This window comes from Heterodontus francisci, unplaced genomic scaffold (assembly GCF_036365525.1).
Source record: "Heterodontus francisci isolate sHetFra1 unplaced genomic scaffold, sHetFra1.hap1 HAP1_SCAFFOLD_632, whole genome shotgun sequence".
NCBI lineage: Eukaryota > Metazoa > Chordata > Chondrichthyes > Heterodontiformes > Heterodontidae > Heterodontus > Heterodontus francisci.
Genome location: NW_027141616.1, coordinates 672,293 through 744,381, shown reverse-complemented (window position 1 = coordinate 744,381; position 72,089 = coordinate 672,293). Strand labels below are relative to the sequence as shown.

Genomic DNA, 72,089 nt, shown 5'->3' with positions numbered 1-72,089 from the left:
CTGTCTGTGGTGTGCTGTCTGTGGTGTGCTGTCTGTGGTGTGCTGTCTGTGGTGTGCTGTCTGTGGTGTGCTGTCTGTGGTGTGCTGTCTGTGGTGTGCTGTCTGTGGTGTGCTGTCTGTGGTGTGCTGTCTGTGGTGTGCTGTCTGTGGTGTGCTGTCTGTGGTGTGCTGTTGTGGTGTGCTGTCTGTGGGTGTGCTGTCTGTGGTGTGCTGTCTGTGGTGTGTGTCTGTGGTGTGCTGTCTGTGGTGTGCTGTCTGTGGTGTGCTGTCTGTGGGTGTGCTGTCTGTGGTGTGCTGTCTGTGGTGTGTGTCTGTGGTGTGTGTCTGTGGTGTGTGTCTGTGGTGTGTTGTCTGTGGTGTGCTGTCTGTGGTGTGTGTCTGTGGTGTGTGGTGTTGTGGTGTGTTGTCTGTGGTGTGCTGTGTGTGGTGTGCTGTCTGTGGTGTGCTGTCTGTGGTGTGTGTGTGGTGTGCGGTGTGTGGTGTGTTGTCTGTGGTGTGTTGTGTGGTGTGTGTGTGGTGTGCGTGTGTGGTGTGTGCGGTGTGTGTGTGTGTGGTGTGTGTGTGTGGTGTGTGTGTGGTGTGTGTGTGCGGTGTGTGTGTGGTGTGTGGTGTGGTGTGGTGGTGTGCGTGTGTGTGTGGTGTGCGGTGTGTGTGGTGTGCGGTGTGTGTGGTGTGCGGTGTGTGTGTGTGTGCGGTGTGTGTGGTGTGCGGTGTGTGTGTGCGTGTGCGGTGTGTGTGGTGTGCGGTGTGTGTGGTGTGCGGTGTGTGTGGTGTGCGGTGTGTGTGGTGTGCGGTGTGTGTGGTGTGCGGTGTGTGTGGTGTGCGGTGTGTGTGGTGTGCGGTGTGTGTGGTGTGCGGTGTGTGTGGTGTGCGGTGTGTGTGGTGTGCGGTGTGTGTGGTGTGCGGTGTGTGTGGTGTGCGGTGTGTGGTGTGCGGTGTGTGTGGTGTGCGGTGTGTGTGGTGTGCGGTGTTGTGGTGTGCGGTGTGTGTGGTGTGCGGTGTGTGTGGTGTGCGGTGTGTGTGGTGTGCGTGGTGTGGTCTGTGGTGTGCGGTGTTGTGGTGTGCGGTGTGTGTGGTGTGCGGTGTGTGTGGTGTGCGGTGTGTGTGGTGTGCGGTGTGTTGTGGTGTGCGGTGTGTGTGGTGTGCGGTGTGTGTGGTGTGCGGTGTGTGTGGTGTGCGGTGTGTGTGGTGTGCGGTGTGTGTGGTGTGCGGTGTCGTGTGGTGTGCGGTGTGTGTGGTGTGCGGTGTGTGTGGTGTGCGGTGTTGTGGTGTGCGGTGTGTGTGGTGTGCGGTGTGTGTGGTGTGCGGTGTCTGTGGTGTGCGGTGTGTGTGTGTGCGGTGTGTGTGGTGTGCGGTGTGTGTGGTGTGCGGTGTGTGTGGTGTGCGGTGTGTGTGGTGTGCGGTGTCTGTGGTGTGCGGTGTGTGTGGTGTGCGGTGTGCTGTGGTGTGCGGTGTGTGTGGTGTGCGGTGTGCTGTGGTGTGCGGTGTCTGTGTGTGGTCGTGTCTGTGGTGTGCGGTGTCTGTGGTGTGCGGTGTGTGTGGTGTGCGGTGTCTGTGGTGTGCGGTGTCTGTGGTGTGCGGTGTCTGTGGTGTGCGGTGTCTGTGGTGTGCGGTGTCTGTGGTGTGCGGTGTCTGTGGTGTGCGGTGTCTGTGGTGTGCGGTGTCTGTGGTGTGCGGTGTCTGTGGTGTGCGGTGTCTGTGGTTGTGGTGTGCGGTGTCTGTGGTGTGCGGTGTCTGTGGTGTGCGGTGTCTGTGTGTGCGGTGTCTGTGGTGTGCGGTGTCTGTGGTGTGCGGTGTCTGTGGTGTGCGGTGTCTGTGGTGTGCGGTGTCTGTGGTGTGCGGTGTCTGTGGTGTGCGGTGTCTGTGGTGTGCGGTGTCTGTGGTGTGCGGTGTCTGTGGTGTGCGGTGTCTGTGGTGTGCGGTGTCTGTGGTTGTGCGGTGTCTGTGGTGTGCGGTGTCTGTGGTGTGCGGTGTCTGTGGTGTGCGGTGTCTGTGGTGTGCGGTGTCTGTGGTGTGCGGTGTCTGTGGTGTGCGGTGTCTGTGGTGTGCGGTGTCTGTGGTGTGCGGTGTCTGTGGTGTGCGGTGTCTGTGGTGTGCGGTGTCTGTGGTGTGCGGTGTCTGTGGTGTGCGGTGTCTGTGGTGTGCGGTGTCTGTGGTGTGCGGTGTCTGTGGTGTGCGGTGTCTGTGGTGTGCGGTGTCTGTGGTGTGCGGTGTCTGTGGTGTGCGGTGTCTGTGGTGTGCGGTGTCTGTGGTGTGCGGTGTCTGTGGTGTGCGGTGTCTGTGGTGTGCGGTGTCTGTGGTGTGCGGTGTCTGTGGTGTGCGGTGTCTGTGGTGTGCGGTGTCTGTGGTGTGCGGTGTCTGTGGTGTGCGGTGTCTGTGGTGTGCGGTGTCTGTGGTGTGCGGTGTCTGTGGTGTGCGGTGTCTGTGGTGTGCGGTGTCTGTGGTGTGCGGTGTCTGTGGTGTGCGGTGTCTGTGGTGTGCGGTGTCTGTGGTGTGCGGTGTCTGTGGTGTGCGGTGTCTGTGGTGTGCGGTGTCTGTGGTGTGCGGTGTCTGTGGTGTGCGGTGTCTGTGGTGTGCGGTGTCTGTGGTGTGCGGTGTCTGTGGTGTGCGGTGTCTGTGGTGTGCGGTGTCTGTGGTGTGCGGTGTCTGTGGTGTGCGGTGTCTGTGGTGTGCGGTGTCTGTGGTGTGCGGTGTCTGTGGTGTGCGGTGTCTGTGGTGTGCGGTGTCTGTGGTGTGCGGTGTCTGTGGTGTGCGGTGTCTGTGGTGTGCGGTGTCTGTGGTGTGCGTGTCTGTGGTGTGCGGTGTCTGTGGTGTGCGGTGTCTGTGGTGTGCGGTGTCTGTGGTGTGCGGTGTCTGTGGTGTGCGGTGTCTGTGGTGTGCGGTGTCTGTGGTGTGCGTGTCTGTGGTGTGCGGTGTCTGTGGTGTGCGTGTCTGTGGTGTGCGGTGTCTGTGGTGTGCGGTGTCTGTGGTGTGCGGTGTCTGTGGTGTGCGGTGTCCTGTGGTGTGCGGTGTCTGTGGTGTGCGGTGTCTGTGGTGTGCGGTGTCTGTGGTGTGCGGTGTCTGTGGTGTGCGGTGTCTGTGGTGTGCGGTGTCTGTGGTGTGCGGTGTCTGTGGTGTGCGGTGTCTGTGGTGTGCGGTGTCTGTGGTTGTGCGGTGTCTGTGGTGTGCGGTGTCTGTGGTGTGCGGTGTCAGTGTGTGCGGTGTCTGTGGTGTGCGTGTCTGTGGTGTGCGGTGTCTGTGGTGTGCGGTGTCTGTGGTGTGCGGTGTCTGTGGTGTGCGGTGTCTGTGGTGTGCGGTGTCTGTGGTGTGCGGTGTCTGTGGTGTGCGGTGTCTGTGGTGTGCGGTGTCTGTGGTGTGCGGTGTCTGTGGTGTGCGGTGTCTGTGGTGTGCGGTGTCTGTGGTGTGCGGTGTCTGTGGTGTGCGGTGTCTGTGGTGTGCGGTGTCTGTGGTGTGCGGTGTCTGTGGTGGCGGTGTCTGTGGTGTGCGGTGTCTGTGGTGTGCGGTGTCTGTGGTGTGCGGTGTCTGTGGTGTGCGGTGTCTGTGGTGTGCGGTGTCTGTGGTGTGCGGTGTCTGTGGTGTGCGGTGTCTGTGGTGTGCGGTGTCTGTGGTGTGCGGTGTCTGTGGTGTGCGGTGTCTGTGGTGTGCGGTGTCTGTGGTGTGCGGTGTCTGTGGTGTGCGGTGTCTGTGGTGTGCGGTGTCTGTGGTGTGCGGTGTCTGTGGTGTGCGGTGTCTGTGGTGTGCGGTGTCTGTGGTGTGCGGTGTCTGTGGTGTGCGGTGTCTGTGGTGTGCGTGCGGTGTCTGTGGTGTGCGGTGTCTGTGGTGTGCGGTGTCTGTGGTGTGCGGTGTCTGTGGTGTGCGGTGTCTGTGGTGTGCGGTGTCTGTGGTGTGCGGTGTCTGTGGTGTGCGGTGTCTGTGGTGTGCGGTGTCTGTGGTGTGCGGTGTCTGTGGTGTGCGGTGTCTGTGGTGTGCGGTGTCTGTGGTGTGCGGTCTGTGGGCGGTGTCTGTGCGTGTCTGTGGTGTGCGGTGTCTGTGGTGTGCGGTGTCTTGGTGTGCGGTGTCTGTGGTGTGCGGTGTCTGTGGTGTGCGGTGTCTGTGGTGTGCGGTGTCTGTGGTGTGCGGTGTCTGTGGTGTGCGGTGTCTGTGGTGTGCGGTGTCTGTGGTGTGCGGTGTCTGTGGTGTGCGGTGTCTGTGGTGTGCGGTGTCTGTGGTGTGCGGTGTCTGTGGTGTGCGGTGTCTGTGGTGTGCGGTGTCTGTGGTGTGCGGTGTCTGTGGTGTGCGGTGTCTGTGGTGTGCGGTGTCTGTGGTGTGCGGTGTCTGTGGTGTGCGGTTGTCTGTGGTGTGCGGTGTCTGTGGTGTGCGGTGTCTGTGGTGTGCGGTGTCTGTGGTGTGCGGTGTCTGTGGTGTGCGGTGTCTGTGGTGTGCGGTGTCTGTGGTGTGCGGTGTCTGTGGTGTGCTGGTGTCTGTGGTGTGCGGTGTCTGTGGTGTGCTGTCTGTGGTGTGCTGTCTGTGGTGTGCTGTCTGTGGTGTGCTGTCTGTGGTGTGCTGTCTGTGGTGTGCTGTCTGTGGTGTGCTGTCTGTGGTGTGCTGTCTGTGGTGTGCTGTCTGTGGTGTGCTGTCTGTGGTGTGCTGTCTGTGGTGTGCTGTCTGTGGTGTGCTGTCTGTGGTGTGCTGTCTGTGGTGTGCTGTCTGTGGTGTGCTGTCTGTGGTGTGCTGTCTGTGGTGTGCTGTCTGTGGTGTGCTGTCAGTGGTGTGCTGTCTGTGGTGTGCTGTCTGTGGTGTGCTGTCTGTGGTGTGCTGTCTGTGGTGTGCTGTCTGTGGTGTGCTGTCTGTGGTGTGCTGTCTGTGGTGTGCTGTCTGTGGTGTGCTGTCTGTGGTGTGCTGTCTGTGGTGTGCTGTCTGTGGTGTGCTGTCTGTGGGTGTGCTGTCTGTGGTGTGCTGTCTGTGGTGTGCTGTCTGTGGTGTGCTGTCTGTGGTGTGCTGTCTGTGGTGTGTCTGTCTGTGGTGTGCTGTCTGTGGTGTGCTGTCTGTGGTGTGCTGTCTGTGGTGTGTTGTCTGTGGTTGTGTGTCTGTGGTGTGTTGTCTGTGGTGTGTTGTCTGTGGTGTGTTGTCTGTGGTGTGTTGTCTGTGGTGTGTTGTCTGTGGTGTGTTGTCTGTGGTGTGTTGTCTGTGGTGTGTTGTCTGTGGTGTGTTGTCTGTGGTGTGTTGTCTGTGGTGTGTTGTCTGTGGTGTGTTGTCTGTGGTGTGTTGTCTGTGGTGTGTTGTCTGTGGTGTGTTGTCTGTGGTGTGTTGTCTGTGGTGTGTTGTCTGTGGTGTGGTGAGTGTCTGTTGTGTTGGCTGTGGTGTGGTGTGTGTCTGTGTGGTGTCTGTGTCTGTGTGGTGTGGTGTCTGTTTTACGTTCAATGACCAGAACACCAACCACATCTACACCCAACCCCTCACCTATTTCTAACTCTTGCATTTGTCAAAATATCTAAAATTCAATTACATTCACAGAATCCTGCTAATTTTCAGATTTTTAATTGTGAATTACTACCACAATTTCTGTCCATTAAATACCAACTCAGCTTTCAGTTGTTTGATAACTGTCACAGTTCTATATCTGATACTCATTGAGGCAGCTTGTGTGTGTGAGATTCATTAAGTGTCAGTCAATCGCTTGAACTTGATCTATTCTGTGTCTTTGTGTTAATGTGTGTCAGAGTGTGAATATTTTTATATTTGCCAGTCCGTATTGCTATGTGCCATTGTGGGATTAATTTTAATCTCTCAGTCTCTGGTACTACATGTGAATGTGTGAATATGTAATTGTGAGTCTCTCGTACTGTGTGAGAGTTAGATTAAATCTGTACAACATAGTCTCCAGCGCTGTACGTTAGTATGAAATTGAATCTGTGCTTGTCCGCAATGTGCTGTATGTGAGTTTGTCACATTTTTCCAAATGTTCTTCTGTGCTATTGTATGTTAATTAGTCATTCATTTTGTATCTCTGTCAATCTGTGGTGATGTTTGTCAATATGAGATTTATTCTCCAACTGTCACTCACTGCTACTGCATGTTTTGTAGGATTTATTTCTGTGTCTGACAGTCTCTGTTACTCTTTGTGAAACTTTTAAATCTTGAAGTTCAGAGTCTTGGGTGCAGTCGTACAAGGAACACAAAGTCAGCTTGCAAATACTGCAAACAATTAGGAAGGCAGATGGCATGTTAGCCTTTATTAAAAGGACATTGGAGTCCAAGCATAAGGAAGACTTGCTACAATTGTGGAGGGTTTTGATGAGACCACACATGCAGCTGTGTGCACTCTTCCTGGTTTCCATATTTAAGGAAGGATATACTTGCATTGGAGATGGTGAAATGAATATTCACTCGATTGATTCCGGAGATTAGAGTGTTGTACTATGATGAGAGCTGACTAAATTGGTTGTATACTCTGTTACGACCAGGTGAGAAGGGGTCCAGGGGTTCCCTCTCAGTCTTTGCCTGGTTTAATCGTAACAGGGTTCAATTTTTAAAACACCGTGCTTTTAGCTCCCCCTTAGTGAATCCTTGTTCATTGCTCCAGTTGTAAGGCAAAGAAATCAAACAGATTTCCTTAGACTTAAACAAGAAAGTTAGAAGTTTATTAACCTTAAACTCTAATCTGGTTAATGACTATGAATACGCGAAGTGACCAGGCTAGCATACCCGATAAACACAGATGCAGATAGAGACAGAATACATAGAAGGAATAAAGGGGGAACAGTTTGAGGCAATATGTGGTATTTACAGTCCTTTAAGTTCAACATGAAGTCTTTGGTTGCCACCAAGTCATGCAATTCGTTGGGGCTGATTTCACACTTCAACTTGTTCCAATGTTGGAGTCTTTTCTCTCTTGAGGTTTATGTGTCTTCCGTGGGTCCGGTGGCTTGGGTGAAAGGAGGAGAGCCAGGCGAGAGACTTGTTTGTTTCAACTACAGTTGCACACCGCCTTCTGAATTCAAACTGTCCTGTGGCTAGTTCAAAAAACCTGGACCAGCCAGTTAGTCATGTGACCAGCTGGGTTAACCGGTCCTGGCTCTGTGAATTGCATCATCTTAGCAGGGCCTGGAATGTGCTTCCTTACACCTTCAATGTCTGGTGATCAAAATCCATTTGGGGTTAATTAGAGCAGGGAAACAGTCCTTTATCTCCACATGCAGCATCTCTTAGTATGTAAATAACCTTCCAGCCCAGTGTCTGGTGATCTTCAAACAAGTTATTTCTTCATTCCAGGAACAGTTTAAAATCAATGTTCATATGACAAAATTAATATGCCTCATTCTTGGCAGGTGGGGGCCAGCGGAATGAAATGCAAATTCTTTTAAAAGTGCATTTCATTAAAAGGGACTGGAGAGAAAATTAGGAATGGAACACTCATCTCTCCCATTCATTCAGAACCCTAACGATTGTTACAGGCTGTCTTTTCTTGGTAGCAGTGCTGCTTTAAACGGCATTTTCTGGCATCCCAATAAACATGTGGATTTTGGGGAAGTTTTTTTACAGTTTACATATTTCCAAGATTGCCTAAGGTGTCTTTGTTCTAGTTGAGGGAAAGGCCTGCTACCCGACCCGACGACGTGTCGGGTTCAGGTCATGCCGCTCTTCCGGGTCCGCCTTCAGGCTCGGGTTGGGTCGGACTGGGTCTGGGTCTGGGTCGGGCCGGACGCACACTGCAAGAATTGCAGGTAAGTGTTAAGAGTTAAAAACGTACCTGAGCTGCGAGTCCAGAACGTCAAGCAGGGAAACTCTGAATCTGCGCAGTGAGCATCTTTATGATGCTATCACGCTTGTGCTGCAGCTTCCTGAAGATTGGGAGTCGGAAGGGAAGTAAAGAGAACATTGCAGGGGTCGGGTCGGGCTCGGGGGGAAAAAGGAGGGACTCAGGCCGGGTTGGGTCCAATGTGATTCGTCGGGTTCGGGTTGGGTTTTTTTTGTGACCTGAGCAGGCCTTTATGTTGAGGACTGCAGAGGGGAGGGTTAGGTTTAAGTAGCCCTTGGTTAGAGTTCTGCTCAGGGGCGGCGGCAGTGGGCAGTTCCACTCTGAATTCCTTTCAGTGCTTTGATGAGTCATGCAAGGGCTTTTCACTCAGGGAACGGCTGGTTCCCTTTTTTCCTGACTGTGGGGGTGGATTGTTTGCTAATCCCCCCCCATTCTCCTCTGGGACAGTCCTGCCTACAGGTATTTGTCCAATTTCTGCTGCAATCCCCTGCGTTACTTCGACTAGGTGAGGCATCACCTGCAATGTTTCTCTGCCTCTTGAGGACTTTATTTGTCTCTGCAGGTGCCTGTAAATGCTGCTAGCAACTCTGGTGGGGTGCTTCTAGTGTCTGCATTTACATAGGAGGATGTGGTGTTTAATTTTTCAAACATTTTGGGGTTGGCTGACTGGACAGTAGGGGTTTCATCCAGGATTCTTTCCAGACTTCCTTTAACCTGCCCTCTTGGTCCCTTTTTCCCCTGTTGCCAGCCTGGTGCCTGGCCTATTCCCTTTTGTTCTCGGTAGGGATCCCTTACAGTTCACCAGCCTTCTGCTGTAGGGGCCTCCAAACACCGATACAGGACTTAGAGGTGTAGATTTCACTGCAGGCTGGGGTTTCCCCTCAACCTGGCACATGTGGAAACTCCTACAGTACTCCAGCACATCTTTGTAGAGTTTTGGCCAGTCAAACAGCTGTGCTATGTGGGCTCTGGGTTTTTGTATACCGACATATACAGCCACTGTAGTCCCGTGGGCCATTCTTAATATTTCTCTCCGGTCCCTCTGTGGCAGCACTAACTGGTGAACCACTGTCCACTCCTTGCTCTCAGGTCTGTGACGAGAACTCCACTTCTTCATCAGTACCTCATTCTTTAAACAGTAGCAATCAGGGACTCCCTCTGCTTCAATTTCAGAATAGGTAGCCTGTGCTAACTCTCTCAATACTGGGTCAGCTCGCTGAGCCTCAGCTAGGGAAGATCTATTTAACTGATTCCCTGGGTCTTCTAACTTCCCAAAGAAAGTCTCGGACAGGCAGACCTCATGGTCATCTGCCTGCAGTGCCAATTCAGTCTCCTCTGGGGGAGCTGGTTTGATCATGGCCTCACTCATTACATTCAGAGAAACTGCAGAGGACCATCTCCTGCCACTGCCCTGTCTCTCTCACCTCCTGCGGTCTCTCTTTCACTACTGGAGAAGCTACCACCTTTGTCCCTGCCTGATCATTACCTAGGAGCAGGTCAACCCCATCCACAGGCAAACTAGGGACAATCCCTATGGTCACCGGTCCTAAAAATAGGTCGCACTCCAAGTGCACCTGGTGTAAAGGTACAGGCATACGCTGCCCTCCAATACCATTTACCACCATTCCGTAGTTTACTGCACTCTCTGGGGCAAAGGTCAGGCCTTTTCCCAGTAAAAGGGATCTAGTGACCCTGTGTCCCTGAGAATTACTATGGGCTTGCTGGCCCCACTCCAGTGGTATGGGGTTACTCTTCCTTCAGACACAAAACCCTGATAACCTTCAGGAATCCTATTAAATTTTCCTGCACTTGCAACGGTAGACTTCCTGGGTCTCACTCTTACTGCAGTTAAAGCCATAACTTGTTCTGCTGTGCTTTCCATCAGGGTCCTTTCTTCACTGAGCGGGTGTGCCCTGATTAACCCGACAGGTTTTCCTTTTAGTTTCCAGCAGTCAGCTCTTAAATGCCCTGCTTTATTACAAATGGAAGCACACAGGTCTCCGGGTCTCACTCCTACTTACAGCACTTTCCTTTTTGGCTGAAGGAGGGTCCCCTGTGTTTCCTGCTTTTCTTCCCCTCCCAGGATTGCTTGGGCTTCTATCACCTTCCCACCCTCTGTCCTTTTCGGATTTGTAGGGGTGATTAGGAAAGGTTTTCCCCTGGGAAACTGATTTAGAAATGAGAGCAAACTCATCGGCCAGGACTGCTGCCTGCTGGGCTTCATGAGCCTTTTGTTCCTCCACATGTGTCTTTATGGAGAGCAGGAGAGAGTTTTTAAATTCCTCTAACAAGATTACTTCTCTGAGATTTTCATAGCTGAGCTGTACTTTAAGAGCCCTCAGCCACTGGTCAAAAGCCACCTGCTTATTTCTCTCAAACTCCAGGTAATTTTGATCAGCTTGTTTTTGAGGGTTCTAAACATTTGGCGATAGGCTTCTGGTACTAACTCATATGCCCCGAGGAGAGCATTTTTTGTCAGTTCATAATTTCATGAACTCTCATCTGGCAACATGGAATAAACCTCATCAGCTTTTCCTACTAATTTGCTCTGTAACAACAGAGTCCAAGCCTCAGCTGGTCACTTTAACTGCCTTATCAGTTTTTCAAAAGACACAGAAAATGCTTCCATGTCTCCCTCATTGAATTTTGGGATCAGTTGGGAAAGTTTTAACAATCCTGTACCCAGCCCTGAATTGTGTTCCTCCATATTGGCCATGCTTTCACTGTGGTTACTCTGTCGCCCCTGAGTTAACTCAATCCATCTCAGCTCTCTTTCTTTGCATTCTTTCTGGAAGGTTCTTTCTCTTTCCCTCTCCTCTCTCTCTCTTTCCCTGTCTTCTAATTCAAGTTTCCTCTGTTCCAATTGTACCTTTGCTAGCAATACCCTGTCAGAGTCTACTTCTAACCCTGTTTCTGCTTCTTCAGATTCAAGGGAAAAATGATTGGCCACTGGTCTTAGGAGTTCAGACTTCCTCACCTTGTCACGTACAGTGATCCCACACTGCTCAGCCATTTTCCTCAACTCCTCCATAGTCAGTGCTTTTAACTTATTCCAAGTTACTTCCCCCTGGCTTGGGGAGCTACTAGCTTCCATCGCAGACATGTTAGTATTCCAGCACACACAACCACGAGAAAACCTGTATTGAAATCTTGTCTCTTTTTTGATTGGGAAAATATTGGCTTCCCACTTCCAATTTCCCGTTTGTCTGTGGGTAAAATCTCGGATGTTCGCCCCCAAATTCCTCTTATGACCAGGTGAGAAGGGGTCGAGGGGTTCCCTCTCAGCCTTTGACTGGTTTAACTGCAACAGGGGTTAATTTTTAAAACACTGTTTTTAGCTCCCCCTTAGTGAATCTTTGTTCACTGCTCCAATTGTAAGGCAAAGAAATCAAATAGGTTTCCTTAGATTTAAACAAGGTAGAAGTTTATTCATCTTAACCTCTAATCAGGTTAATGATTATGAACATGCGATGCGACCAGGCAAGCATGCATATACGATAAACACACGCAGATAGAGACAGAAAAGGTAGAAGGAATAAAGGGGAAAAGTTGGAGGCAATATCTGGTAGTTACAGTCCTTTAGGTTCAATGTGGAGTCTTTGGTTGTCGATAAGTCTTGCAATTTGTTGGGGCACAGGTTCCAAAGTAGGAGTCTTTTCTCCATTAAGATTTACGTGTCTTCCGTATCCAGTGCCTTCAGTCATTTCTTGATATCACGCGGAGTGAATCGAATTGGCTGAAGTCTGGCATCTGTGATGCTGGGGACTTCAGGAGGAGGCCGAGATGGATCATCAACTCGGCACTTCTGGTTCAGGATTGTTACAAATGCTTCAGCCTTATCTTTCGCACTGATGTGCTGCGCTCCCCCATCGTTGAGGATGGGGATATTTGTGGAGCCACCTCCTCCAGTTAGTTGTTTAATTGTCCACCACTATTCACGACTGGATGTGGCAGGACAGCAGAGCTTAGCTCTGATGCGTTGGTTATGGGATCACTTAGCTCTGTCTATTGCATGCTGCTTACGCAGTTTGGCACACAGATAGTCCTGTGTTGTCGCTTCACCAGGTTGACACCTCATTTTGAGGTATGCCTGGTGCTGCTCCTGGCATGCCCTCCTGCACTCTTCATTGAACCAGGGTTGGTCTCCTGGCTTGATGGTAATGGTAGAGTGGGGAATATGCCGGGCCATGAGGTTACAGATTGTGGTCGAGTACAATTCTGCTGCTGCTGATGGCCCACAGCGCCTCATGGATGCCCAGTTTTGCATTGCTAGATCTGTTCGAAATCAATCCCATTTAGCACGGTAGTAGTGCCACACAACACGATGGATGGTATCCTCAATGTAAAGGCGGGACTTCGTCTCCACACGACTGTGTGGTGGTCACTCCTACCAATACTGTCATGGACAGATGCATCTGCGGGAGGCAGATTGGTCAGGACGAGGTCAAGTATGTTTTCCCCTCTTGTTGGTTCCCTCACCACCTGCCGCATACCCAGTCCAGCAGCTATGTCCTTTAGGACTCAGCCAGCTCGGTCAGTTGTGGTGGTACTGAGCCACTCTTGGTGATGCACATTGAAGTCCCCCACCCAGAGTACATTCTGTGCCCTCGCCACCTTCAGTGCTTCCTCCAAGTGCTGTTCAACATGGAGGAGTACTGACTCATCAGCTGAGGGAGGGCAGTAGGTGTAATCAGCAGGAGGTTTCCTTGTCCATGTTTGATCTGATGCCATGAGACTTCATGGGGTCCACAGTCGATATTGAGGACTCCCAGGGCAAGTCGCTCCCTACTGTATACCACTGTGCCGCCACCTCTGGTGGGTCTGTCCTGCCAGTGGGACAGGACATACACGGGGATGGTGATGGCAGTGTCTGGGACACTGTCTGTCAGGTATGATTCCGTGAGAATGACTATGTCATGTTGTTGCTTGACTAGTCAGTGGGATAGCTCTCCCAACTTTGGTACAAGCCCCCAGATGTTAGTAAGGAGGACTTTGCAGGGTCGACAGGGCTGGGTTTGCCATTGTCGTTTCCGGTGCCCAGGTCGATGCCGGGTGGTCCGTCTGGTTTCATTCCTTTTTATTGCCTTTGCAGCGGTTAGATACAACTGAGTGGCTTGCAAGGCCATTTCAGAGGGCATGTAAGAGTTAACCACATTGCTCTGGGTCTGTGCTAAATTATTCGGATTCATTCTGTAGCTTTCCATCAGCTGCTCTACCTGATATTTAATTTGTAGCTTAGGGTGCACTCTTGTGGGATTGATCCGGTGCCTTTCAATCTGATAGTGGGTGTGATTTTGAACTGAGATCGATGGACCTACCTTTCAGCAGGACTGAGTTGGGGTGAATTGGAAACAACTTCTGCCTCTCCTGCTGTGTTTGATTGTCTGCTGAATTGAAAATGTGTCTCTGGAACTTGGGATCAGTGTGAGTCTGACTGCTTCTGCTCTCTGTGACTGTGGAACTCATGGCCTGTCTGTGTCTCTGAGCTCTGGGAGTGATAATGTACCTACTCTGTGTTAGAAGGAGTGGACTGCACATGTCCTTGTGCTGGGGAATCATCACATTTCTTCAAGTATTTGCTGACAGAAAGAAAGAAAATATCTCTTGTAACTCAAGATCAATTGAAGTGGAAACTAGAAAAGACATGAATGTAATATTTCAATTAATAATCATTATGACCAACCACAAAGGATGATCAGTAACACAAAGAGTGTCAGTGTCTGATTCCACTGCAGCACTCAGCTTCTGCTGATCAGGTTTTCTTTGGTAGTTTTATAACAATTTAGTGACATTCAGGAACAACCCAACATCTGCACTGCTCCATGAATGGGAATACCTGCTGGAGCAGGGATATTTGCACAAGTCAAGTTTTTAATTCCACCTGGCATTATAATGCAAGAACATAATAACTAGGAGCAGGATTAGGCCATTCCGCCACTCAAGTCTGTTCCACCATTCAATCGGATCATGTCAGATCTGATCATGGCCTCAAATCTATGATTCTGCCTGTCTCCATAACTCTTTACTCCCTTGTAAATCAAAAGTCAGTCTAACTCAGCCTTGAATATATTCAATGACCAGCCTCCACCATCCGCTTGGGTAGAGAATTCCAAAGAACAACAACCCTTTGAGAGAAGAAATTCCTCCTCAATTCCATGGAAAATGGGTGACCCCTTATGTTGAAACTGTTCCCCCGAGTTCATGTTTCCCCTCATGAGGGGAAACATCATCTCAGCATATACCCTGTCAAGCCCCCTCAGTATCTTATATGTTTCATAAGATCACCTCTCATTCTTCTAAACTCCAATCAGTGTAGCACAACCAGGTCAACCTTTCCTCATAAGACAACCATTCATCCCAAAAATCAACCTAGTGACACTTGCCTGAACTACCTCCAATGCAAATATATTCCTCCTTAAATAAGGAGGCCAAAACTGTAGGCAACACTCAAGGTGTGGTCTCACCAACACACTGTTCAGTTGCAGTAAGACTGTTTCATCTTCCGAAGAAGGGTCACTGACCCGTAACGTTAACTCTGCTTCTCTTTCCACAGATGCTGCCAGACCTGCTGAGTGGTTCCAGCATTGCTTGTTTTTATTTCCGATTTCCAGCATCCGCAGTATTTTGCGTTTGCTTTCCCACCTATCTTTGTATCAGTACATTTAGTTACAATACATTCTGAAGGGGGAGGTGAAAGGGAAAAGGACATGTAACAGTGAACAAAGGAGAAGGCCTGATGAACCACGAGTAGTCATGTCTGACATAAACCAGACAAGGGTGAAAGTTTCATGTGTTCGTGCCTTGCTAATGATTGGATAGTATAATGTATAGCTGCTTAGAATGTAATAGGGTAACCTAGCGATGTACAAGTAGACACAACTGGATTGAGATAAGAGACAAGACTGTGTAACAGAATGATTGGTAAATGTAAATGAGCTGCTATCTGTAAAATGGTATAAAAATGATGTTTTTGGAACTATTTGGGGAGTTCGTACACCATCTCGAATGGGTACGGTCTCCTTTGCAGATGCTTGCAATAAACTGGTGAACAAAGAGCTTGAGTCTCGTGTGGTCTATTGCGGACAGAGGGTGACTGAACTCCTTTTCACACTCGGTCCCTTCATCCAAATCATTAATATAGATTGGAAGTAGTTGAGGCCCCAGCACTGATCCCTGTGGCACCCCACTAGTTACAGTTTGCCAACCTGAAAATGACCCATTTATCCCAGTTCTGTTTCTTGTTCATTAGTCAATCCTCTGTCCATGCTGATATATTACCCCTCAATACCATGAGCTCTTACCTTGTGTTGTAATCTTATACATGGCACTTTAGTAAATACATTTTAAAAGTCCAAATACACTACATCTACTGGTTCCCCTGCATCTACCCTGCTTGTTACATCCTCAAAGAACTCTACTAATTTTGTCAAACATGATTTCCCTTTCATAAATCCATGTTGACTCTGCATGATTGTATTATAAATGTTCTTTTGCTACTTACTTCATCATGGATTCCAGCATTTTCTCAATGACACACATTAGGCTTGCAGGCCTATCATTGCCTGCTTTCTCTCTTCCTCCTTTCTTGAATAGAGGCATTACATTTGTGGTTTTAATATCCACTGGAACTGTTCCAGAATCTCGGGAATTTAAGAAGATTACAACCAATGCATCCACTATCTCTGTCGCCACTTCTTTTAAACCGATGCAAGCCATCAGGTCCAGGGGACCCGTCAGCCTTTAGTCCCATTAGTTTTCTTCGTACATTTTCTCTAGTGATAGTGATTGTTTCAAATTCCTCCCTCCTTTTCCGCCTTGATTTTCTACTATTCTTGGGATGCTTTTAGTGTCTTCAGTGAAGACATGCAAAATTATTGTTCAAAGTCTCTGCCATTTCCTTGTTTCTCATTCCACCAACCATTCAACCGAAACCGACAGCCGCTGTTCAAACCCTTGACACTTCTCACCTGGTGCCAGCCATAAGTGTCGTTTGCATAACTGTCCCCATCCCTACTGTCCGGCTCTGTTCCCTCTATTCACTGCTCAATAACAACAAACAGTGTGAAACTGGAGCTAAACCAGGAACATGCATTATAGGTTTGAGGATAGAAAACAACAATGATTTTCAACAGCAGCTTCTTCCCGTTCTGTCTCCCTTACCTTGTCCACAACCAGCCAGATAAAGGCTTCTCCTTCCGCGCTCACTCCATGTTCCGGGACCAGTTCCTGCTCCACTCCGCCTCTTACAAACAGCCCCCAACTCCCCCTGAACTTGCTCCGGAGTCACTGCTGATCTCTGAGCCCCTCTGCGGACAGGCTCCCAAAGCAATGTGCTATTGGAAGGAGACTGCTGTTTACTCACTTACCCCGAGGCTCCAAGTCTCCATTCCCGTCTGTTTCAAACAAACTTATTCCGCTCATTCAGCAAATGACGCGAAAGGGCACGTCTGGAGGAGGGGAGAGCGCATGCGCTCTTCTGCACCTGAGCAGTGGGGAGGGCGGGACTGCATCGCGCATGCGCTTCTTTCCCCAATCATTCAGAAAACAAAAATAAACTGGAACTTTCCCCAGTTCAGTTTTCTCCGAGTTTGAGCAAAGGAACTGGGGCTGTGGGGAAAGGTCAGAGAACGTTTCAAGCTGGGGGATTCTCCCTTTCTGAAGCTGAGTTTGAGATCATTCCCTGCAGTGTGTTTGCTCTTCATTCACCCGTCTTCTCAAAGCAATCTTCCGAGGGAGTCGCTGTGTTTGCTGCGATCGCGCAGGAGTTAATATCTGACAGTAACAGTGCCAAGCCTGCTATATTCTCAGCACTACATGAACTGCTATGCCTGTGCTGGGACGAGGGAGCAGTACCCCAGGACATGCGCGATGCCAACATCATCACCCTCTATAAAAACAAAGGTGACTGCGGTGACTGCAACAACTACCGTGGAATCTCCCTGCTCAGCATAGTGGGGAAAGTCTTTGCTCGAGTCGCTCTGAACAGGCTCCAGAAGCTGGCCGAGCGCGTCTACCCTGAGGCACAGTGTGGCTTTCGTGCAGAGAGATCGACCATTGTTCTCCCTTCGTCAGATACAGGAGAAATGCCGTGAACAACAGATGCCCCTCTACATTGCTTTCATTGATCTCACCAAAGCCTTTGACCTCGTCAGCAGACGTGGTCTCTTCAGACTACTAGAAAAGATTGGATGTCCACCAAAGCTACTAAGTATCATCACCTCATTCCATGACAATATGAAAGGCACAATTCAACATGGTGGCTCCTCATCAGAGCCCTTTCCTATCCTGAGTGGTGTGAAACAGGGCTGTGTTCTCGCACCCACACTTTTTGGGATTTTCTTCTCCCTGCTGCTTTCACATGCGTTCAAATCCTCTGAAGAAGGAATTTTCCACCACACAAGATCAGGGGGCAGGTTGTTCAACCTTGCCCGTCTAAGAGCGAAGTCCAAAGTACGGAAAGTCCTCATCAGAGAACTCCTCTTTGCTGACGATGCTGCTTTAACATCTCACACTGAAGAGTGCCTGCAGAGTCTCATCGACAGGTTTGCGTCTGCCTGCAATGAATTTGGCCTAACCATCAGCCTCAAGAAAACGAACATCATGGGGCAGGATGTCAGAAATGCTCCATCCATCAATATTGGCGACCACGCTCTGGAAGTGGTTCAAGAGTTCACCTACCTAGGCTCAACTATCACCAGTAACCTGTCTCTAGATGCAGAAATCAACAAGTGCATGGGTAAGGCTTCCACTGCTATGTCCAGACTGGCCAAGAGAGTGTGGGAAAATGGCGCACTGACACGGAACACAAAAGTCCGAGTGTATCAGGCCTGTGTCCTCAGTACCTTGCTCTACGGCAGCGAGGCCTGGACAACGTATGCCAGCCAAGAGCGACGTCTCAATTCATTCCATCTTCGCTGCCTTCGGAGAATACTTGGCATCAGGTGGCAGGACTATATCTCCAACACAGAAGTCCTTGAAGCGGCCAACACCCCCAGCTTATACACACTACTGAGTCAGCGGCGCTTGAGATGGCTTGGCCATGTGAGCCGCATGGAAGATGGCAGGATCCCCAAAGACACATTGTACAGTGAGCTCGCCACTGGTATCAGACCCACCGGCCGTCCATGTCTCCGCTATAAAGACGTCTGCAAACGCGACATGAAATCGTGTGACATTGATCACAAGTCGTGGGAGTCAGTTGCCAGCATTCGCCAGAGCTGGCGGGCAGCCATAAAGACAGGGCTAAATTGTGGCGAGTCGAAGAGACTTAGTAGTTGGCAGGAAAAAAGACAGAGGCGCAAGGGGAGAGCCAACTGTGCAACAGCCCCAACAAACAAATTTCTCTGCAGCACCTGTGGAAGAGCCTGTCACTCCAGAATTGGCCTTTATAGCCACTCCAGGCGCTGCTTCACAAACCACTGACCACCTCCAGGCGCGTATCCATTGTCTCTCGAGATAAGGAGGCCCAAAAGAAAGAACAGTCCCAGATTAATGTCATCACATTGAAACTGTCCCTCACTGACAGTCATATCGAACGGTATGAGCTGAAAGATTACAGAGAGATCAACAGGGCAAAGAGCGTTAAATTTGGAACATTAACTGTTTCCTAGAGTCTAGGAATAATAATGTGTCTGATTCTGATACAATATCAGTGAGAGATGAGACTGCACCGTCTGTCTCCCAGGGGATCTTACAAGATAAAATGAGGCTTCCAGGTTTTCAGACAAGATTGGGAGGGGGATAAGAAAGAAGGGGGAGTGGCAATTTTGGTCAAAGAAACTAATACAGCTGTGCGGAGGAATGATATGTTGGAATGTTTGTCAAATGAGGCCAAATGGACTCGAGACGTTTAAACAGTCAGAGGTTGATAGAAGAGCAGATATGTCGGCAAATCTCTGAGAAGTACAAGAATAATAGGGCAGTAACAGTCGGGGATTTTAACCATCCCAACATGAACTGGGAAACTTTTAGTGTGAAAGGAATTGAGGGAGCAAAATACTTGTGATGCATTCAGGAGAACTTTTATTTAGCCAATATGTAGTAAGTCCAACATGAGCGGGTGCAGTTTTAGACTTAGTTTTAGGAAATGAAGATGGGCAGGTGGAAGGAGTGGCAGTGGGAGAGCATTTTGGTGGCAGTGATCATAATTCAGTCAGTTTTAACAGAATTATGGAAAGGACAAGGATAGAACAGGAGTTAAAGTTCTCAATTGGGGCAAGGCCAACTTTACTAAGCTGAAGAGTGATTTAGCAAAAGTGGACTGGAAACAGGTACTTGAAGGTAAATCAGTGTCAGAGCAGTGGGAAGAATTCAAAGGGGAGATTCAAGGGGCTCAGAGTCAACATGTTCCCACAAAGAAAAAGGGTGGGAAGGCTAAATCTAGAGCCCCATGGATGTCAAGGAGCTTATGGGTATGATAAGGCAGTAAAAGAAAAATTACGCCCGACACAGAACTCAATACGACAGAAAGCCGAGAGGTGCATAGAATGTGGAGGGGTGGGGGGAGGGGGGGGGGGGGTGGGTGGGGGGAAATCAACATTGAAATTATGGAAACTAAGAGAGGGCATGAAAGAATATTGGCAATCAAAATCAAGGTGAACACAAAGATGTTTTATCAATACTTTAAGAGTAAAAGGATAACTAAGGAAAGAGTAGGGCACAGAAAAGACCAAAAAGGTAACCTATGTGTAGGGGCAGAAGATGTTGGCATTGTTCTTAATAAATACTTTGCATCTGTCTGCACAAAAGAGGGGGACGATGCAGATATTGTCGATAAGGAAGAGGTGTGAGGTGTGAATAAGCTGTGAAGTATTGGACGTGATCAACAGAGGGAGAGAGGACATACTAATGGAATTAGCTTATTTGTAAGTTGATAAATCACTAGGGATGGATGAAATGTACCCCAGGCTGTTAAAAGAAGCAAGAGAGGAAATAGCGGAAGGTCTGACCATCGTTTTCCAGACCTCACTGGATACAGGTGTTGTGCTGGAGGATTGGAGGACTGCTAACATTGTACCTCTGTTTAAAAAGGGAGTGAGGGCTAGACCGAATAATTCCAGGACAGTCAGTCTGACCTCAGTAGTGGGCAAATTATTGGAATCTATTCAGAGAGACAGGATAAAATGTCACTTAGAAAGGCACAGATTAATCAAGGATAGTCAGCATGGATTTGTTAAGGGAAGATCTTGTCTGATCAACTTGATTGAAATTTTGAAGAATTAACAAAGAAGATAGATGAGGGTAGTGCAATTGATATAGTCTACATGGACTTAAATGTAGGGGGCATGATCAAGACATTTGCAGATGACACAAAGATTGGCCATGTGGTAAATAGCAAGGAGGATAACTGTAGGCTGCAGGAAGATCTTGATGGTTTGGTCAGATGGGCAGAAAAATGGCAAATGGAATTCAATCCAGAGAAGTGTGAGGTGATGCATTTGGGGAGATCAAACAAGGCAAAGGAATACACAATTAATAAGAAAATGCTGAGAGGTGTAAAGAAAGTGAGGGACCTTGGAGTAAATGTCCGCAGATGCCTGACGGTAGCAGGACAGGTCGATAAGGTGGTAAGAAGGCATATGGAATCTTTTCCATTATTAGCTGAGGTATAGAATATAAGAGCGGGGAGGTTATGCTGGAACTGTATAAATCATTCGTCAGGCCACAACTTGAGTACTGTGTGCAGTTCTGATCACCTCATTACAGAAAGGATGTAATTGCACTAGAGAGGGTACAGAGGAGATTTACAAGGATGTTGCTGGGACTGGAAAAATGCAGCTTTGAGGAAAGATTAGATAGGCTGGGGGTGTTCTCCTTGGCACAGAGAAGGCTGAGGGGAGATCGGACTGAAATGTACAAAATTTTGAGGGGCCTGGATAGAGTTGAAGTGAAGGGCCTGTTTACCTTAGCAAAGAAATCAGTGACTCGGGGAATAGATTTAAAGTGATTGGTAGAAAAATTACAGGGGTGATGAGGAAAAGGTTTTTTTCAGCCAGAGGGTGGTGGGGGTCTGGAACTCACTGCCTGAAAGGGAGTTGAGGCAGAAACCCTCAACTCATTCAAAAGGAGTCTGGATATACACCTCAAATGCCGTAATCTGCAGGGCTACGGACCAAATGCTGAAATGTGGAATTCGAATGGATGGAAAGTTTTTCATCTGGCACAGACACAATGGGACAAGCGGCCTCTTGCTGTGCCATAAACTTTCTTTGATTCTATAAATTACCTGGCTGCTGCAGTGGAATTTGAACTCATGTCTCTGGACCATTAGTGGAGACTTTTGGATTACTCGTCCTGTAAAGTAACCACAAAATCACCAAACCTCTGGATGAGAGTTTTTACTGGTTTGTAATGTGGAGTTCAGTCTACAGAAATAGAATTGATAATCTATTTCACTCTGATCATGTATGAGATGTTTTTGGCTGGTAAATAATGTGTATCTCAGTCGACTGTATTTTTCAATTCCGCAGTCTGGGTGAGTTCAGGCATCTAATTTACATCACAGTTTGCACTTCATATCAGCATTGCTCAATCTGATACTGTATGTGATTTTTGGACTGGCAATGTTTAGATCAATCTACACTAATGGAATTGATACTGTACGAGTTTTTAGAATGGTATATAATGTTTAGATCAATCTACACGAATAGAATTGATACTGTATTTCAGTTTGATATTGTGTGAGTTTTTAGAATGGTATATAAAGTTTAGACCAATCAACACTAATGGAATTGATTTTGTATCTTTCCATTTCACAGTGTGGGTGAGTTCTGAACTCGTATCTAATTTGTGTCTCAGCTTATAATATCTTTCAGCACCTTTGAAACTTTCACTGTAATGAATGTTGGACTTGTATGCGACTTGTATCTCAGGGTACAACATGGGGATGTTTCAACATCCTTTATAATCAATGGGTGTGAGCTTTGGGTATGGTATTTAATTTAAATCTCAGGGTACATCATAAGGTTAGATTCTGTGCTATTCAATCAGTCTTCTTCTTCTTTGGCCTCCTTGCTCGAGAGATAATGGGTAAGCGCCTAGAGGTGGTCAGTGGTTTGTGAAGCAGTGTCTGCAGTGGTTATAAAGGCCAATTCTAGAGTGACAGACTCTTCCACAGGCACTGCAGATAAAATTGGTTGTTGGGGCTGTTACACAGTTGGCTCTCTCCTTGCGCTTCTGTCTTTTTTCCTGCCATCTGCTAAATCTCTTCGACTCGCCACTCTTTAGCCCCGCCTTTATGGCTGTCCGCCAGCTCTGGCAATCTCTGGCAACTGACTCCCATGACTTGTGGTCAATGTCACAGGACTGCATGTCGCGTTTGCAGATGTCTTTAAAGCGGAGACATGGATGGCCGGTGGGTCTGATACCAGTGACAAGCTCCCTGCACAATGCGAGATGGGTCCTGTCATCTTTCATGCGGCTCACATGTCCAAGCCATCTCAAGCGCCGCTGGCTCAGTAGGGTGTATATGCTGGGGATGTTGGCCGTCTCGAGGACTTCTGTGTTGGAGATACAGTCCTGCCACCTGATGCCAAAGATTCTCCAGAGGCAGCAAAGATGAAATGGGTTGAGACGTCGCTCTTGGCTGACATACGTTGTCTAGGCCTCGCTGTTGTAGAGCAAGGTACTGAGGACACAGGCTTGATAAACACGGACATTTGTGTTCCGTGTCAGTGCGCCATTTTCCCACACCCTCTTGGCCAGTCTGGATATAGCAGCAGATGCCTTTCCCATGCGCTTGTTGATTTCTGCATCGAGAGATAGGTTACCAGTGATAGTTGAGCCTAGGTAGGTGAACTCTTGAACCACTTCCAGAGTGTGGTCGCCGATATTGATGGAATCAATAACAAACAGTAACGTGTACCAATTCTATCTGATATTTAATTGAGTCTGCATTATATTTAGATTGACACATTGCATTTCAATCTGCTAGTGGGTGTGATTTTGACCTAGGATTGATGTATCTGACTATCAGTGGGACTGAATTGGGTGAAATGGAAACAACTTCTTTCTCTCCTGCTTTGTTTGATTGTTGGATTGAAAATGTGTTTCTGGAACTCGGGATCAATGTAAGCCTGACTACTTCTACAGTCTGAGACTAGGGAATTGATGAACCATCTGTACCTCTGTACTCTGAGTGATAATGTACCTACTGTGTGTGAGAGGAACTGGCTGCACTGTTCCTTGTGCCTCGAGTGCAGCAACCATCACATTCATCACAATACCTTCAAGTATTTGTCTGAATGAAGAAAAAGTATATCTTATAACTCAAGAACAAGTGAGGTGCAAAATATCAAAGAGGTGAATTTAATTTCTGAATTAATAATCATTAAGAACACACACAATTGAAAACCCGTGTCAGTATCAGCCTCCACTGAAGTACTGAAGCTCCCAGCTCCTGCATCACAAGTGTTCTGAGCAGATCCATCCAGACAAAACACTGCACTGGGATCGTCCCAACTGCTCTATGCTCTACACATATTTCCAGCCATCCTGCTTCATATGCACAAATGAAAGAAAAATAAAGCTTGATATGTATATCGCTCAATTCATTTCTCCCCATACACTTGTTCACTTGTACCACCTCCCCTTAAGTGCATCAATACTATTCACCCCAACCGCTCCCTGTGATAGAAAATTCCAGATTATATCCATTCACTGCATAAATACATTTTTCACAAATTCGTCATTGGTTTTATGAATAACTATTCTATATTTTTGGCTCTTGTTTCAGACACCACCACAAGTGGAAATATGTCTCCGTGTATTCTGTCAAAGCCCTTCACTATTTCCTCACTTTTTTCATTTGTTTGTGGAATGTAGGCATCACTGGCTATGCTAGCATTTATTGCCCATTCCAAATTACCCTTGACAAAGTGGGAGTGAGCTGCCTTCTTGAGCCGCTGCAGTCCTTGAGATGCAGGAACACCAACAGTGCTGTTTGGAAAAGTTTCCAGGATTTTTACCCAGCGACAGTGAAGGAATGGTGATATAGTTCCAAGTCAGGATGGTGTGCGGTTTGGAGGGGAACTTGCAGGTGGTAGTGCTTCCTTGCATCTGCTGCCCTTGTCCTTCTTGGTAGTTGAGGTTCCGGGTTTGGAAGGTACTGTCGAAGGAGCCTTGGTGTGTTGCTGCAGTGCATCTTATAGATGGTACACACTGCTGCCACTGTGCGTCAGTGGTGGATGGAGTGAATGTTGAAGCTGGTGGATGGGGGCAATCAAACAGGCTACTTGAGTGTTGTTGGAGCTGCACTCATCCAGGCAAGTGGAGAGTATTCTATCACACTCCTGACTTGTGCCTTGTAAATGGTGGAAAGGTGTGGGGAGACAGGAGGTAAGGTACTCGCCACAGAATTCCTAGCCTCTGACCTGCTCCAGTAGCCAACGCATTTATGTGGCTGGTCCAGTTCAGTTTATGGTCAATGGTAATCCCCCAATGTTGATGGTGGGGGGTTTCAGTAATGGTAATGCCATTGAACATCAAGGGGAGATGATAGATTCTCTCTTGTTTGAGATAGTCATTGTCTGGCACTTATGTGACGTGAATGTTACTTGCCACTTATCAGCCCAAGCCTGGATGTTGTCCAGGTCTTGCTGCATCTGGGCACGGGCTGCTTCAGTATCTGAGGAGTCATGAATGGTGCTGAACATTGCGCAATCATCAGTCAATATCCCCACTTTCAGCCTTGTGATGGAGGGAAGGTCATTGATGAAGCAGTTTAAGGTGGTTGGGCCTAGAACACGAGCCTCAGGAACTCCAGCTGTAATGTCCTGAGACTCAGATGATTGACCTGAACAAGCACAGCCATCTTCCTTTGTGCTAGGTATGACTCCAACCAGCAGAGAGTTTTGCCCGATTCCCATTTACACTAGTTTTGCTTGGGCTCCTTGGTGCCATACATGGTCAATAGCTGCCTTGATGTCAAGGGCAGTCACTCTCACCTCACAATGCAATGTTTCTTTAACACTAAGATAAAAGCAAAATTCTGCAGATGCTGGAAATCTGAAATTTAAAAAAAGTGCTGGAAATACTCAGCAGTTCAGGCAGCGTAAAAGAATTAAAAGAAATTTAATTTAATTTAATTTAATTTCAGAGAAACAGAATTAACATTTCAGGTCTGTGTCCTTTCATCTTGCAATATGTTTTATGTCCTGGTATGTAGTGGTCAGGTTCATTCAGTTTGCAGTAATGGAATTAATACTGTGTCTTCCACTCTGACCATTTGTGAGATTTGTGGAGTGGTGTGTAACATGGAGCTCAGTCTGCAGTCTGGGTACATTATTGAGATTAATTCTGTACTTTACTATCAGGTTCTGTTTGTCTGTTCCATCTGACATTGAATTTGTAGTTCAGGCTGCTCTCTTGTGAGAGTGACACAATGCCTTGCAATCTGATAGTGGGTGTGATTTTGGACTGGGATTGATGTATCTACCGGTTAGTGGAACAGAGTTGGGGTGAAATGGAAACAACTTCAGTCTTTCCTGCTCTGTGTGACTGTTGGATTGAGTAAATGTCTCTGGAACTTGGGATCAGTGCCGGTCTGACTACTTCTGCTGTCGGTGATTATCTCTGCTCTCTGTGAGTGATACTGTACTGTACTTACTGTGAATGAGGAGCTGGCTGCACTTCCCCTTGTGTTGAGGAATCACTATATTTATTCAGCTTCCTTCAAGTATTTGCCTATAGAAAGAAAAAAGTATTTATTATAATTTAGGAAGAAATGTGGTAGAAGATACAAAAGTGACCACAACAATTTTTCAATGAATAATCATTGTGAACAATCACAAAGGAAACCCAGCAACACAAACAGTGTCAGTGTCTGATTCCACTGCAGTCCTGACATCCAGAAACAATCCACTGGGCCATGAATGGGACTGACCGACGGAGCAGGGACTTTTACACAGGTCAGATTTCCAGTTCCCGCTCCCATGGTCTAACCGTTCAAGCGAAACCACACAGCCGCTGTTTAAAATGTGTCCTTCACACTTCTCACCTGGTGCCTATAATCTCTTTGTGTAACTCCCCACATCCTGACTGTCCGCTTCTGTTTCCACACTTCACTGTCCAATAACAACAAACTGTGGGATCAGGCTGGATCGCTGTCTTTGCGCTGGCACGGACAGGATCGGCCGAATGGCCTCATTCTGTGCCGGAAATTTTCCTTGTTTCTGTTTGCTGAATTGTTGCAGAAATCTGCGTCTGCGCTCCCCTCCCCCAGCACTGCCTGTGAGCAGAAGAAGATGCTTTAAAACAGCCGCGAATGGAGCGATCCCAGTCCCGGGGGAAGGGAGCAAACAGCAGCCTCCTTCCAGCGGCACATCGCTTTGGGAGCGTGTCCACAGATGGACTCGGAGATCAGCATCGAGTCCGGGGCAAGTTCAGGGGGAGGCGGGGGCTGTTTGTAAGAGGCGGAGTGGAGCGGAAACCGGTCCCGGAACATGGAGTGAGTGGGGGAAGGGAGAGGCCATTCTCGGGCTGTATGTGGACAGGGGGAGGGAGACAGAATGGGAAGAAACTGTTACTGCAGTGCAGTCAAACAATGATAATATTTGTACGGCTGGGCTTCCTTTGCGGGCGTTCATAATTATTATTTGAGAGATTAAATTCTTTAAAATCCTTGATCTTCTACCTCACCTGTATTTGAATTATAAACATACTTTTGTTCAAACAGGCAAATACTTGAATGAACCAGAATAAATGTGATGTTTCTTCCACCAAGTTACAAGGAAGAGTGTCACCAGCTCCTTCTCACACACAGTCTGTACATTATCACTCACAGAGCGCAGAGACACAGACAGGTCATCAGTTCCACAGTCTCAGACAGCAGAAATAGTTCCAGAGACACATTTTCAATCCATCAGTCAAACAGAGCAGGAGAGACAGACGTTGTTTCCATGTCACCCCAACTCAGTACCACTGACAGGGAGAAACATAAATCCTAGTCCAAATTCTCACCCACTATCAAATGTCAATCCCACAATAGTGCAACCTTTGCTACAAATTAAATACACATAGAATTGACACATGGTACTGTACAATTCCAGATTGAGTTCATTTTACATGCAAGTCCAAGATTCTCACTCAGAGTCAGACTGAATGGCACTGATCAAATTGATTAGTACAGTCTGAATTACACTTGGATACCAAACCTGTATCAGATTGAAGGATACATTATCTTTCACGATTGTGTTCACAGTAACAACTAAAACCACCTGATATGAGATTTTTTTTTTACTGGTTTGTAATGTGGAGTTCAGTCTACACAAATTGAATTGATAATCTATTTCACTCTGATAATGTATGAGATGTTTTTGGCTGGTAAATAATGCGTATCTCAGTCTGCTGTATTTTTCAATTCCGCAGTCTGGGTGAGTTCTGCACTGGCATCTAACTTACATCACAGTTTAGACTTCATATCAGCATTGCTCAATCTGATACTGTCCGTGATTTTTGGACTGGTATTGTTTCGATCAATCTACATTAATGGAATTGATACTGTATTTCAGTTTGATATTGTTTGAGTTTTTAGAATGGTATATAATATTTAGATCAATCTACACTAATGGAATTGATTCTGTATCTTTCAATTTCACAGTGTGGGTGGGTTCTGAACTGGTATCTAATTTGTGTCTCAGGTTACAATATCTTTCAGCACCTTTAAATATTTCACTGTAATGAATGTTGGACTTGTATGTAACTTGTATCTCAGGGTACAACATGGGGATGTTTAAACATCCTTTATAATCAATCGATGAGAACTTTGCCTATGGTATTTAATTTAAATGTCAGGGTATACCATTAGGTTAGATTCTGTGTCATCCAATCAGTACCATGTGCCAATTCTATCTGATATTTAATTGATAGCTAATTCTGCATTATATTTAAATTGACACATTACATTTTAATCTGCTAGTGGGTGTGATTTTGACCTGGGATTGATGTATCTGACTGTCAGTGGGACTGAATTGGGGTGAAATGGAAACAACTTCTTTCTCTCCTGCTTTGTTTAATTCTTGGATTGAAATTATGTCTCTGGAACTCGGGATCAATGCGAGCCTGACTACTTCTGCAGTCTGAGACTAGGGAACTGATGAACTATCTGTACCTCTGTACTCTGAGTGATAATGTACCTACTGTGTGTGAGAGGAGCTGGCTGCACTGTTCCTTGTGCCTCGTGTGCAGCAACCATCACATTCATCACAATTCCTTCAAGTATTTGCCTGGACGAAGAAACATTATATCTTATAACTCAAGAACCGGTGAGGAGCAAAATATCAAAGTGATCAATTTAATCTTTCAATGAATAATCATTAATAACAGCCACAAATGAAAACCAGTGTCAGTGTCTGCCTCCACTGAAGTACTGAAGCTCCCAGCTCCTGCATCACAAGTGTTCTGGGCAGATCCATCCAGACAAAACACTGCACTGGGATCGTCCCAACTGCTCTATGCTCTACACATATTTCCAGCCATCCTGTTTCATTTTTTTTTTATTCATTCATGGGATGTGGGCATTGCTGGCCAGGCCAGCATTTATTGACCATCCTTAATTGCCCTTGAGAAGGTGGTGGTGAGTTGCCTTCTTGAACCGCTGCTGTCCCTTTGGGGTAGGTATACCCACAGTGCTGTTAGCAAGGGAGTTCCAGGATTTTGACCCAGCGACAGTGAAAGAACGGCAATATAGTTCCAAGTCAGGATGGTGTGTGACTTGGACGGGAACTTGTAGGTGGTGGTGTTCCCATGCATTTGTTGCCCTTGTCCTTCTAGTTGGTAGAGGTTGCGGGTTTGGAAGATGCTGTCTAAGGAGCCTTGGTGCATTGCTGCAGTGCATCTTGTAGATGGTACACACTGCTGCCACTGTGTGTCGGTGATGGAGGGAGTGAATGTTTGTAGATGGGGTGCCAATCAAGCGGGCTGCTTTGTCCTGGATGGCGTTGAGCTTCTTGAGTGTTGTTGGAGCTGCACCCATCCAAGCAAGTGGAGAGTATTCCACCACACTCCTGACTTGTGCCTTGTTGATGGTGGACAGGCTTTGTGGAGTCAGGAGGTGAGTTACTCGCCTCAGGATTCCTGGCCTCTGACTTGCTCTTGTAGCCACGGTATTTATATGGCTACTCCAGTTCAGTTTCTGGTCAATGGTAGCCCCTAGGATGTTGATAGTGGGGGATTCAGTGATGGTAATGCCATTGAATGTCAAGGGGAGATGGTTAGATTCTCTCTTGTTGGAGATGGTCATTGCCTGGCACTTGTGTGGTGCGAATGTTACTTGCCACTTATCAGCCCAAGCCTGGATATTGTCCAGGTCTTGCTGCATTTCTACACGGACTGCTTCAGTATCTGAGGAGTCACAAATGCTGAATGAATGAATATGAATGAATGAAAGAAAAATAAATCCCAATGTGTGTATCTCAGAATTATTTTCTCCCCATACACGTGTTCCACCTCCCTTTAAATATATTGATACTGTTCGCTGCACCTTCTCCCTGTGATAGGAAATTCCAGATTCTAACCACTCACTACATAAATAGGGTTTTCATGAATTCCTCCTTGGTTTTATTAATGACGATTTTATATTTTTGGCTCTTGTTTCGGACACCAACACAAGTAGAAACATATCTCCGTGTCCCCTGTCAAAGCCCTTCACCATTTCCTTACCTTTTTTTCATTTGTTCATGGGTTGTGGGTGTCACTGGCTAGGCCAGCATTTGTTGTCTATTCCTCATTGTCCTTGATATATTGGTGGTGAGCTGCCTTCTTGAACCACTGCAGTCCTTGCTGTGTAGGTACAACCACAGTGCTGTTTTGAAGGGAGTACCAGGGTTTTGACCCAGTGACAGTGAAGGAATGGCAATATCGTTCCAAGTCAGGATCGTGTGTGGCTTGGAGGGGAACTTTCAGTTGGTGGTGTTCCAATGCATCTGCTGCCCTTGTCCTTCTAGGTGGTAGAGGTGGAGGGTTTGGAAGGTACTGTCCAAGGAACCTTGGTGAGTTGTTGCAGTGCAGCTTGTAGATGGTACACACTGCTGTCACTGTGCATCAGTGGTAATGAGAGTGAATATTTAAGGTGGCGGATGGGGTGCCAATCAAGTGGCCTTATTTGTCCTTGATGGCGTCGAGCTTCTTGAGTGTTGTTAAAGCTGCATTCATCCATGCAAGGGGAAAATATTCTATCACACTCCTGACTTGTGCCTTGTAAATAGTGGGCAGGTATTGGGGAGACAGGAGGTGAGTTACTTGCTGCAGAATTCCTAGCCTCTGACCTGCTCTTACAGCCACAGCATTTATGTGGCTGGTATAATTAAGTTTCTGGTCAATGGTATCCCCATGATGTTAATAGTGGGGGATTCAGCAATGGCAATGTCATTGAACATCAAGGGGAGATGATTAGATTCTCTCTTGTTTGAGATGGTCATTGCCTGGCATTTATGTGGCATGAATGTTACTTGCGAGGTATCAGCCCAAGCCTGGATGTTGTCCAGGTCTTGCTACATCTGGACACGGGCTGCTTCAGTATCTGAGGAGTCATGAATGGTGCTGAACATTGTGCAAACATCAGCAAATATCCCCACTTCTTGCCTTTTGATGGAGGGAAGGTCATTAATGAAGCAGCTGAAGATGGTTGGGCCTTGGACAATACCCTGAGGAACTCCTGCAGTGATGTTCTGAGACTAAGATGATTGACCTGAACAACCACAGCCATCTTCCTTAATGCTAGGTATTAACTTCATTTTTTTTTCATGTTTTCCCCCTAATTCCCATTGACTCCAGTTTTGCTAGGGCTCCTTGATGCTATACAAGGTCAATGGCTGCCTGGATGGCAAAGGCAGTCACTCTCACCTCACAATGCAATGTTTCTTTAACCCTGAAAAAAAGCAAAATACTGCAGATGCTGGAAATCTGAATTAAAAACAGAAAATACTGGAAATACCCAGCACCTCAAGCAGCATATGTTGAGAGAGAAGCAGTGTTAATTTCTCAGGTCTGTGGCCTTTCATCGTACAATCTGTTGTATGTAAGATCAGGTTCATTCAGTTTGCAGTAATGGAATTAATACTGTGTCTTCCACTCTGACCATTTGTGAGATTTGTGGAGTGGTGTGTAACATGGAGCTCAGTCTGCAGTCTGGGTACATTATTGAGATTAATTCTGTACTTTACAATCAGGTTCTGTTTGTCTGTTCTATTTGAATGAATTTGAAGTTAAGGCTGCTCTCCTGTGAGAGTGACACAGTGCCTTGCAATCTGATAGTGGGTGTGATTTTGGACTGGGTTTGATGTATCTACCTGTAAGTTAGACTGAGTTGGGGTGAAATAGAAACAACTTCAGTCTTTCCTGCTCTGTGTGACTGTTGGATTGAAGAAATGTCTCTGGAACTTGGGATCAGTGCCGGTCTGACTACTTCTGCTGTCGGTGATTGTGGAACTGATGTTTCTGTTCTCTCTGAGTGATACTGTACTTACTGTGTGTGAGGAGCTGGCTGCACTTCCCCTTGTGTCGAGGAATCACTACATTTAGAACATAGAACATAGGACAGTACAGCACAGTACAGGCCCTTCGGCCCACGATGTTGTGACGAACCTTTAACCTACTCTAAGATCAAACTAACTACCTACCCTTCATTCTACTATCGTCCATGTACCTATCCAAGAGTCGCTTAAATGCCCCTAATGTATCTGCTTCTACTACCACCGCTGGCAGTGCATTCCACGCACCCACCACTCTCTGTGTAAAGAACCTACCTCTGACATCTCCCCGAAACCTTCCTCCAATCACCTTAAAATTATGCCCCCTGGTGATAGCCCTTTCCACCATGGGAAAAAGTCTCTGGCTATCCACTCTATCTATGCCTCTCATCATCTTGTACTGCTCTATCAAGTCACCTCTCATCCTTCTTCACTCCAATAAGAAAAGTCCCAGCTCCCTCAATCTTTCTTCGTAGGACATGCCCCCCAGTCCAGGCAGCATCCTGGTAAATCTCCTCTGCACACTCTCTAAAGCTTCCACATCCTTCCTATAATGAGGCGACCAGAACTGAACACAATATTCCAAGTGTGGTCGAACCAGGGCCTTCTAGAGCTGCAGCATAACCTCGCAGCTCTTAAACTCAATCCCCCTGTTAATGAAAGTCAACACACCATACGTCTTCTTAACAACCCTATCAACTTGGGTGGCAACTTTGAGCAATCTATGGACATGGACCCCAAGATCCCTCTGTTCATCCACACTACCAAGAATCCTGTCTTTCTGCCTGTATTCCACATTCAAATTCGACCTTCCAAAATTCCACTTCACACTTTTCCAGGTTGAACTCCATCTGCCACTTCTCAGCCCAGCTCTGCATCCTGTCAATGTCCCGTTGCAACCGACAGCAGCCTTCCACACTATCCACAACTCCAGCAACCTTCATGTCATCAGCAAACTTGCTAACCCAGCCTTCCACTTCCTCATCCAAGTCATTTATAAAAATCACAAAGAGCAGAGGTCCCAGATCAGATCCTTGTGGAACACCACTGGTCACCGAGCTCCATGCTGAATACTTTCCATCTACTACCACCGTCTGACTTCTATGGGCCAGCCAATTTTGTATCCAGACAGCCAACTTTCCCTGAATCCCATGCCTCCTTACTTTCTGAATGAGCCTACCATGGGGAACCTTATCAAACGCCTTGCTAAAATCCATATACACCACATCCACTGCTCTTCCTTCATCAATGTGTTTTGTCACATCTTCAAAGAATTCAATAAGGCTTGTGAGGCATGACCTGCCCCTTACAAAGCCATGCTGACTGTCTCTAATCAAACTATGTTTTTCCAAATAATCATAAATCCTGTCTCTCAGAATCCTCTCCAATAATTTGCCCACTACCGTAGGAAGAAAAAGTATTTATTATAATTCAGGAAGAGGTATAGTAGAAGATAGAAAAGTGACCACAACAATTTTTCAATTAATAATCGTTGTCAACAATCACAAAGGAAACCCAGCAACACAAACAGAGTCAGTGTCTGATTCCACTGCAGTCCTGCAGCCCCCAGCTACTGCATACCAGGGGCTTTGGCCATTTTACAACAATTAAATGACATCCAGAAACAATCCACTGGGCCATGAATGGGACTGACCGACGGAGCAGGGACTTTTACACAGGTCAGATTTCCAGTTCCCGCTCCCATGGTCTAACCGTTCAAGTGAAACCAAACAGCCGCTGTTTAAAATGTGTCCTTCACACTTCTCACCTGGTGCCGATAATAGATTCTCTTTGTGTAACTCCCCACATCCTGACTGTCCGCTTCTGTTTCCACACTTCACTGTCCAATAACAACAAACTGTGGGAACAGGCTGGATCGCTCTCTTTGCGCAGGCGCGGACACGATGGGCCGAATGGTTTGTCCCAAATTTTCCATGTATCTGTTTGCTGAATTGTTGCAGAAATCTGCGCCTGCGCTCCCCTCCCCCAGCACTGCCTGTGAGCGGAAGAAGATGGTTTAAAACAGCCGGCAATGGAGAGATCCCGATCCCGGGGGAAGGGAGCAAACAGCAGCCTCCTTCCAGCAGCACATCGCTTTGGGAGCGTGTCCGCAAATGGACTCGGAGATCAGCATCGAGTCCGGGGTCAAGTTCAGGGGGAGGTGGGGGCTGTTTGTAAGAGGCGGAATGGAGCAGGAACTGGTCTCGGATCATGGAGTGAGTGGGGGAAGGGAGAGACCATTCTCGGGCTGTGTGGACAAGGGGATGGAGACAGAATGGGAAGAATTTGTTATTGAAATTCAATGCTGCTTCCTCTCCCCAGACCAGCAGTGAATATTCCTGGTTTAGTTCCAGTCTCAGCCGGTAGTTGCTATTTGACAGTGAAGAGCGGAAACAGAGCCAGACAGGAAGAATGTGGGGAGTTATACAAAGAGCATCTGTAAGTTGCCAGGTGAGAACTAAGACAGGCTCATTTTAAACAGGTTAATGCCATGGGAGCAATAAATGGAAATCTGACCAGTGCAAATGTCTCTGCTCCATCGGATATTTCCATTCATGGAGCAGTGCAGGGTTTGGGCTCTGTCTACATATCATTACATTGTTGTCATAGCGCCCAATACTCCAAGGATACAGACCCTGAGTGCTGCAGTACTGCAGTGGAGTCAAACATTTGATAATGTTTGTATCCCTGGGGTTCCTTTGTGGCCGTTCATAATGATTATTAATCGAGACATTAAACTGATGGTCTTTGTATCTTCCACCTCACCTGTACTTGAGTTGTAAAACATACTTTTGTTTCAACAGGAAAATAAATGAAGAAGCCAGAGTAAATGGGATGTTTCCTCCACCAAGTTACAAGGAAGAGTGTCACCAGCTCCTTCTCACACACAGTCCGTACATTATCACTCACAGAGCGCAGAGACACAGACAGGTCATCCGTTCCACAGTCTCAGACAGCAGAAACAGTTCCAGAGACACATTTTCAGTCCATCAATTAAACAGAGCAGGAGAGACAGACGTTGTTTCCCTGTTACCATAACTCAGTACCACTGACAGGTAGATACATAAATCCCAGTCCAAATTCACACCCACTATCAAATTATCAGTGTGTCAATCCCACAATAGTGCAACCTCAGCTGCAAATTAAATACACATAGAACTGACACATGGTTCCCTTTTCAAAGTTACAGAATTAACCTCAATAACATAATCTGAGATTCAAATTAAATACCAGCCCAATATTTACTCACGTTATGATTTTATAAGTTTTAGTATTAATTCCCATAGTGCATCCTGACATATACATTAGATACATAATTATTAATGATTTAGACGTGAATATAGCAGGTATGATAAGTAAGTTTGCAGATGACACGAAAATTGGTGATGTTGTAAATAGTGAGGAGGAAAGCCTGAGATTACAGGACAATATAGATGGGCTGATAAAATGGACGGAGAAGTGGCAAATGGGAATTTAATCCTGAGAAGAGTGAGGTGATGCATTTTGGGAGGACTAACAAGGCAAGGGAATAGACAATGGATGGTAGGACCGTAGGAAGTACAGAAGGTCAGAGGGGCCTTGGTGTACTTGTCCATAGATCACTGAAGGCAGCAGCACTGGTAGATAATGTGGTTAGGGAAGCACAGGGGATACTTGCCTTTATTAGTGGAGGTATAGAATATAAGAGCAGGGAGGTTATGATGGAGCTGTATAAAACGCTAGTTAGGCCACAGCTGGAGCACTGTGTACAGTTCTGGACACCATACTATAGGAATGATGTGATTGCACTGGAGAGGGTGCAGAGGAGATTCACCAGGATGTTGCCTGGGCTGGAGCATTTTTGCTATGAAGAGAAACTGAAAAGGCTAGGGTTGTTTTCCTTAGAGCAGAGAAGGCTGAGGGGAGACATCATTGAAGTATACAAAATTATGAGGGGCATTGATAGGTTAGATAGGATGAGACTTCTTCCCTTAGCGGAGGGGTCAATAACCAGGGGGCAAAGATTTAAGGTAAAGGGAAAGAGGTTTAGAGGGGAATTTGAGGAAATTGTTTTTCACCCAGAGGGTGGTTGGAATCTGGAACACACTGCCTGAAGGGATGGTAGAGGCAGGAACCCTCACAACATTTAAGAAGCATTTAGATGAGCACTTGAAACGTCATAATGTACAAGGCTGCTGGCCAAGTGCAGGAAAATGGGATTAGAATAGTTAGGTGCTTGATGGCCAGCAGACACGATGGGCCAAAGGGCCTGTTTCTATGCTGTATAACTCTATGACTCTATATAAGTCTAAATCTCAAGTGCATTATCAGATTGAGAGTTTCTGAAATAACTAACCTGAGATACAAACTGAGATTTCAGTTTAAAACTCCCCCCGATTGTGAAACTAAAAGATACAATAGCAATTCAATTTGTAAAGACTGAGCTTTGGATCATATTCCAGCCATCATACAGTATCAGACTGTAGCAATTCCATTTGTGCAGACTCAGCTCTGCATCACAGAGCAGGGAACATATTTAAACATAAATAAAAACAAGAAATGCATTGGAACTTCCGAAGAAGGGTCACTGACCCGAAACGTTAACTCTGCTTCTCTTTCCACAGATGCTGCCAGACCTGCTGAGTGGTTCCAGCATTTCTTGTTTTTATTTCAGATTTCCAGCATCCGCAGTATTTTGCTTTTATAACATATTTAAACAACTGGGAATGCTTTTACACAAGATGGATCATATTTACACAACTGAGAAGACCTTTACCCAACAGGGAACCATTTTATATAATACCAGAGAGCATCTTTACACAACAGCGAATACCATAAGAAAGAAAAGAAGGATATATATATATATATTGCGGAACACCTCCGCTCAGTCCGCAAGCAGGACCCTGAGCTTCTGGTTGCTTGCCATTTCAACCCTGCTCTCATGCTCACATCTCTGTCCTGGGCTTTCTGCCAGTGAACAAGCTCGAGGAACAGCATCTTATCTACCTATTAGGCACTCTACAGCCTGCTGGTCTGAACATTGAGTTCAATAATCTCAGAGCATGACAGGCCCCCCATTTTACTTTTATTTTTAGTTTTTTTTTTCTTTTTTTACATTTTTTTTGTTTATTTCATTTCATCTTAGTTTGTTCAGTTTGCTTACCCACTGTTTTCTTTTCATTTTTGTACTTGCTGCTGTTCAATCTTCAGTTCGTTAACACCTTATCTGTACTAATGCTTTGTCTTTCAACACACTATTAACATATTGCTTGCCTTTGCTCCATGACCTTTTGGTCAGCTATGTGGCCTTGTCCAATCTACACCTCCTTTGTTATCTCTTGCTCCACCCCCGCCTCACTTGCTTATAACCTTTGACATTTCTAATATTTGCTAGTTCCGAAGAAGGGTCACTGACCCGAAACGTTAACTCTGCTTCTCTTTCCACAGATGCTGCCAGACCTGCTGAGTGGTTCCAGCATTTTTTGTTTTTATTTAATATATATCGCGCACAGGGAATGTGGGGTGGATTGGGATTTCACACAGGGAATGTGGGTTGGACTGGGATCTCACACACAACCTCATGCTGTCCCAAAGACCCAGACAGCCAGTGAAGGACGTTTAAAACATAGTCACTGTTGTCGGAAATGCTGCATCTAATTTGCCACTAAGATCAATGTGATAATGAGCAGATCATCACTTGTTTTAGTGACGTTGTGGGATAAATACTGGCCAGGACAAGAAGGAGAGCTTAAAACAGAAAACACTGAAAATATTCTATTACACAGCAGGAAATATCTTTAAAAGAACACAGGGGACATCTTAACAGAGAACACGTTTCCATAAATCATCCGTTTCTCGCTGTCTCTTCCTGGTTTGCTCAATAACTTTTTATGTTCCTTTCTGGGTCCTGAAATCTCTTCCTGGTTTTCTGTGTGTCTTTCTCTGCCTGCCTGATTGTCGGTGCTGTTACTCAGTGTCCTTGTGCCATTGTGCAGTGAGGGTGAGTCTGTCAGCGAGTGTGTTGCTGAATCCGGGATGTTTCAGCAATCCAACGGTAATCCTATTTTTGCAAAAACATTGGGAAAATTAATATCTGTTTCACTAATATGCAACTGGAATGCTGAGTATCCGGTAGCAGAGTGGCGCAGCGGAAGCGTGCTGGGCCCATAACCCAGAGGTCGATGGATCGAAACCATTCTCTGCTATTTATGTTTTGCAGTAACAAATTGTTCACTTTCAAAACATCAAGTATTTATCCACAATCACATCATGCTTCTTCAAACACTTTATTGCAATCAGCTTTTTTCTTCCACTCAACACATCAATCAGCAACAAGTCTCACAAACCACTTTGTTGCGCACACGAACACAAGCTGCACCAGCTGCAAACACGTTTCACCCCAGTCTCTCCTCTTTGTCAACCCATTCCTGCAGCGCCTCCTCTCCACCACCAGATGTAAAACCAGGGCAAATGGTCACAGTCAGGAGATGGTGAGTAACAGAAAGTAAAACAATAACACGGAAAACCTTTACTGAACATTGAATTCAATAATTTCCGAGCATGACAGCACCCACCACACTCTCCCCCAACCCGTCTCCTTTTTATGTGTAGTTATTTTTTTCTTTTTAATTTGCTTATTTTATTTTAGGTTTTTTAGTGTGTTTAGTTTGTTTCTACTGTTTCTGTTTTTAAATTTTTTTAATGCTTCTGCTTGGAGTGCTCTGTGCTTGACAGTCTATTTACACCCTCTCTGTACTAATGCTTTGTCTTTCAGCACACCATTAACATACGGTTTGCCTTTGTTCCCTGACCTTCTGGTCAGTTATTCTCTGTGACCTTGTCCTATCAACACCTTCTCTTTTGTTATCTCTTCCCCCCACCCCCACCTGCTTTACTTGCTTCAAAGCTTTTACATTTCTAATATTTGTCAGTTCTGAAGAAGGGTCACTACCTGAAACGTTAACTCTGTTTCTCTCTCCACAGATGCTGCCAGAGCTGCTGGGTATTTCCAGCATTTCTTGTGTTTATTTCAGACAAGTGCCCTGTTTCTCTATCTCAGTCTCATTGTCTCTCTCTCTCTGTCTGTCCCTCACTTTCTTCTTCAGAATAGTCTATGTTTTCTGTGTTTTTCTCTCTCTGTCCCGTTGTCGATGGTGTTACTCAGCGTCCTTGTAACATTGTGTAGCCAGGCTGAGCCTCCCAACACCTGTGTTGCTGTAAAAAGAACAGAAAATGTTGGAAATGCTCAGTAGGTCTGGTGGCATCTGTGGAGAGAGAAACAAAGTTAACGTGAGTTAACGAAACAGACTCGAAATGTTAACTGTTTCTCTCTGCTCAGATGCTGCCAGACCAAATGAGCATTTCAAGCATTTTCTGTTTATGTTTCAGATTTCCAGTATCCGCAGTATTTTGCTTTTGTACGTGTGTTGCTATGTCTGGGACTGTTTGAGTGCAATGCTATTGCTTTATAAACAGCGTTGAAACAAACATGTTTTTCGCTAACACACAGCACTAATACACAGCTGGATATAAACAGCAGCCTGCAGCAGAGTGGTGCAGTGGAATTTATTAACACAAATAATTCACCAACACAATATTTACTGCTACCCACAAACACAACACGCTGTGTCTTACCACATTTTACTCTTTATTTACATCAACTTCTTGCTTCCAGTAAACACTTCAATCCGGAACACAGCTTCCAAAACACCTTTATTCACAAACCCGAACACAAGCTGCAAATGCTGCAAACACACACCAGCCCAGACTTTCCCCTTTCTGTCAACCCATTCCTGCATCACTGCCTCTCCACCAACAGTTGTCGCTAGAATCATACAATCATAGAATGGCTACAGCATAGGAGGCCATTCAGCCTGTCGAACCCGTGCTGGCTCTCTGTGAGAGCAACTCACCTCCTCGCACTCCCCAGTCAGTTTAATTTCGATGGTGGGGAAACTTCTCGAAAGAATAATTCGAGACAACATTAATAGTCACATAGACAAATGTGGGTTAATTCAAGAAAGCCAGCATAGATTTCTTAAGGGAAAATCATGTTTAACTGTCCTGCTGGAGTTTTTCTTGATGAGGTAACAGAGAGGGTTGATGAGGGAAATGCTGTTGATGTGGTCTACATGGACTTTCAAAAGGTCTGGCAGCATCTGAAAGGTCACTGACCTAAAACGTGAACTTATTCCAGATTTCTAGCATCTGCAGTATTTTGCTTTTATTGACTTTCAAAAGGTGTTTGATACAATGCAGCACAACAGACTTGTGAACAAATTTATAACTCATGGAGTAAAAGGGACAGTAGTAACATGGATATGGAATTGGCTGAGTGACAGGAAACAAAGAGTAGTGAGCAATGGATGTTCTTCGGGCTAGAGGAAGGTTTGGAGTGGAGTTCCCCAAGGGTCAGTGTTGGGACCCCTGCTTTTCTTGATATATATTAATGACCGAGACCTTGGTGTACAGGGCAGAATTTCAAAGTTTGTGGATGTTATGAAAATTGGAAACATTGTGAACTGTGAGGAGGATAGTGTAGAACTTCAAAAGGACATGGACAAGTTGGTGGAAAGGGCAGACAGGTGAAGTTCAATGTCGAGAAATGTGAATTGATAAATTTTGGTAGGAAGAACGTGGAGAAACAATATAAAATAAAGGGTACAATTCTAAAGGGGGTGCAGGAGCAGAGGGACCTGGGGGTATAAGTCATTGAAGGTGGCAGGATAGGTTGAGAGAGTGGTTAATAAAGCATACAGTTTCCTCAGCTTTAGTAATAGAGGCATAGAGTACAAGAACAAGGAGGTCATGTTGAACTTGTATAAGACACTAGCCTCAGCTGAAGTATTGTGTCCAGTTCTGGGTGCCACACTTTAGGAAAGATGTGAAGGCATTGGAGAGATTATGGAAAAGATTCATGAGAATGGTTCCAGGGATGAGGAACTTCAGTTATGAAGATAGATTGGAGAAGTTAGGACTGTTTTCCTTGAAGAAAAGAAGGTTGAGAGGAGATATGATAGTGGTATTCAAAATGATGAGGGGTGTGGACAGAGTGGATAGGGAGAAACTGTTCCCACTTGTGAAAGGATCGAGAATGAGAGGGCACAGATTTAAAGGTAAAAGAAGCAAAAGCGACATGGTGAAAAACTTTTTCATGCAGCGAGTGGTTAAAGTATGAACTGCCTGAGAATGTGATGGAGGCAGATTCAATTGAAGAATTCAAAGGGGAATTAGACTGTTCTCTGTAAAGGAAGAATGTGCAGGATTATGGGGAGAAGACAGGGAAGTGACACTCGGTGAATTGCTCATGTGGAGAGCTGGTGCAGACACGATGGGCCAAATGGCCTCCTTCTGTGCAGTAACAATGCTGTGATACTGTGATTCCAATATTCAAGTCATTTATATATATGGTGGTCCTGACACTGACCCTTGTGGACATCACTGTTCATCATCTTCCATTCTGAAAAACACTCACTTTCTTTGTTATTTCAGCCATTTTTTAACCCAAGCAGATACTGACCCCCCTATTCCAGGAGCCTCAGTTTTGTTAGCCAGCCTTTTATGTGGTAGTTTGTCAAACGCTTTCTTAAAATCCATATAGACAACATCCATTGCTTTCCCTTCATCAACCTTTTCTGTTACTTCATCAAAAAAATCAGTTATATTAGTGAAGAAGTGGAAAGATGCTGAACCTCTCAGTTTTCGGTCTACCCAAACCAAGTTCAAGGCCTGTATAATGAATCGATTGCCTCATTAGTTCTGTGAATAATACAATGATTTAATAGACAAAGTTTTGAAACATTCCTGCCCATAAATCTTGGTAACAGAGAGTGTGTGGATCTCCTGGCTCAGAATGTTTAATGGATACAGTCCTCAGATCTCGACAAGGAACCCCTGAACATCCACAGTAAAGACAGTGTGGATGAGGAAATGTAATAGCCGGGAGCTTAAACTCAGGGACGGCCGAGCTCTCCTGTCATTTGAGCTTGTGTAATAAAAGCAAAATACTGCGGATGCTTGAAATCTGAAATAAAAACAAGAAATGCTGGAACCACTCAGCAGGTCTGGCAGCATCTGTGGAAAGAGAAGCAGAGTTAACGTTTCAGGTCTGTGACCCTTCTTCGGAACTTGTGTGTCTGCTCTGCTCGCTGCACTTCCAGGTCTCTTTTGTTTCGAATGAAAAGATGAAAAGGACCGTTCGGTTTCCCTCTCACTGACAGCGTGTTTCACTCGGGTTAATATAACCCGGGACTTTTGCTGCTGAAATGAATTCTGCAAGGTCCCAGCAAACACACCGGCTCCCTCCTTTCTCCCCTCTTTCCATCGGATTGTTTTACCAGGAGGGGCTCAATAATAACAAACCCCCTGCAGGGAATGACCGCAAATTGAGCATCTAAATGGGGCAAGTGGGCAGCTTTCTGGGTTCTAGGTTCCCCCTACCCCGCCCCTCCCTCCCTCCCTCCAGTCCAAGCCCCTCTTCACTTTCTTTGGGACTTTGATGAGGGTGAAATGGGGAAAGTTCCCATTGATGTTTGAATGCTGAATTGCTGCAGATATCTGCGCACGCGCGACGTAGCCCCGCCCCCAGTGGGACGTCACAATGAGGAGTGGAGCGCATGCGCAGTCTTTCCCCAAACCAGTCTGTGAGGCCATTCACTCGATCAGGGGAAGATGCTTTAAATCAGCTGCTAATGGAGGCTTCCTGGGCCCGGGGGAAGGGAACAAACAGCATCTGCTTCCAGCAGCCACTGCTTTGGGAGCGTGTCCGCAGATGTGCTCAGAGATTAGCATTGAGTGGTGGGAAGTTGAGGGGGAGTCGGGGAGTGTTTGGAACAGACACTGTGGAGCAGGAGCTGCTCCCGGAACATGGAGTGAGCCGGGGGCACGGGGAAGGGAGAGTTCATTCTCGGACAGTGTCTGTACAGGCTCAGGGAGACACAATGGGAAGAAATCACTATTGAAAATCAGTCACAATTTCACCACCCAAAGGAGAGGGAATTTTCCTGCTTTAGTTCCAGTCTCTCACTGTTTGTTGGATCGTGAACAGTGGCGGAAAAATAGCCGCAAAATAACCATGTGGACAGTTAGACAAAGAGCATTTATTGCAGACACCAGGTGAGAAGTGTGAAAGGCACATTTTAAATAGTGGCTGCTTGTTTTCCGTTGAAATAGAAATGTGACTGTGTAAAGGTCACTGCTCTATCGGACAGTCCCAGTCATTGAGCAGTGCAGGGCTTGTGTTGTTTCTGAATGTCACTTGTTGCAAAACCACTGCAAACACCTGGTAAACAGAAGCTGACTGCTGCAGTACTACAGTGGAGTCAGACACTGACACTGTTTGTGTTCCTGGTTTTCATTTTGTGATTGTTCATAATGATTATTATTGGGACGATTACATTGATCGCTTTTGTATCTTCTACCTCACCTGTTTTTAAGATTTAAAAGTTACTTTTCATTCCTGCAGGCAAATACATGAAGGAACCTGAATGGATGTGGTGATTCCTGGACACAAGGAAAAGTGCAGCGAGCTCGTTCCAACACACAGTCGGTATAGGATCACTCCCAAAGCACAGAGATACTGCCAGCTCATCAGTTCCACTGGAACAAACAAAAGAAGTAGTCAGACAGACACTGATCCCAAGGTCGAGAGAGACATTTTCAATCCAACAGTCAAACAACAGCGGGAGAGACAGAAGTTGTTTCTATTTCACTCCAGTCCAGTACAGCTGACAGGTTGATACATTAATCGCAGTCCAAAAACAAACCCACCATCAGATCTAAATAAACTCTGTCACCATGGTCACATTTTAAATATAAAATCTGAAACAGAACAGACAAAATGCACCTGATTTGAAAGGTACAGAATGAATGCAAGGAGGTTTCAAGGGGATTTGGACAGGCTAAGTGAATGGAGAAGAACATGGCAGATGGAATGTAATGTAAATAAGTGTGCAGCTCTCCACTTTGGTCGAAAAAGCAGAAAGACTGGGTATTTCTTAAATGGTGAGAGGTTGGGAAGTGTTCATGTCCAAAGGGACCTGGATTTCTTTTTTATTCATGCATGGATGTGGGTGTCGCTGGGGATACCAGCATTTATTGCCCATCCTTAATTGCCCTTGAGAAGGTGATGGTGAGCTGCCTTCTTGAACCGCTGCACTCCATGTGGGGTAGGTACACCAACAGTGCTGTTAGGAAGGGAGTTCCAGAATTTTGACCAAGCAGCAGTGAAGGAACAGCGATATAGTTCCAAGTGAGGATGGTGTGTGGCTTGGAGGGGAGCTTGCAGGTGGTGGTGTTCCCATGCATTTGCTGCCCTTGTCGTTCTAGGTGGTAGAGGTCGCAGGTTTGGAAGGTGCTGTCTAAGGAGCCTTGGTGTGTTTTTGCAGTGCATCTTGTGGATGGTACACACTGCTGCCACTGTGCATCGGTGGTGGAGGGAGTGAATGGCACCATATTCACAAACAATCAAGTGGGCTGCTTTGTCCTGGATGGTGTCGAGCTTCTTGAATGTTGTTGGAGCTGCACCCATCCAAGCAAGTGGAGAGTATTCCATCACATTTCTGGCTTGTGCCTGAGAGATGGCGGACATGTTTTGGGGAGTCAGGAGATGAGTTACTTGCCACAGGATTCCTAGCCTATGACCTGCTTTTGTAGCCACAGTAATTATATGGCTAGTCCAGTTCAGTTTCTGGTCAGTGGTAGCCCCTAGGATGTTGATAGTGGGGGATTCAGTGATAGTACTTCCATTGAATGTCGAGGGGAGATGGTTAGATTCTCTCTTGTTGGAGATGGATGTGCTTGTTCATAAGCCATTAGAAGCTAGTATGCAGGTGCAGCAAGCAATTAAGAGGCAAATGGTATGTTGGCTTCATTGAAAGGGATTTGAGTACCTGAGTAAAGATGTATTGCTTCAATTGTATAAAGCCTTGGTGAGACCACACCTGGAGTATTCTGTACAATTTTGGCTTCTTTATCTCGGGAAGTATAGACTTGTAAGAATGGTGCCTCGGGGGTCTGTTAATTTCTTCACCTGGTCTTATTGTAACAGGGCTTAATTTTTAGACACATTGTGTTTTGAGCTCCCCCTTTGTGAATCCTTGTTCACAGCTTTCCAATTATAAGGCAAAGTAATGAGCATAAACGGGCTTTCTTTGGTTTAAAGAAGAAAAGTGAAATTTATTAAACTTACTTAAACTTTAATACGGTTCACCCGTATGGATATACGATGTGCCCACGCTAGCATGCTTACACAATACACACATGCAAATAGTTTAGTTTAGAGATACAGCACTGAAACAGGCCCTTCAGCCCACCGAGTCTGTGCCAACCATCAACCACCCATTTATACTAATCATACACTAATCCCATATTTCTACCACATCCCCATCTGTCCCTATATTTCCCTACCACCTACCTATACTATGGCAATTTATAATGGCCAATTAACCTATCAACCTACAAGTCTTTTGGCATGTGGGAGGAAACCGGAGCACCCGGAGGAAACCCTCGCAGACACAGGGAGAACTTGCAAACTCCACACAGGCAGTACCCAGAATTGAACCTGGGTCGCTGGAGCTGTGAGGCTGTGGTGCTAACCACTGCGCCGCCCAAATAGGGACAGAAAAGAGAAGAAATTGTGAGGTGAAAGGTTTGAGGCAGGCTCTAACGGTTTTTTTTTACTCTGCTGCATGCTCACTTGATTGTAGTTAGTTTTGCTGTTCGTTGGGGCCCAGTGTTCTTCTTGAACCTTGTTCACAAAGGAGACATTTCTCTCTTTGAGCTTCATGTGTTTTCACAAGATTCAGTTCTGTGGGGAAGAGATGGAGGCAGACAGGAGGGAGGTCTTATCAGTCCAGGAGAAAAGTGCTTTCTGATTTCAAGTACTGTTTTCTCCAATTTAAAACCCTCAGTAGCCAGTTAGTCATGTGACGAAAACTGGTCTGACCACTTTTTCTGTGTATTGGGGAAGCAACAACTGGGGCCCCATTGTTTCAACACTGTCTGTTACTATGCAAATGTCTTTCCAGTCTGGGGCTTGCAATTTTTAAGTTTTAATGTTCATGCGGTGAAATAATATGTCCCTCAGTCTTGGCAGGTGGGGGTTTGCCTGACAGTTGTCATAGAGGGAGTGCAATGGATGTTCACCAGACTAATCCCCTGGGATGGAAGGATTGTCTTATGCTGAGAGACTGCAAAAACTGGCCCTGTATTCTCTAGAGTTTCAAAGAATGAGAGGTGATCTAATTGAAACTTACAAAATTCTTACAGAGTATGACAGGGTAGATATGGATAGAAGGTTTCTTCTGGCTAGTGAGTTTAGAACAAGGGGACACAGTCTAAAATTAGAGCAGGCCATTTGAGACTTAGATGAGCAGGAATGTCTTTACTCAGTGTAGCAAATCTGTGGAATTATCTACCCCAGAGGGCTGTGGAGGCTCAAACATTGAACATATTCAAGACAGAAATTGATAGATTTCTGAATACTAATGAGATCAAGGGATATGGAGATAGTGGCGAAAAATGGCATAGAGGTAGATGATCAGCCAAGCGCTGTTTGAATGGCAGAGCAGGCCGATGGGCCGAATGGCCTACTGCCCCTATTTCCTATGATCCTATAAATCCCAATAATGTAAATCAGACGTTAGACTGAGCTACACATTACATAACAGTCCAAAAATCCCACAAAGTTTAAGACTGAATGATACAGTATCAATTCGATTATGACAAAATGAAGGACTTGGAACTTGCATACCAGCCCATCTAAGTTATATTTTCATTCACGATCGTTTTCACAGAGCGAAATATTGAATACCAATTCACAACTTGCACAGGACTACCAAATAAAACCTACAGTTGTAAAACACAGTTAATCCATATTTTAAATTAAACACAAAGCAGACAAATACTGATACATTAAGAGAGTAGGAAACAGCAAGAGTGGAGTGGAGCATAAAGAGCCCAGGAGAGAGAGCAAGCAAGAGTTCACTCAGAGAGCGGGAAACAGTGAGAGTGGAGAGGACAAGTGTCCAGGCCGATGGAGTTTGAAAACAAAGTGAGTAGTGACATCACAGGAAAGCTGCAAGGTGATTGGATGTGAGCAACTGCAGTTAGGGAGAATCAGTAAATAGTTAGTACACCACTGTCAGGTGGGTGTGTAAATAGCTGGGTTATAGCATCTCAACAACAGGCAGACTTTAAAAAAAGTATAAATTAAGTATTAATAATAAGGAACAAGTGAGTAGCCGGTGAGTATGTTTTTTGAGTAAGGTTTATTTTAACACCTGAACTATATTGATTTTTAGGATTTATCACAACGAGTAAGATTTTATTAATAATTCTAAGGTGTTGTAGAATTGGAAAGTTTTTTTTAGCAGTAGCAAAGAGTCAACTAATACATAAAGGAATGGCAGGGGTGCTTCAATCTCGAGCATGCACCTGCTATGCTATGTGGGAGCTCCCGGATGCTTCCCGTATCCCAGAGAACCATTTGTGTTAGTAAGTGTTGACAATTGCGGCAGCTTGAGCTCTGGGTTTTGGAACTTGAGCAGTAGCTGGCGACGCTGCAGTGCATTCGTGAGGATGAGAGCTACGTGGATAACACGTTTATAGATGTGGTCACCCCACAGCTTAACAGTATGCAGGGAGAGAGGGAATGGGGGACCACCAGGCAGTCAAAAAGAATCAGGCAGGTCGTGCAGGACACCCTGAGCGCAACTCACTCTCCAGCAGGTATTCAGTTCTGAATACAGAGGACAGTGATGCTTCACCTGGGGAGTGCAGCCAGAGCCAAGTCCATGGCCCCTTGGGTGACTCAGCTGCAAAGGGGAGTACAGGGAAGACTGGAAAAGCCATAGTGATAGGTGATTCAATAGTCAAGGGAATAATCAGGTGTTTCGGTGGTCGCAGTAGACGTGAATCCAGGAATAGTGTGTTGCCTCCCTGGTGCCAGGGTCAAGGATATCATTGAGCAGCTGCAGAGCATCCTGAAGTGGGAGGATGAACAGCCAGCAGTTGTGGTCCACATCGGAACCAACGACAAAGGTAGAAATAAGGATGTTGTCCTGCAGTCAGAACTTAGGGAGCGAGGTAAGAAATTAGCAAGCAGGACATCAAAAGTAATAATCTCCGGATTATTCCCTGTGCCATGTGCAAGTGAGTACAGGAATAGAAGGATAAGACAGACGAATGCCTGGCTGGAAAGATGGTGCAGGAAGGAGGACTTTAGATTCTTGGGACAGGTCAGACGGGGGGGGGGGGGGTTGCACCTGAACAGAGCCAGGACTGAGTTCCTTGCAGGATGTTTTGCTAGTGCTGTTGTAGAGGGTTTAAACTAGTTTGGCAGGGGGATGGGGACTGGAAGACTAGACTCAGATGGGGCAAAATCAGAAATGAAGATGGAAGGCAGAAAATTAATGGAGTCTGGAAGAAAGAGGAACCAATGATTAGAAAATTTTAAAAAATGTTGTCTGTGCTCGAGTATCTATTTCAATGCAAGGAGTATAGCAAATAAAGCAGATGAGCTGAGGGCACAGTTAGACACATGGCAGTATGATATGATAGCTATTACAGAAACATGACTGAAGGAGGGACAGGAATGGCAGCTCAATGTTCCTGGTTATAGGGTTTACAGACGCAATAGGGAGGGGATGAGAAAGGAGGGGGAGTGGCAATTTTCATCAGCTGTGAGGAGGGATGATATGTTGGACGGTTTATCAAATGAGGCCATATAGATTGTGCTGAGGAAGAAAAAAGGGGCAATCCCACTGCTGGGAGTGTACTATAGACCCCCAAACAGTCAGAGGGAGTAGAGGAGCAGATATGTAGGCAAATCTGAGAAGTGCAAGAACAATAGGGCAGTATAGTCGGGGATTTGAACTACCCCAACATTAACTGGGATACCTTTAGTGTAAAAGGAATTGAGGGAGCAGAATTCTTGAGGTGCATTCAGGAGAAGTTTTTTAGCCAATATGCAGCAAGCCCACCAAGAGAGGGTGCAGTTTTAGGCTTAGCTTTAGGAAATGAAGATGGGTGGAAGGAGTGGCAGTGGGAGAGCATTTTGGTGGGAGTGATCATAATTCAGTCAGTTTTAACATAATTATGGAAAGGACAAGGATAGAACAGGAGTTCTCAGTTGGGGCAAGACCAACTTTACTAAGCTGAGGAGTGGAAACAGCTACTTGAAGGTATATCAGTGTCAGAGCAGTTGGAGTCATTCAAGGGGGAGATTCAAGGGGTTCAGAATCAACAAGTTCCCACAAAGAAAAAGGGTGGGAAGGCCAAATCTAGAGCCCCATGGATGTCGAGTTTACGGGTATAATGAGGCAGTAAAGAAAAGATTATGCCCGACACAGAGAACTGAATACTACAGAAAGCCGAGAGGAGTATAGAATGTGGAGGGGGGGAAATCAACATTGAAATTTAGGAAAGCTAAGCGAGGGCATGAAAGAATATTGGCAATCAAAATCAAGGTGAACCCAAAGATGTTTTATCAATACATTAAGAGTAAAAGGATAACTAAGGAAAGAGTAGGGCCCATAAAAGACCAAAAAGGTAACCGATGTGTAGGGGCAGAAGATGTTGGTATTCTTCTTAATAAATACTTTGCATCTGCCTTCACAAAAGAGTGGGACGATGCAGATATTGTAGATAAGGAAGAGGGGTGTGAAGTATGGATGTGATCAACAGAGGGAGAGAGGACATACGAATGGGATTAGTCTACCTGAAAGTTGATAAATCACGAGGGCCGGATGGCATGTACCTCAGGCTGTTAAAAGAAGCAAGAGAGGAAATAGCGGAAGATCTGATCATCATTTTCCAGACCTCACTGGATAGAGGTGTGGTGCTGGAGGATTGGAGGACTGCTAACATTGTACGTCTGTTTAAAAAGGGAGTGAGGGTGAGACCGAATAATTACAGGTCAGTCAGTCTAACGTCAGTAGTGGGCAAATTATTGGAATCTATTCTGAGAGACAGGATACAATGTCACTTAGAAAGGCACAGATTAATCAAGGATAGTCAGCATGGATTTGTTAATTGTAGATTTTGTCTGACCAACTTGATCGAAAATTTGAAGAATTAACAAAGAAGATAGATGAGGGTAGTGCCGTTGATGTGGTCTACATGGGAGTAAATGTGGGGGGCATGATCAAGAAGTTTGCAGACGACATAAAGATTGGTTGTGTGGTAAATAACGAGGAGGATAGCTGTCGGCTGCAGGAAGATCTTGATGGTTTGATCAGATGGGCAAAAAAACGGGAAATGGAATTCAATCCAGAGATGTGTGAGGTGATGCATTTGGGGAGGTCAAACAAGGCAAAGGAATACACGATTCATAGCAAAATGCTGAGAGGTGTAGAGAAAGTGAGGGACCTTGGAGTAAATGTCCACAGATCCCTGAAGGTAGCAGGACAGGTCGATAAGGTGGTAAGAAGGCATATGGAATCCTTTCCTTTATTAGCCAAGGTATAGCTTTCAGAGCGGGGAGGTTATGCTGGAACTGTATAAATCATTGGTCAGGCCACAACTTGAGTACTGTGTGCAGTTCTGAGCACCTCATTACAGAAAGGATGTAATAGCCCTTGAAAGAGTACAAAGGAGATTGATGAGGATGTTGCTGGGACTGGAAAAATGCAGCTATGAAGAAAGATTGGATAGGCTGGGGCTGTTCTCCTTGGCACAGAGAAGGCTGAGGGGAGATCTGATCGAAACAAACTAACAAAGAACAGTACAGCACAGGAACAGGCCATTCGGCCCTCCAAGCCTGCGCCGATCTTGATGCCTGCCTAAGCTAAAACCTTCTGCACTTCCGGGGTCCGTATCCCTCTATTCCCATCCTATTCATGTATTTGTCAAGATGCCTCTTAAACGTCTCTATGGTACCTGCTTCCACCACCTCCCCCGGCAACAAGTTCCAGGCACTCACCACCCTCTGTGTAAAGAACTTGCCTCGCACATCCCCTCTAAACTTTGCCCCTCTCACCTTAAACATATGTCCCCTAGTAACTGACTCTTCCACCCTGCGAAAAAGCTTCTGACTATCCACTCTGTCCATGCCGCTTATAACTTTGTAAACCTCTATCATGTCGCCCCTCCACCTCCGTCGTTCCAGTGAAAACAATCCGGGTTTATCCAACCTCTCCTCATAGCTAATGCCGTCCAGATCAGGCAACATCCTGGTAAACCTTTTCTGTACCCTCTCCAAAGCCTCCACGTCCTCCTGGTAGTGTGGCGACCAGAATTGCACGCAATATTCTAAGTGTGGCCTAACTAAAGTTCTGTACAGCTGCAGCATGACTTGCCTATTTTTATACTCTATGCCCCGACCAATGAAGGCAAGCATGCCGTATGCCTTCTTGACTACCGTATCCACCTGCGTTGCCACTTTCAGTGACCTGTGGACCTGTACACCCAGATCTCTCTGCCTGTCAATACTCGTAAGGGTTCTGCCATTTACTGTATACTTCCCACCTGCATTAGACCTTCCAAAATGCATTACCTCACATTTGTCCGAATTAAACTCCATCTGCCATTTCTCCGCCCAAGTCTCCAACCGATCTATATCCTGCTGTATCCTCTGACAATCCTCATCACTGTCCGCAACTCCACCAACCTTTGTGTCGTCCGCGAACTTACTAATCAGACCAGCTACATTTTCCTCCAAATCATTTATATATACTACAAACAGCAAAGGTCCCAGCACTGATCCCTGCGGAACACCACTAGTCACATCCCTCCATTCAGAAAAGCACCCTTCCACTGCTACCCTCTGTCTTCTATGACCGAGCCAGTTCTGTATCCATCTTGCCAGCTCCCCTCTGATCCCATGTGACTTCACCTTATGTTTCAGTCTGCCATGAGGGACCTTGTCAAAGACTTTACTGAAGTCCATATAGATAACATCCACCGCCCTTCCTTCATCAATCATCTTTGTCACTTCCTCAAAAAACTCAATCAAATTAGTGAGACACGACCTCCCCTTCACAAAACCATGCTGCCTCTTGCTAATAAGTCCATTTGTTTCCAAATGGGAGTAAATCCTGTCCCGAAGAATCCTCTCTAATAATTCCCCTACCACTGACGTAAGGCTCACCGGCCTATAATTTCCTGGAAAGCCTTGGGATTTTCCTTAATCCTGTTAGCCAACGACTTCTCATAACCCCTTCAAAATTTTGAGGTGCCTGGATTGAGTTGAAGTGAAGGGCCTATTTACCTTAGCAGAGAGGTCAGTGACTAGTCGAATAGATTTGAAGTGGTTTGTAGAAAGATTGCAGGGGTGATGAGGAAAGCTTTTTTCAGCCAGAGGGTGGTGGGGGTCTGGAAATCTCTGCCTGAAAGGGAGTTGAGGCAGAAACCCTCAACTCATTCAAAAGAAGTCTGGATATACACCTCAAATGCTGTAATCTGCAGGGCTACGGACCAAATGATGGAAGGTGGAATTAGAATGGGTGGAAAGTTTTTCATCTGGCACAGACACGATGGGCCAAGTGGCCTCTTCCTGTGCCATAAACTTTCTTTGATTCTATGATTCTATAAATTACCCAGCTGCTGCAGTGGAATTTGAACTCAGGTCTCTGGACCATTAGTGGAGACTTCAGGATTACTAGTCCTGAAATGTAACCACAAAATCACCATACCTCTGTATGAGATTTTTTTACCGGTTTGTAACGTGGATTTCAGTCTACACAAATGGAATTGATAATCTATTTCACTCTGATAATGTAGGAGATGTTTTTGGCTGGTAAATAATGTGTATCTCAGTCGACTGTATTTTTCAATTCCGCAGTCTGGGTGAGTTCAGGCATCTAATTTACAACACAGTTTACACTTTCTATCCGCATTGCTCAATCTGATACTGTATGTGATTTTTGGACTGGCAATGTTTATATCAATCTACACTAATGGAATTGATATTGTATTTCAGTTTGATATTGTATGAGTTTTTAGAATAGTATGTAATGTTTAGATCAATCTGCACTAATGGAATTGATTCTGTATCTTTCCATTTCACAGTGTGGGTGAGTTCTGAACTGGTATCTAATTTGTGTCTCAGCTTACAATATCTTTCAGCACCTTTGAAACTTTCACTGTAATGAATGTTGGACTTGTACATAACTTGTATCTCAGGGTACACTATGGGGATGTTTAAACATCCTTTATAATGAATGGGTGTGAGCTTTGGGTATGGTATTTAATTTAATCTCAGGGTATATGAGGGTACATGGGGGAGGCGGTGGTGTAGTGGTATTGTCACTGGACCAGGGTATTGCTCTGGGGACATGGGTTCAAATCCCACCACAGCAGAAAGTGGAATTTGAATTCAATTAATAAATCTGGAATTAAAAAGCTAGTCTAATGATGGCCATGAAACCATTGTTGATTGTTGTAAAAGCCCATCTGGTTCGCTAATGTCCTTTAGGGAAGGAAATCTGCTGTCCTTACCTGGTCTGGTTGGGACGATCCCAGTGCAGTGTTTTGGCCATCTACATGTGACTCCAGACCCACAGCAATGTGGTTGACTCTTAAATGGCCTAGTAAGCCACTCAGTTGTATCTAACCACTACGAAGTCAATCACTGTGTGGTTGTGTACCTACCCCACATGGACTGCAGCGGTTCAAGAAGGCACCACCACCTTCTCAAGCCCTATTAGGGATGGGCAATAAATGCTGGCCTGGTCTGCGCTGCCCATGAATGAATTAAAAAAAAAATCAGGTTAGATTCTATGCCATTCACTCAGTACCGTGTGCCAATTTTATCTGATATTTAATTGATAGCTAAGTCTGCATTATATTTAGATTAACACATTGCATTTCAATCTGCTAATGAGTGTGATTTTTGACATGGGATTGAGGTATCCGACTATCACTAGGACTAAATTGGGGTGAAATGGAAACCACTTATTTCTCTCCTGCTTTGATTGTTGGATTGAAAATGTGTCTCTGGAACTTGGGATTAATGTGGGCCTGACTACTTCTGCAGTTTGAGACTAGGGAACTGATGAACTGTCTGTGCCTCTGTGCTCTGAGTGATAATGTACCTCCTGTGTGAGAGAGGAACTGGCTGCACTGTTCCTTGTGCCTCGAGTGCAGCAACCATCACATTCATCATGATTCCTTCAAGTATTTGCCTGTATGAAGATAAAATATATCTGATAACTCAACAGGGGAGGTGCAAAATATCAAAGAGGTGAATTTTATTTCTCAATTAATAATCATTAAAAACACCCACAAATGAAAACCAGTGTCAGTATCTGCCTCCACTAAAGTACTGAAGCTCCCAGCTCCTGCATCACAAGTATTCTGGGCAGATCCATCTCGACAAAACACTGCACTGGGATCATCCCAACTGCTCTATGCTCTGCACATATTTCCAGCCATCCTGCTTCATATGCACAAATAAAGAAAAATAAAGCCTGATATCTAAATCCCTCAAATCCTTTCTCCTCATACACTTGTTCCACCTCCCCTTAAATGCATCGATACTAATCACCTCAACCTCTCCCTGTGGTTGCAAATTCCAGATTCTAACCACTCACTACATAAATACATTTTTCATGAATTTCTCATTGGTTTTACAAATAACAGTTTAAATTTTTGGCTCTTGTTTCAGATACCACCACAAGTGAAAACATATCTCCATGGACACAATAAAAGCCCTTCACTATTTCCTCACTTTTTTCATTTGTTTGTGGGATTTAGGCATCACCAGCTATGCCAGCATTCATTGCCCATTCCAAATTGCCCTTGACAAAGTGACAGTGAGCTGCCTTCTTGAGCCACTGCAGTTCTCGAGATGTAGGAACACCAACAGTGCTGTTTGGAAGCGAGTTCCAGGATTTTTACCCAGCAACAATGAAGGAATGGCGATATAGTTCCAATTCCGGATGGTGTGTGGCTTGGAGGGAAACTTGCAGGTGGTGGTGTTCCCATGCAACTGCTGCCCTTGTCCTTGTTGGTAGTAGAGATTCCGGGTTTGGAAGGTACTGTCGAAGAAGCCTTGGTGTGTTGCGGCAGTGCATCTTGTAGCTGGTACACACTGCTGCCACTGTGCATCAGTGGTGAATGGAGTTAATATTGAAGGTGGTGGATGGGGGCAATCAAACAGGCTACTTGAGTATTGTTGGAGCTGCACTCATCCAGGCAAGTGGAGAGTATTCCATCACACTCCTGACTTGTAAATGGTGGACAGGTGTGGGGAGACAGGAGGTAAGTTACTCGCCACAGAATTCCTAGCCTCTGACCTGCTCTTGTAGTCACAGCACTTATATGGCTGGTCCACTTCAGTTTCTGGTCAATGGCAACATAAGAACTAGGAGCAGGAGTAGGCAATTCAGCCCCTTGAGCCTGCTCCGCCATTCAATATGATCATGGCCGATCTCATCTTGTCCTCAATTCCACTTTCCTGCCCGTTCTCCATAACCCTTCAACCATTTCTAATTAAAAATCTGTCTATCTCCTCCTGAAATTTACCCAATGTCCCGGCATCCACCGCACTCTGAGGTAGTGAATTCCACAGATTCATGACTCTTTGAGAGAAGTAATTTCTCCTCATCTCTGTTTTAAATCTGCTGCCCCTTATCCTAAAACTATGACCTCTCGTTCTAGATTGCCCCACAAGAGGAAACATCCTCTCTATGTCTACTTTGTCAATGCCCTTAATCATCTTATATACCTCAATTAGATCTCCTCTCATTCTTCTAAACTCCAGAAAGTAAAGGCCTAAAATGCTCAATCTCACTTAATAAGACAAGCTCCCCATCTCTAGAATCAATCTAGTGAACCTCCTCTGAACTGCCTCCAATGCAACTACATCCTTTCTCAAGTTAGGGGACCAAAACTGTATGCAATACTCCAGGTGCGGCCTCACCAATGCATTGTACAGTTGCAGCAACACTTTCCGACTTTTATACTCTATTCCTTTCGCAATAAATTCCAAAATTCTATTTGCCTTCCTTATCACCTGCTGTACCTACAAACTTATATGGCTGGCCCACTTCAGTTTCTGGTCAATTTTTCTGCGATTCATGCATGAGGACACCCAGATCCCTCTGCACTGAAGCACTCTGAAGTTTCTCTCCATTTAGATAAGAATTTGCCTTTCTATTCTTCTGACCAAAATGGATAACCTCACGCTTATCCATGTTAAAATCCATCTGCCAAACTTTGGCCCATTTATCTAACCTATCCATATCCATTTGTAGATTTATTATTTTGTCATTGCAATTTACTATCCCACCTATTTTAGTGTCATCTGCAAATTTGGCTATAGTACCTTCTATCCCTGCATCCAAGTAATTTATAATAGATTGTAAATAGTTGGGGCCCAAGGACCACTAGTGCCACCCCACTAGTTACATCTTGCCAACCAGAAAAAGACCCATTTATCCCGACTCTCTGTTTTCTGTTGGTTAGCCAATCCTCTATCCAAGCTAATAAATTGCCCCTAACCCCATGTGAACTTACCTTGTGTATTAACCTTTTGTGTGGCACCTTATCAAATGCCTTCTGGAAGTCCAGATAAATGACATCGACAGGATCCCCATTGTCCACTTTGTTTGTTACAGCTTAGAAGAACTCTAACAAATTAGTCAAACATGATTTACCCTTCATAAAACCATGCTGACTCTGATGGATTGTGTTTTGACTTTCTAAATGTCCTGTTATTACTTCCTTAATGAGGGATTCTAAATGGTAACCAATGGTCAATGTTGATGGTGGGGATTCAGTGATGGTAATGCCATTGAACATCAAGGGGAGATGATTTGATTCTCTCTTTGAGATGGTCATTGCCTGGCACTTATCTGACGCCAATGTTACTTGCCACTTTTCAGTCCAAGCCTGGATGTTGTCCAGGTCTTGCTGCATCTGCGCACAAGCTGCTTCAGTAGCTGAGGAGTCATGAATGGTGCTGAACATTGCGCAATCATCAGCGAACATCCCCACTTCTGGCTTTGTGATGATGGAAGGTCATTGATGAAGCAGCTGAAGATGGTTGGGCCTAGAACACGAGCCTGAGGAATTCCAGCTGTAATGTCCTGAGACTGAGATGATTGACCTGAACAACCACAGCCATCTTCCCTAGCGCTAGGTATGACTCCAACCAGCGGTGCATTTTTCCCCCGATTCCTATTTACATTGGTTTTGCTAGGGCTCCTTGTTGCCATACACGTCAATGGCTGCCTTGATATCACTCTCACCTCACAATGCAATGTTTCTTTAACCCTGAAATAAAAGCAAAATCTGAAATAAACAAAAATGCTGGAAATACTCAGCAGTTCAGGCAGCGTATGTGGAAAGAGAAACAGAATTAACATTTCAGGTCTGTGTCCTTTCATCTTACAATATGTTTTATGTCCTGGTATGTAATGGTCAGGTTCATTCAGTTTGCAGTAATGGAATTAATACTGTGTCTTCCACTCTGACCATTTGTGAGATTTGTGGAGTGGTGTGTAACATGGAGCTCAGTCTGCAGTCTGGGTACATTATTGAGATTAATTCTGTACTTTACAATCAGGTTCTGTTTGTCTGTTCTATCTGACATTGAATTTGTAGTTCAGGCTGCTCTCTTGTGAGAGAATGACACAGTGCCTTGCAATCTGATAGTGGGTGTGATTTTGGACTGGGATTGATGTCAGTGGGACAGAGTTGGGGTGAAATGGAAACAACTTCAGTCTTTCCGGCTCTGTGTGACTGTTGGATTGACTGTTGGTCTCTGGAACTTGGAATCAGTGCCAGTCTGACTATTACTGCTGACGGTGATTGTGGAACTGATGTCTCTGCTCTCTGTGAGTGATACTGTACTTACTGTGTGTGAGGAGTTGGCTGCACTTCCCCTTGTGTTGAGGAATCACTACATTTATTCTGCTTCCTTCAAGTCCTTTTGGGCCTCCTTATCTCGAGAGACAATGGATACGCGCCTGGAGGTGGTCAGTGGTTTGTGAAGCAGCGCCTGGAGTGACTATAAAGGCCAATTCTGGAGTGACAGGCTCTTCCACAGGTGCTGCAGAGAAATTTGTTTGTTGGGGCTGTTGCACAGTTGGCTCTCCCCTTGCGCCTCTGTCTTTTTTCCTGCCAACTACTAAGTCTCTTCGACTCGCCACAATTTAGCCCTGTCTTTATGGCTGCCCGCCAGCTCTGGCGAATGCTGGCAACTGACTCCCACGACTTGTGATCAATGTCACACGATTTCATGTCGCGTTTGCAGACGTCTTTATAACGGAGACATGGACGGCCGGTGGGTCTGATACCAGTGGCGAGCTCGCTGTACAATGTGTCTTTGGGGATCCTGCCATCTTCCATGCGGCTCACATGGCCAAGCCATCTCAAGCGCCGCTGACTCAGTAGTGTGTATAAGCTGGGGGTGTTGGCCGCTTCAAGGACTTCTGTGTTGGAGATATAGTCCTGCCACCTGATGCCAAGTATTCTCCGAAGGCAGCGAAGATGGAATGAATTGAGACGTCGCTCTTGGCTGGCATACGTTGTCCAGGCCTCGCTGCCGTAGAGCAAGGTACTGAGGACACAGGCCTGATACACTCGGACTTTTGTGTTCCGTGTCAGTGCGCCATTTTCCCACACTCTCTTGGCCAGTCTGGACATAGCAGTGGAAGCCTTACCCATGCGCTTGTTGATTTCTGCATCTAGAGACAGGTTACTGGTGATAGTTGAGCCTAGGTAGGTGAACTCTTGAACCACTTCCAGAGCGTGGTCGCCAATATTGATGGATGGAGCATTTCTGACATCCTGCCCCATGATGTTCGTTTTCTTGAGGCTGATGGTTAGGCCAAATTCATTGCAGGCAGACGCAAACCTGTCGATGAGACTCTGCAGGCATTCTTCAGTGTGAGATGTTAAAGCAGCATCGTCAGCAAGTATTCCTTCAAGTATAGGAAGAAAAAGTATTTATTATCATTCAGGAAGAGATGTAGTAGAAGATACAAAAGTGACCAAAACATTTTTTCAATGAATAATCATTGTGAACAATCACAAAGGAAACCCAGCAATACAAACAGAATCAGTGTCTGATTCCACTGCAGTCCTGCAGCACCCAGCTACTGCATACCAGGGGCTTTGGCCATTTTCCAACAATGTAACGACATCCAGAAACAATCCACTGGGCCATGAACGGGACTGACCGACGGAGCAGGGACTTTTACACAGGTCAGAGTTCCATTTCCCGCTCCCATGGTCTAACCGTTCAAGTGAAACCAAACAGCCGCTGTTTAAAATGTGTCCTTCACACTTCTCACCTGGTGCCTATAATAGATTCTCTTTGTGTAACTCCCCACATCCTGACTGTCCGCTTCTGTTTCCACACTTCACTGTCCAATAACAACAAACTGTGGGATGAGGCTGGATCGCTCTCTTTGCGCTGGCACGGACAGGATAGGCCGAATGGCCTCATTCTGTGCCGGAAATTTTCCATGTTTCTGTTTGCGGAATTGTTGCAGAAATCTGCGCCTGCCCTCCCCTCCCCCAGCACTGCCTGTGAGCGGAAGAAGATGGTTTAAAACAGCCGCGAATGGAGAGATCCCAGTCCCGGGGAAAGGGAGCAAACAGCAGCCTCCTTCCAGCAGCACATCGCTTTGGGAGCGTGTCCGCAGATGGACTCAGAGATCAGCATCGAGTCCGGGGCAAGTTCTGCGGGAGGCGGAGGGTTGTTTGGAAGAGGCGGAATGGAGCAGGAACTGATCCCGGAACATGGAGTGAGTGGGGGAAGGGTGAGGCCATTCTCGGGCTGTGTGTGGACGGTGGAAGGAGACAGAATGGGAAGAAACTGTTATTGCAGTGTAGTCATCTAGTGATAATATTTGTATGGCTGGGCTTCCTTTGTGCGCACTGAATTATTATTTGAGAGATTAAATTCATTAAAGTCCTGTATCTTCTACCTCACCTGTATTTTAGTTATAAACATACTTTTGTTCAAACAGGCAAAAGTTGAATGAACCAGAATAAATGTGATGTTTCCTCCACCCAAGTTACAAGGAAGAGTGTCACCAGCTCCTTCTCACACACAGTCCGTACATTATCACTCACAGAGCGCAGAGACACAGACAGGTCATCAGTTCCACAGTCTCAGACAGCAGAAATAGTTCCAGAGACACATTTTCAATCCATCAATCAAACAGAGCAGGAGAGACAGACGTTGTTTCCATGTCACCCCAACTCAGTACCACTGACAGGTAGATGCATAAATCCCAGTCCAAATTCTCACCCAACTATCAAATTATCAGTGTGCCAATCTCACGATCGTGCAACCTCAGCTACAAATTGAATACACATAGAACTGACACATGGTTCCCTTTTCAAAGTTACAGAATTAACTTCAAATAATGTACTTTGAGATTCAAGTTAAATACCAGCCCAATATTTACACGTTATCAGTTTATTATCAGTATTAATTCCCATAATGTGTCCAGACATATACATTAGATACAAGTCCAAATCTCAAATGCATAATCAGATTGAGAGATTTTGAAATATAACCTGAGATACAAACTCAGATTCCAGTTTAAAACTCCTCCGGATTGTGAAACTAAAAGATACATTATAAATTTGATCAGTTTAGTCTGAGCTATAAATTACATACCAGTCCTGAAACCTCGTACAGTGGCAGATGGAAGATACTGTACAATTCCAGACTGAGCTCATTTTACATGCAAGTCCAAGATTCTCACTCAGAGTTAGACTGAATGACACTGATCAAATTGATTAGTACAGTCTGAGTTACACTTGCACATCAATCATGTATCAGATTGTAGGATACATTATCTTTCACTATTGTGTTCACAGTGACAGATATTTAATACTAGGCAAAACCTCAAACACATTGTCTGCTTAAAACCGACCACATCAGTGGCCTGTTGCTGAGCTGACATTTTATGTGGAATGAATTCAGACTTGCAAACAGTCCCAGGGATGGAAGGTTATATTAATGAATCCCACACTCATACAGAGTACCAGATACTGACAGATAGAGATTGATTTTGAAACACATGCTCAGTGCCAGATGCTGAAAGGTAAAGGTTGATTACTGCACTCACTCACAGTACCTCAGCCTGAATCATCTAAAGCAACCTAACACACAAATAGTAGCACTGAGAGATTGAGAAAGAGTTCAAAACTCAGAGTACTGGACATTGACAGATACAAACTGAAGACTACACACACATGGATATAGGATTGCCTAACTCGCAGGAAATAGAGAGTGGGGGCAAATGGGGCATTTTCAGATTGGCAAACTATAATTAAAGGAGTGCCGCAAGGATCAGTGCTGGTGCCTCAACTACTTATGGTCTATATTAATGACTTGCATGAAGGGACTGAGTGTATTGTTGCCAAATTTATGGATGGTACAAAGATAGGTAGGAAAGAAAGTTGTGAGGAGGACATAAAGTGTCTGCAAAGAGATATAGCTAGGTTAAGTCAGTGGGCAAACGTTTGGCAGATGGAGTATAATATGGGAAAATGTGAGATTTCTACTTTGGCAGGAAGAATAGGAAAAAAGATTATTTACATAGAGACAGACTGCAGAATGCTGCTGTACTTAGGGATCTGTGTGTCCAGGTACATGAATTACAAAAAGTTAGCATGAAGGTATAGCAAGTAATTAGGAAGGCAAATGGAATGTTGGAATTTTAAGCAAAGGGAAGAGTATAAAAGGAGGGAAGTTTTGTTGTAATTGTACAGGGCAGTGGTGACATCACAACTAAGGTACTGTGGACAGTTTTGGTCTCCTTACTTAAGGAGGGATATACTTGCATTGGAATCAGTTCAAAGAAGGTTCACTAGGCTGATTCCTGGGATGTTGAATTGTCTTATGAGAAACGTTTGAGCAGATTGGGCCGATTCTCACGGGAGTTTAGAAGATTGAAAGGTGATCTTATTGAAACCTATTCAATTCTCAGTTGATGGACAGGTAGATGCTGAGAGGATGTTTCTCCTTGTGAGGGAATGTAGAATTAGGGGCCACAGTTTACGATAAGCAGTCTCTCTTTCAAGAAGGAGATGAAGAGGAATTTCTTCTCTGAGAGGGTTGTTCATCTTTGGAATTCTGTTCCCCAGAGGATTGTGGAGGCTGGGTCACTGAATATATTCAAGGTTGTGTTAGACAGATTTTTGATCTGCAACAGAGTCAATGGTTATGTGGGCAGGCAGGAAAGTGGAGTTAAGGCCACAATCAGAACTGCCATGATCTTAGTCATAGAGTCATGGAGAGATACAGCACCGAAACAGGCCCTTCGGCCCATCGAGTCCACGCCAACCATCAACCACCTATTTATACTAATCCCGCATCAATCCCGTTTTTCTTCTCACATTCCCACCTTCCCTCAATTCCCCTACCACCCACATACACTAGGGACAATGTTTTTACAATGGCCAATTTACCTATCAACCCACAAGTCTTTGGCATGTGGGAGGAAACCGGAGCACCTGAAGGAAACCCATGTGGACACAGGGAAAACTTGCAAACTCGACACAGTCAGTACCCAGAACCAAACCTGGGTCACTGGAGCTTTGAGGCTATGGTGCTAACCACTCCGCCATTGTGCTGCCCCCTTACTGAATGGCGGAGCAGGCTTGATGGGCCAAAAGGTCTACTCCTGTCCTTTTTTGTATCTTCTTATGTTCTTACGCACAAACACACACACACAAAGCCAGTGTGTGGCGGATCTAGAATTATTCCCACTTTCATACACAATACCAGTGACTGGAAGGTACAGAATTAATCCCACAAATGCATACAGTATCACCGACAGGTACAGAATGAATCCCATGTTCATACTCAGCACCAGGGATTGAAGGATACATGTGATTCCCACCCTCACATAACAATATCAGACTGAGTTACAGAATGATTTCCACATTCACATAAAGCACCAGTGACTGCTAATTAATTCATCCCACAATCACACACACTACCAAAGGCTGACAGATACAGAATTAATCCCACACTCCTGTGCTGACACCTACAAAATCATTCTCAAACACTCCTACAGTACCACTGGCAGATTCAGTGACTGCCAAACTCATATAAATTACCAGAGACTGACAGAAAAAGAGTGAACTCACACACACACTCTGAGATACTGACATATATAGCTTGAAAACCACACATACAGAACCACTGACAGATTCAGACTAATTCCCAAATTCACACACCATTCCAGAGACTGACAGATACAGAATGAATCAAATACTCACACACAGTGCCACTGACAGAATGTATTCCACACTCACATACAAAACCAAAGACTAACAGACAGAGAATGTATCTCACACTTTCACAAAATACCAGTGAGTGACAGGTACAGAATGAATCCCACATTCACAAGCTGTGAGAGAATAGCAGTTACAGTACCAATGACCAATTCAGAATGAATCCCAAATTCACACATGACACTAGAGATGAACAGATACAAAATTAATTCTACATTCACTCTATGCTAGAGACTGATTGTTACAAAATGAATTAAACATTCTCTCTCTCTGCAGAATGAATGTCACACTCAATCGCAGTACCAGAGACTGACAAATACAGAATGGATATCACACTCAAACTTCTTCTTGGGCAGTCTCTCGGGAACAAGGATGACTTTCTTCCCCTCCAGGGTTGTGGGTCCTTAGGTAACTGAATAGTCCAATTCTTGATCCACACACTCGGCCACAGGTGGGGCAGGTGGTGTTTGGGGAGGTGGGTGAACGGGATGTTCGAATTTCCAAATGCTCCTTCCACTGTTTGCGCTTGGTCGCTACCTGGGCATGTCGAAGTTGTTTGAACTGGCTGGCCGCTTCGCAGATGTTTCTTCTCCATTTTGGGTGGTCTCATGCAAGAGATGCCCATGAATCAGTGGAGATGTCACGTTTTTTCAGGGAGGCTTTAAGGACATCCTTGTAGTGTTTCCTCTGCCCTCCTGGTAGCCTCTTGCCCTGACGGAGCTCACAGCAGAAAGCTTATTTTGGGAGTCTTGTGTCGGGCATGCGGACGATGTGGCCCGCCCAACATAACTGACTCGCCAAGACCAGTGTCTTGATACTGAGGATGTTGGCCTGAGAGAGGACACTGATATTGGAGCGCCTGTCCTGCAACTGAATTTGCAGGATCAAGTGGAGTCACCACTGGTGATATCTCGCCAAGGTTTTGAGATGTCTGCTGCACAGTGTCCATGTTTCCGATGTATACAGGATGGCAGGTAACACTGCAGCCATGTCAACCATGAGCTTGGTTCCAGATTTGAGGTCTTTGTCATCAAACATTCTTTTCCTCAGACAACTGAAGGCTGCGCTGGCACACTGGAGGTGATGCTGAATGTCATTGTCGATGTGGTAACAGAAGGCTTGCTAGGTATGAGCAGTGATCCACATTGTCCAGTGGTTCGCCGTGGATCTTGATAGTCAGGGAGCAGTATTGCACTGCGGGAGTCAGCTGGTAGAGGACCTTTGTCTTCTGGATGTTTAGCTTAAGGTCAAATCTTTAATAAGCCTCCGTGAATGCATCAATGAGGGTTTGAAGCTTGGCCTCTGAGTGTGTGCATACGCAAGCATCTTCAGCATACTGCAGCTCGAATGCAAAGGTTGGAGTGGCTTGGTTCTGGACTGGAGACAACATAGGTTAAATAGTTTCCCACTCTTCCCATAGAAGTGATCTACTCAAGCAACCTAAAGAACAGCTGGTGGGCTGCAAGAGCACAGGAAGTACAGATACTTGCTGCCAGCCACAACATGTGTGGATTCTTCAGCACAGTCAAGACCATTTATGGCCCATGTACCCAAGGACCTACCCCACTGAGAGCAAAGAATGGAGTGACACTGATCAAGGACAGAGAGGCAGTCAGCACTCATTGGATGGAGCACTTTGAAGATCACCTCAATCACGAATCAGTCCTTGATGCGAGTGCCCTTGACTACATTCCATGGCGTGACCCGCCATGATGTCAGTATAATCCCAGGCTGACAGAGATTGAAAAGGCCATCTGACAGCTAAAAAAACAATAAGGCTGCCAGAATAGATGGAATTCCCACCAAAATTCTAAAATATGGCAGAGAAGCACTCTTGACGCAAATACCTGGTCTCATTTCCCTCATCTGGAAGCAGGAGAGCATGTCAGGGGATCGCCGTAGTGCGGTAATTGTGATCATCTTTAAAAAAAGTTGACAAGACCGACTGTGTTAACGATAGAGGGGTATCCCTGCTGTCCACCACAGGGAAGGTCATCCTAGGAGTCCTCCTCAACTGCCTCCTCCCCGTGGCTGAAGAGCTCCTACTGGAATCACAATGTGGATTCTGTCCATCAAGAGGCACAGTGAACATAATCTTCACAGCAAGACAACGTCAAGAAAATGTAGGGAGCAGCAGCAACCTTTCTCTGGCCTGACAAAGGCCTTTGAGTCTAACAACTGGGAGAGATTATGGAACATCCTTCTCAAATTTGGCTGCCCAGAGAAATTTGTCACCATCCTCCGACTACTGCACGACAATATGCAAGCTGTAATCCTTGCCAAAGGATCTATCACTGACCCAATCCGAGTGCAAACTGGGGTCAAGCAAGGCTGTGTCATCGCACCAATGCTCTTTTCCATCTTCCCTGCCTCAACACTCCACCTCAAACACAGCTCCTCACGCTCAAACACAGTATCAGAGACAGAATGAATCCATACAGCACCAGAGACTGAGAGTAACCAAATTACATAAAACATTCAAACACAGTAGCATAGACTAAAAGAAATTGAATTAATTGCACACTCACATGCAATAGCAGAGACACAAGGACACAGAATCAGTCAAGAAGTATCCTCCCACAGCCAACCAGGACATTTCCAGGGAGCTTTACACAAGGAACGGCTCTTTCATTGGAAACTGGGGCTGGAGAGAGTCTTTGTGAAATATACTTCCTGGTTGCAGGAAGGGTGTTTATGATTGGTTGCAAATATTTAATCTGATTGGATGGCGAAAGATCCCAATTAGAGAATTACAATATAAAACTTTTGTGACATCACTCCCAATCACCCAATCACAATCTTTACTTTCCCCCATCCCTCATTAGCATAGAGCTGTGGGATTGTCTATTTAATCCGCACTCGGAAGGGGTTTGGTTTATTTCTGTGTCTGAAATTGAAACTGAAGATGGCGCAGGTCTGGCCCATACCCCACTCCTGCGCCGTGGCAGTCACCCGAGCCATTTTCCGCTTCGTCTGGGGATCTAAAATGGACCGGGTCTGGAGGGACACGATGTTCAAATCTCTGGACATGGGCGGGAAAAATGTACCCAACGTGGCCCTCATCCTGATGACCACCTTCGTGTGCGGCTGCATCAAGCTATGTGTAGATCCCCAGTACGCAAACTCCAAGTGTCACTACGTGCTGAGGTTCTATCTGTCCCCGGTGTTGCGAAGGATGGGCCTGGTCACATTGCCGCGGAACGCTCCGTGCAGTTGGGCGGCGCCGTACCACCTATCCTTCGTGGAGCAGTTTCTGCGGAAAAACACCTTTGACCACCGGTCCATCAGGCAGTGGTCTGCACGGAATGTCCTCAAGGCCCTACGGGAAAAGGAAACGGTGGATCCTGTCGGATGGTTCCCCGAGCAGACCGTCAAAGTCATTTGGCGGAATGCCTCATCACCAGAACTTTCAAACAAGCACCAAGACGTAGCTTGGCTGGTGGTGAGAAGGGCCCTCCCCGTCAGATCCTTCATGCACACCCGAAGTCTCGCCCCCTCCGCACAGTGCCCCCGCGTTGGCTGTGGTGGGGAAGAGACGGTCGCCCACCTCCTCCTGGAATGTGCCTTTGCAAAGCAGGTGTGGAAAGAGATGCAGTGGTTTTTGTCAAGGTTCATCCCAAGCAGCTCTGTAACACAGGACTCTGTGCTCTATGGGCTGTTCCCAGGGACGCACACCGAGACAAACATCAACTGCTGCTGGAGGACTATCAATTCGGTGAAAGACGCCCTTTGGTCTGCCCGAAACTTGCTGGTCTTCCAGCGCAAAGAGTTGTCCACCGCCGAATGTTGCAGACTGGCACATTCCAAGGTCCAGGACTACGTGCTGAGGGACGCACTAAAGCTTGGGGCAGCCGCAGCAAAGGCTCAATGGGGAAAGACCACAGTGTAAGGTTCCCCCACCAAGCTGGACTGAGGGGCTGGATCCATGGGAAACCCCTCGAACTGTATCGTTAATATTCTGAATTGCTGTAAATGTAAAACTGTAATTGACATGACAATTGTGAAACGGAAGGGTTGGGAAGAAACTCATGACAGTATTGAAGGAAACTGATCTCCCTTGCAATGTTTGTATTTTTTGGTGCTGTTTGGAAACTGTTTGGCAATGTAATTTTTACAGATTTTTATGAATAAAGTATATTTTGGAAATAAAAAAAAAGGTTGAGGAGAAGAAGAAAGCAGCTGCTAAGAAGGACACCAAAAAAACCTTAAGTAAACCGTCAGCAAAGGGCGGCAAGAAGCGGAGAAAGTCGAGGAAGGAGAGTTACTCCATCTACATCTACAAAGTGATGAAGCAGGTTCACGCCGACACCGGCATCTCCTCCAAGGCCATGAGCATCATGAACTCGTTTGTGAACGATATTTTCGAGCGCATCGCGGGTGAGGCTTCCCGCCTGGCCCATTACAACAAGCGCAGCACCATCAGCTCCCGGGAGATCCTGACCGCCGTGCGCCTGCTGCTGCCCGGGGAGCTGGCCAAGCACGCCGTGTCGGAAGGGACAAAGGCGGTGACCAAGTACACCAGCTCCAAGTAAAACTGCACAATGGACTGAAAAACATCCCAAACACAACGGCTCTTTTAAGAGCCACCCACAATCTCTCTGAAAAAGCTGGATTCGACATCTCTATGAAATCATTTTAAGACTGTGTAACAACAAATGTCCCACTGCTGTGTTTTTGTCTGCTGTCCCATAAACCGAACTCAAACCCATAATCCGCTCATCCGCCTTTCCTTTTTTGCTTAAAACTGTTAATGTGGTTTTGCACCGCCCCTGAATGACCGCATTAACAGCTGCTTTCAGCGGTAAGGGTCAGACCTCAGTCCCTTCACTCTGTTCCTGAAATGTGAACTGATTCATCATTTTATTGACAGTAACTCTCCGCAGTGTTACAGCCCGGAATGGGATTATTACAGAGTAGATTAAGGGCAGTTTGAGGACTCGATCCGGCTCCCTCTTTTCAGAGAAGGACACTGGGCTCTGATTGAAGATTAAACTGAGTGTTTTCCTTCAGGGAAATGCTGTGAACAGGGATTTAGTACCGCCCGGGACAGTTTGAAAGCGATTGCAGAATGATCCACATTCTACATCTGTGATTGGTGACGGAAAGAGTTGAATGGAACAAAGTAAAGAGAAGGTATTTTAAATCATTGACTAAAAGGATGACATTTATTTTAATCTGCTCTTTTCGGACAATGAAATTGGCGGGCTTTTTGAAATTGACATCTCCGGTTCTGATGTTGTGGCGGGTAAATCTCGCCCTCTTCTGTTTGTCAGTGACCTGATTGGTGCAAATAATAGGCAAATGAGGTGATTTAAGTACCGACCAATGAGGAGAGCTTTCAGTCTATAAGTAAAGTAAATGCAGCGGTAGCTTTCTATTCTTTGTGAAAGTATTTGTGAGATTGTGGAAATGTCTGGAAGAGGAAAGACCAGCGGGAAAGCTCGGGCCAAGGCCAAGTCTCGTTCCTCCAGGGCTGGACTGCAGTTCCCGGTGGGCCGTGTTCACAGGCTCCTGAGAAAAGGCAACTATGCTGAGCGTGTGGGTGCCGGAGCCCCGGTCTATCTGGCTGCTGTGCTCGAGTATCTGACCGCTGAAATCCTCGAGCTGGCCGGTAACGCGGCCCGCGACAACAAGAAGAGCCGCATCATCCCCAGACACCTGCAGCTGGCCGTTCGCAACGACGAGGAGCTCAACAAGCTGCTGGGAGGGGTGACCATCGCTCAGGGCGGGGTGCTGCCTAATATCCAGGCCGTGCTGCTGCCCAAGAAAACCAGCGCTCAGAGCTCCCAGAAAAAGTAAAGCGGCCAAAATGTCATTTAATAAACCAAAGGCTCTTTTCAGAGCCACCCACAGTCTCTGTGAAAGAGCTGATTACTGTCCGATTACAAGATCTCAGTAACAGGAGCGAATGAGAACTATTTCAAATGTTTAAGCATCTGTTTCAGTGATTTCTCACTGTCTCCCAAAACCTATTTAATTTATTACTTCAACACCAAGTTTGAGTTATTTGTCTCGTTACAGATTGCTGAATAGTCTTTTACCGCCAGTTACAGATAAGTAGACAAAAAATTATGTATATGTATAACCATAAATAAATAACTGGCGCTATTTTACAAACAACTTTAAATAAATTTTCCATTAATTCGCTTCTTTCCGACACTGAAATTGGCGGCTTTTTCGAATTCAAACTTTCTCTCAAGTCGACAACTTAAGCCAATGATTTGCTCTATTTTCTAACTCGAGGCGCTGCGATTGGTTAAGACATGTGAATGAGAAGAGGGTGACCAATCAGAAGTGGGTTCGGGTGAGCGCGGGCTCAAACGGCAGGATTTCCAGGTCCCTGAATGACTGAGCTGAAACTGATCAGTTTCACAAACCCTGTCAGTTTCAGTGCAGGAAACACCGTCTCGGGGGAAATAACATCACAAGTGGGTCTGGTTCCAGTGACCGTTTCAACGGCTGCTGCAAAACTCCCGGATTCCCTCATTGCAGCGAAATCATTTTGAAATTCTATGAAAACAATGAGTGATTCTGGAGGAGTGATGTGGCTTTTCACTGAGGGCATATGTCGACTGGGGAAGTAACTAACTGTAGAGCCTCGGGCACTGTTTACACAACCCGTTTAGAAAATCAAATCCATTGCACATCCTTGCTACAACTGAAATGTCAATTTCGGGGATTCCAGTTTTATACCCGAACACAGCAGATTGATTGAACTGTTTTAAACAGCCTATCCCAGCTCCCGTTTCTAGGTTACTGCTCTCTCTGTGAGGCGGTGGGTGGCTCTTTGAAGAGCCTTTGTTGTGTGTTTGCTGGAAAGGGTCGAGCTGTTCAACCGCCGAATCCGGAGAGAGTGCGGCCCTGTCGTTTCAGAACGTACACCACATCCATGGCAGTGACCGTTTTGCGCTTGGCGTGCTCAGTGTAGGTGACCGCATCCCTGATCACATTCTCCAGGAAAACCTTCAACACCCCGCGAGTCTCCTCATAGATCAAACCCGAGATTCGCTTGACCCCGCCACAGCGAGCCAGGCGGCGGATTGCTGGTTTGGTGATGCCCTGGATATTATCACGAAGCACTGTGCGGTGCCGCTTCGATCCACCCAGTCCTTTGCCTCTGCCCTTTTTTAAATTTCCAAAATATACTTTATTCATAAAAATCTGTAAAAAATACATTACAAAACAGTTTCAAACAGCACCAAGTCAAAAAAATACGAACAGTGTGATCAGTTTCCTTCAATACAATCATGAGTTGCCTCACAACCCTTCCATTTCATTTGTCATGCCATATGCATTTTTACATTTTACAGCAAACGAAAATTTTCCCGATACAGTTCGAGTGGTTTCCCATGGATCCAGCCCCTCTGTTCAGCTTGGTGGGAGGGACCTTACACTGTGGTCTTTCCCCATTGAGCCTTTGCTGAAGCCCCAAGCTTCAGTGTGTCCCTCAGCACGTAGTCCTGGACCTTGGAATGTGCCAGTCTGCAACATTCGGTGGTGGACAACTCTTTGCGCTGGATGACCAGCAAGTTTCGGGCAGACCAAAGGGCGTCTTTCACTGAATTGATAATCCTCCAGCAGCAGTTGATGTTTATCTCGGTGTGCGTCCCTGGGAACAGCCCAGAGAGCACAGACTCCTGTGTTGCAGTGCTGCTTGGGATGAACCTCGACAAAAACCACTGCATATCTTTCCACACCTGCTTTGCAAAGAAACATTCCAGAAGGAGGTGGGCAACCGTCTCTTCCCCACCACAGCCACCGCGAGGGTATTGTGTGGATGGTGTGAAACCTCCGGCGTGCAGGAAGGTTCTGACGGGGAGGGCTCTTCTCACCACCAGCCAAGCTACATCTTGGTGCTTGTTTGAAAGTTCTGGTGATGAGGCATTCTGCCAAATGACTTTGGCAGTCTGCTCGGGGAACCATCCGACAGGATCCACCGTCTCCTTTTCCCGTAGGGCCTTGAGGACATTCCGGGCAGACCACTGCCTGATGGATTGGTGGTCAAAGGTGTTTTTTCTGCAGAAACTGCTCCACGAAGGATAGGTGGTACGGCACGGTCCAACTGCATGGAGCGTTCCGCGGCAATGTGACCAGGCCCATCCTTCACAACACCGGGGACAGATAGAACCTCAGCAACGTAGAGACACTTGCAGTTTGTGTACTGGAGGTCTACACACAGCTTGATACAGCCACACACAAATGTGGTCATCAGGATGAGGGCCACGTTGGGTACATTTTTCCCGCCCTTCTCCAGAGGTTTGAACATCATGTTCCTCCGGACCTGGTCCATTTTGGATCACCAGATGAAGCGGAAAATGGCTCAGGTGACCACCACAGCGCAGGAGTGGGGTATGGGCCAGAACTGCACCACGTACAGCAACAACGTGAGTGCCTTGCACCTGATGACCAGGTTCTTACCCACAATGGAGAGAGATCGCTGCCCCTACATGCTCAGCTTGTGTTGTACCTTGGCTACTCGCTCCTCCCAGGTTTTGGTGCACACCCTGGCCCTTCCGAACCATATCCCCAGCACCTTCAGGTAGTCTGACCTGACGGTGAAGGGGACAAAGGATCGGTCAGCCCAGTTCCCAAAGAACATGGCCTCGCTCTTGCCATGGTTAACTTTGGCTCCCGAGGCCAGTTCGAACTGGTTACAGATGCTCATCAGTCTGCGCACAGACAGCGGGTCCAAGCAGAAAACGACGACATCATCCATGTACAGCGAGGTTTTCACCTGAGTGCCTCCACTGCCTGGGATTGTCACCCCTCTTATGCTCACATCCTTCCTAATAGACTCAACAAAGGGTTCAAACAGCAAACAAACAAGACGGGAGAGAGGACTGCCCTGTCTGACTCCTGATTGGATTGGGAAACTTTCCGATTCCCTCCCATTGATTGAGACTGCGCTACTTATGTTTGTGTAGAGCAGTTTGATCCAATTGCAGATTCCCTCCCCAAACCCCATTTTGGAAAGCACGTCCATCATGTAGGTGTATGATATTCTGTCAAAAACCTTCTCCTGGTCCAGGCTGATGAGGCAGGTGTCCACCCTCCTGTCCCGTACATGGGCGATCGTATCCCTGAGTAGCGCGAAACTATCAGAGATCTTCCTGCCAGGTACAATGCAGGTCTGATCAGGGTGGATCACCAACTCCAGAGCAGACTTGACTCGACTGGCTATGACTTTGGACAGAATCTTGTAGTCAACATTAAGCAGTGAGATGGGCTGCCAATTTCTGATTTCTGCCCTCTTCCCCTTCCGCTTGTAGATGAGGGTGATGATGCCTTTCCTCATGGATTCGAACATGCTGCCGGCCAGGAGCAGACTCTTGTATACTTTCAGCAGGTCCGGGCCTACAACTCAACTGGTAAGCCATCGCTTCCGGGGGTTTTACTCATCTCGAAGCACTTGGCGGCCTTTATCAGCTTGTCCGTTGTTAGCGGCTTGTCCAGTCTCTCCCTCCTGCTGTTACCTAAGACCTCTGTGATAGATGACAGGAAGGACTGGGAGGCTCTGCTGTCTGTGGGCTTCGCGTTGTCCAGCCCAGCATAAAAGGATTTGCTGATCCTTCGTATGTCGGACTGCGAAGACGTTACCGAGCCATCATCTTCCTTCAGGCTGCTGATAACAGAGCTCTCTCTGTGTACCTTTTGGAAGAAGCAATGCGAGCACATCTCATCCTGCGCAATGGAGC

General features: G+C 46.1%; 1 long non-coding RNA gene and 1 other non-coding gene across 3 annotated transcripts; one reads left to right on the top strand and one right to left on the bottom strand.

Annotated features, from left to right (window-relative positions):
• Positions 1 to 23,076: 23,076 nt before the first annotated feature.
• LOC137364170 (uncharacterized) lies at positions 23,077 to 33,335 on the bottom strand. 2 transcript variants are annotated; one of them, XR_010972989.1, is made up of 3 exons: positions 32,972 to 33,335; positions 25,344 to 25,420; positions 23,077 to 23,233 (listed from the first exon to the last, which is right to left on the bottom strand). It is a non-coding gene; the product is annotated as an uncharacterized lncRNA (long non-coding RNA). The 2 variants fall into 2 exon arrangements; XR_010972988.1 differs by lacking the exon at positions 32,972 to 33,335 and adding an exon at positions 25,734 to 26,117.
• A 3,981-nt stretch (positions 33,336 to 37,316) lies between these two features.
• trnam-cau (transfer RNA methionine (anticodon CAU)) lies at positions 37,317 to 37,388 on the top strand. Its single transcript has one exon. It is a non-coding gene; the product is annotated as a tRNA-Met (tRNA).
• Positions 37,389 to 72,089: the final 34,701 nt, after the last annotated feature.